Below are 72,089 nucleotides of genomic sequence, written 5' to 3'. Positions count from 1 at the left end.
CTTATGATTAACCTCATATCATACAGCCTGTTTTCTTTAAAGCTGTTTCCATACTCATGCTTTGTCTTATGTGTGCTCTCAGATGACATTTCATGAGCATAGGCTTTGTGAGTCCTTTTAAATTCTACCACCAAATTGCGTGCAGGTGTAATCAATCAGGAACTGGGGCTCTGTGAACATGGAACTGTAGCTGAGGTCTGGGGAATGTAGTCCACGGCAGCCTTGTTTGTAGGCAGCAATGACTCCTGGGAATTGCGGTTTGTGGTTTCCTGTATCATGACGTTCTCATTGTAGCTTGTGGGTGGCAATCGTACTTGTAACGGAAAGCAATTCTGGTGCAAATTACAAAGCTTTTATACAATGTCAATGTACATTAAAAAAAAAAAAATTACTGTGTGTGTGTGAGGGAATTCTGATCATCATCAGAATAATGTTTTGAAATTAATCCTCTTTGAAGCACTTCTACTGAACTATTTGATCCTGACCTGTAAGAACCATGAATCCACAGAATAGACAGAGAATTACAAGATTCAACATCTCGTTTCAGCCATAAAACCCCCTTCCTAAAGTATAGAGTTCAACAGTAGTTGAAGCTGCACCGTTTACCGCATCAACCCTCATTCTTCTTCCTTTTTCCATCTTTCCTCTTCTTTTCCATCCTCCCCCCATTCATAATAGCACTTACCACAGGATCCACCCCTGAGGCACACCGTGTTTATAGCGATATTACAGCAAGCACTTTTCACGAATCAGTTTTATTATAGAAACTATAGGAAGGGATACAAATTATTGATTAATCACAACTTGCATGGAATAAATTATATTAAAAATTGGTTAATTGTTAATTGTCTGGCAAGCCTACAATTTTAACCAAAATTATTAGAAATAATGACAATTTAATCTGTTTAATGTCAAACAAGGCACCTGAAATGAAAAAAAATTAAAATCAGCTTCAAAGCAATACGCTAACTAATTCTGCCCCACGGTAGAATCATCGATTATTGTCGAGAGGGCAGGAGAAATATGGGTATAGGGATTCATGCTGCTCTATCTGATTGCTCACTCCCACTTTCTTACTTTTTCCTGTAATCCCATGGATGGAGAAATAATAAAAACCAAAGCGCTATCCATCCACAGCCCAAAGGGAACTGCTGCTGAGACACAGTATCTATCAGCGCTCTAGCAGTCATAAACATGTGCTGTTTATGTCTGTCTGCCTGTGATGGAAGGGGCATTAAAAATAAATAACCCTAACCCTGTAACCCTAATTTATAACCCTACCCCTAACCCTGTTACCGTAATGTATACCCCTACGCCACCCCTATCCATGTAGGGGTTATGACCCTACCCCAACCACTACCCCTAACCCTATAACCCTAAATTATGTCCCTACCCCTGTAAACTTAATTTATAACCCTTCCCCTAACACTGTAACCCTTGTTTATAACCCCAAACCTAACCCTGTAACCCTAATGTATATCCCTAGCCCACCCTTATCCATGTAAGAGTTATGCTTGTATCGCTAATTTATTACCCTAACCCTAACCATGTAACACAAAATTATATCCCTTACCCTAACCCTATTGCTCTAATTTATTGCCCTACCCATAATCTTGTAAACCTAACTTATAACACTACCCTTACCCATGTTACCCTAAATTATAACCCTACCACTAACCCTATCTTATAATTTAACCCAACCCTGTTATCATCATTTATAACCCTACCTCTAACCCTGTTACCCTAATTTATAACCCTACCCCTAATTCTGTAACCCTAAATTATAACCCTATTCTTAATCCTGTAACCCTAAATTATAACCATACCCTCTAACCCTGCAACTCTACTTCATAACCCAACCCCTAACCCTGTTGTCCTTACTCATAACCCTAACCCTTATCTTGTATCGCTAATTTATTACCCTACCCCTAACCATGTAACACAAAATTATATCCCTAACCCTAACCCTGTTGCTCTAATTTATTGCCTTACCCATAATCCTGTAAACCTAACTTATAACCCTACCCTTAACCATGTTACCTAACTTATAACCCTACCACTAACTCTGTTACCCTCTTATAATTTAATCCCAACCCTGTTACCCTAATTTATAACCCTATCTCTAACCCTGTTACCCTAATTTATAACCTTACTCGCTAACTCTGTAACCCTAATTTATAATTCTATCCCCTAACCATTTTACCTTAAATTATAACCCTATCCCTAACCCTTTAACCCTATCTCATAACACTACCCATAATATTGTAACCCCAATTTTTTACCCTACCTCTAACCCTGACTTATAACCCCACCCCCTACCCCTGTTATCCTAAATTATAACCCTACCTCTAACCCAGTAACCTTAAAATTATAATTCTACCTCAACCCCTCTAACCCTAATTTATAACCCTGACCCTAACCTGCAACCCTATTTTATTACCCAACCCATAATGCAGTAACCCTAAATAATAAGTCGAGTTTATTTCTATAGCGCTTTTCACAACAGACATTGTCTCAAAGCAGCTTAACAGAAATCAACAGTGAATGTGAATGGTGTGTATTTATCCCTGATGAGCAGCCGTGGCGACTGTGACAAGGAAAAACTCCCTTAGATGTTATGAGGAATAAACCTTGAGAGGAACCAGACTCAAAAGGGGAACCCATCCTCATTTGGGTGACATCAAGAGTTTGATCATAAATCTTTCAACAATACAGAACACTGGAGAGTGAGAACTAACATGATTACTGGAGTATAAGATTATAAGTAATGTTCTTTCTACAGTCTTTATGGTTATAAAACCAGGAGCTACTGAGCTCAACATTTTAACAAACTTTGTAACGTTACTTCAGATTAACAATAATGTAGACTTTTTACACGCAGTAATATTGTAGTTTGGACAATTAAGTTACGACATCATGTGAACTCACCCTGAGAGTGTTCTTTTAACGGACTATGACGCCACAGCCCACCGGGATTTGTCCCATTAACATTATCTGTTACATCAGTCTAGTTAACTTACAATTGCTGAACTAACTTAGTCGTTAATTTCTGCATTTAACTTTCTCACACGTGACTTTATATGCCCACCACCCAAGTAAATAACAATGACGAAGCCAACTCAGCGGTAATACAGCCTCGCCTCCCCTCCCTCTTCATATACGCTAGGGCACACTAACATTACGCTGATATTCGGTCCATTTTAAATACATTTTTAAGTTGTCGTGCTGTAACAACCGAATTTTAGCTGAACATTCGGTGGTTTGAAAAAATAGTCACCGTGATGCTAGAAATGCTGGCGCCTTTCAGAAAGTTACCACAGAACAGCACATGTTTATGACTGCTAGAGCTCTGATAGATACTGTGTCTCAGCAGCAGTTCCCTTTGGGGTGTGAATGGATAACGCTTTGGTTTTATTATTTCTCCATCCATGGGGTTACAAGAAAAAGTAGCAAAGTGGGAGTGAGCAATCAGATAGAGCAGCATGAATCCCTATACCCATATTTCTCCTGCCCTCTCGACAATAATCGATGATTCTACCGTGGGGCAGAATTAGTTAGAGTATTGCTTTGAAGCTGATTTTAATAATTTTTTTTATTTCAGGTGCCTTGTTTGACATTAAATAGATTAAATTGTCATTATTTCTAATAATTTTGGTTAAAATCGTAGGCTTGCCAGAAGCAGCCAGCTGCGGGTCGATCAGTCCTCTGCTTGTATCTCATGACTAATTGGAATGGGTTTATTTATTTATTAACCAATTTTTAATATAATTTATTCCATTCAAGTTGTGAATAATCAATGATTTGTATCCCTTCCTATAGTTTCTATAATAAAACTGATTATTGAAAAGTGCTTGCTGTAATATTGCTATAAACACGGTGTGCCTCAGGGGTGGATCCTGTGGTAAGTGCTATTATGAATGGGGGGAGGATGGACTCTATACTTTAGGAAGGGGGTTTTATGGCTGAAAAGAGATGTTGAATCTTGTAATTCTCTGTCTATTCTGTGGATTCATGGTTCCTACAGGTCGGGGTCAAATAGTTCAGTAGAAGTGCTTCAAAGAGGATTAATTTCAAAACATTATTCTGATGATGATCAGAATTCCCTCACACACACACAGTAATTTTTTTTAAATGTACATCGACATTGTATAAAAGCTTTGTAATTTGCACCAGAATTGCTTTCCGTTACAAGTACGATTGCCACCCACAAGCTACAATGAGAACGTCATGATACAGGAAACCACAAACCGCAATTCCCAGGAGTCATTGCCCCCTACAAACAAGGCTGCCGTGGACTACATTCCCCAGACCTCAGCTACAGTTCCATGATCACAATCACCCAGTTCCTGATTGATTACACCTGCACGCAATTTGGTGGTAAAGTTTAAAAGGACTCACAAAGCCTATGCTCATGAAATGTCATCTGAGAGCACACATAAGACAAAGCATGAGTATGGAAACAGCTTTAAAGAAAACAGGCCATATGATATGAGGTTAATTATAAGTTTTAAGAACTGCACTGAGGGTACACAGCAGCACCAATGGAGTCAAAAGGGCCACCAGTTAAAGTTATGAGAAATGCAAGGGAGAAGCAGGATAAAGGAAACACTAAAATAGAGGATTTTCACTCAACAATGGTGGGAAAGAACATTGAGGTGAAATGAAGGTGTGGGAAAAGGGAGGCAAAGGTATTAATCTCTGTGGCATATGAACATTAAGCATTACATTGTATTTATGATCATCTGAATATAAATGAAAATACAAAAGGCTATAATGTGTAATTTAAGGAAAAACTATGGTTCCTATGAATATTAGGAGTTCCGTGACCAACCGTACATGCAGAACGTCATGGTATCTCATTGAGGAAAGAAACAGGACTTTGTGCCATGAAGCACAGTGGAACAGCAGCACTGCTTAGAGAGATGTTTCAGTAAGAATATCTGACAGCTGGTCTACACATTCTCTCAGCACTTAAACATTTTTCAACGGCTGTTGCTAAGTTGCTGTTTACACCATGTTCATCTACAACAGCTGTGACCTCTACAAAGTCCTCACCATTTATCTCATCTTCAGGGTCATTTAAAGCAGAGTTTTTGTTCTTGTCTTGTTCTCCGTATACACAAAAACGACTTTAAAAAAATCTAACCTGTTGTCTGTAGTTTTTCAAACATTGTTCTATACGACAAATTCAGAATGTCAAGTGTGTGGGCCTTTTGTACAGCCTGCATGCTAGTGTACTGAGAACCTTTCCAGACTGTTAGGATCAACCCAGTGCCCAGTGATGCAGATTTAACCTCTTCTCCTTGACCTCCAACAGTCTTTATTCACTGCTATGAAATTGATCCCTGACTTTTTTTTCTTTCTTTCAAACTTCAACACTGCATGATCAACTTTGTTATCTTTCTCCCAGCTTAAGCTGTCTGGAGGTTGAAGGAGCCTCTTTTCTCTGTTTCCCTACTCCTTGGTGCTGTTAGGGCATTATATCTCTGCATATGGCTACTATGCTTTCTGTGCAAAGAGGAAATGTTCAAAACTACATATCCAGAGATCAGCCTCCCTCTCTTGACAAATAAATAAACAGTGCATTTAGCATGTCAGATGTGAGCTACGGAGTCAAGTTTATTTCTATAGCACTTTTCACAACAGACATTGTCTCAACAAAGAAATTAACAGGTGCATTTATCCCTGATGAGCAGCCGTGGCAACGAAAAACTCCCTTAGATGTTATGAGGAAGAAACCTTGAGAGGAACCAGACTCAAAAGGGGAACCCATCCTCATTTGGGTGACATCAAGAGTTTGATCATAAATCTTTCAACAATACAGAACACTGGACAGTGAGAACTAACATGATTACTGGAGTATAAGATTATAAGTGATGTTCTTTCTGCAGTCTTAAACAGTCTATATGGTTTGTAGCTCCTAGTTTTATAAGCTCAGCATTTGTGATCATCACAGATCCAGCATCAGCTTCTCCATGCCAGAGCCTTTAAACACTCCAGGAGGTCCAATGTCAAAACTCCACACATGTAGCGGGATCCAAATGGCACTGGTACGTCTCTAGATGGTTCGGGATGTTTGTGAGTTCGGCATCTACTTCTTCAAAGGTCCGTAATCATCACGAGGTGGAAGGTGACTGGAGCTGGCCAAACCTCAGGGTGTCTCGGGATGGGGAGAGAAAGAGAAGCAGTGGAGAGGAATTAGCGTAGCTGCTGTTCATGATATTAACAACACAAGTTGATAATGTGCATGTGATCAGATGTTCTGGAGCACAAGGTTATGATGTTATGTGTAGGCTTTGCTAAAAACATACGTCTTTAATTTGCAATTAAACTGGGAGAGTGTGTCTGAGCCCCGAACACTGTCAGGAAGACTATTCCAGAGTTTAGGTGCTAAATGTAAGCCTTTAGTGAACTTTGCTGTTCTAGGAACCAGGGCCGTGCACAGACCTTTTGAGGGGCATGTGCTGAAACTGAAAAAGGGCACCCCCCTCCCTTTTTTTATATCAAGATTATTTAGTAAGCCTGCATAAAAGGAAGAAATGGTCACATCTTCATGACAAATTCAATAACACAAAATAATAGTCTCAAAAGCTTTAGATTTATTCACGATTAATAACAACCATAATAATAATATTAGATAATTAGATAATATAGATAAACAGGGTTCTTATATATGTTATCTAGGTGACGAGGATCACTCGTCGCTTTGTGTAAGTTCCGGTACGAAAAAGCGACCAGCGAATGTGTGCAAATGTGAATTTAGTTTTTTTGTCCGTCATTAAAACGGCGACGGCGCCTCACATTACATTTTCATCTAAACTAGTTTTTGTAGCTATATAGACGGAGCGCTCAGTTTTTCCTGTGGTAAAATGCATTTGGCCAAAATCGCATTTTATAAAAGATGAAATGCTACTGTATGCACAGGCTATTTAAGTGTTGGCTATGTATTGGCTATGACTAGATGGCAAATGCTAGCCCTCTCTCTCAGGCAACGTCCCACATGTCTCAGTCAGTGAGTCAGTCAGACATCAAATAAATAAAATATTAGCCTTTATAGACAGTGTTTAGTAGTACTTATTCAAACAACAAGATATTTATTTACCCTTCGCAAAAGCTCAGCTGTTGTCTACTGTGTGGCTGCTGTGGAACTTCAGTTGATTCAATGAATATAGAGGGGGCAGAGTTATCAGCGTACTGACAGCTTGAGGATCGAATAAGATTTACACAAGCTCGTTTTAAGAACTTTTCATTTGCTAAATATTTGCTAAAAAGACAGACAGACAGACGTAAAGGGTGACTAATAGCATTGATTAAAAAAAAAAAAACACCACCAAAAAAAGGGCACTTCGGAGTGTAAGGGCAAAAAGGGCATGTGCTCTGCACAGGTTGAGCCCTACCTGTGCACGTGCCTGCTAGGAACTACTAGAAGCCCAGAGTTTTGAGATCTCAGGGAGCGTGATGGATTGTAGCGAGTTAAAAGACTGGATAGATACATGGGAGCCAAACCATTTAGTGCTTTATAAGTGAGTAGCAGTAGTTTGTAGTCTATTCGAAACTTAACCGGAAGCCAATGTAGGGACGATAAGATCAGGGTTATGTGATCATATTTTCTTGACCTTGTAAGAACTCTGGCTGCTGCATTCTGGACTAACTGAAGCTTGTTTATTAATGACGCAGGACATCCACCTAGTATTGCATTACAGTAGTCTATTCTGGAGGTCATAAACGCATGGACGAGCTTCTCTGCATCGGATATGGACAACATATTTCTTAACTTAGAAATATTTCTAAGGTGAAAGAAGGTTGTTTTTGTAACTTGGTTGATATGATATTTGAAAGACAAGTTGCTGTCTAAAATAACTCCCAGGTCTTTTACCGTTGAACTAGTGGTTACAGAACATCCATCTAAATGCAGGTTGAGATGCTGGTGCTTCTGTATACTAGTTTTTGGGCCGATGAGCAAAATCTCAGTCTTATCGGAATTTAAAAGTAGAAAGTTATGGGTCATCCAATCTCTTATTTCCTTAACACACTCAGTTATCCGAGTTAATTGAGCTATATCGCCTGGTTTAGATGAGATATATAGCTGAGTATCATCAGCATAACAATGGAAGCTAATTCCATGCCTTCTAATATTTCCTAACGGAAGCATGTATATTGTGAAGAGCAGGGGTCCTAGAACTGAACTTTGTGGCACGCCATAATTTACTTGCATTAGCCTGGATACCTCTCTATTTAAATCTATGAAATGGTAACGATCGGACAGGTAGGATTTAAACCAGCTTAATGCCTGTCCCTGAATGCAGATGTAATTTTGTAAGCGATCTAGGAGGAGATCATGGTCTATAGTGTCGAATGCAGCACTAAGATTTAGTAGAACCAACAGCGAGATGAAGCCTTGGTCTGAAGCTAAAAACAGGTCATTAGTGATTTTAACTAGAGCGGTTTCTGTGCTATGATGGGGCCTAAAACCTGACTGAAATTCTTCAAAGATATTGTTCTCTTGCAGGTAGGAACATAACTGTGCAGCGACAATCTTTTTTAAAATCTTAGACATAAATGGGAGATTTGAAATTGGTCTGTAATTTGATAGCGTGTTTGGACCCAGATTAGGTTTTTTAATGAGGGGCTTAATAACTGCTAACTTGAGGGATTTAGGGACATGTCCTAACGATAGTGAAGAGTTAATAATATTCAGAAGAGGTTCACCAGTTGTATATAACACTTCCTTCAGTAATTTAGTAGGAATGGGATCTAACTGACGTGTTGTCGATTTAGCTTTGGCAATAACATTATACAGCTCTTCCTGTCCTATACATGTAAAACAGTGGAGTTGTGGAGTTGAAGGTAACACTGTCTAAGGAGATGCTGTCAGAGGTTGAACTGCCACAATTGTTTTTCTAATGTTTATCTATTTTTTTCAGTGAAGAAATTTATAAAGTCCTCACTACTAAACTATGATGGAACACAATTTTCAGAGCCCTGATTTGTAGTTAGTTTAGCTACTGTAGTAAAAAGGAACCTGGGATTGTGTTTATTTTCTATGAGTTTGCTCAGGTGTTCAGCTCTAGCAGCTTTTAGCGTCTGTCTGTAGCTGAGCATACTGTCTTTATACGCAATTCTAAATACCTCCAATCTAGTTTTCCTCCATTTCTCTTCAGATTACGTGCTGTTCTCTTGAAGGCATGTGTATGACTATTATACCAAGGTGCAGGTGCTTGTTCTCTAACCTTTTTTAACCGGATAGGGGCAACGGTGTCTAATGTGCTAGTGAGGGTAACGTCTATGTTGTTAGTTATTTCATCAAGATTATTAGTAGTTATGGGTTAAGTGAGAAATTGAGATAAATCAGGCAGGTTATTTATGAATCTGTCCTTAATGGTCGAAACAATAGTCCTACCAAGTCGATAACGTGGTGCAACACGGCTAATCTGCTCTACCGGTAGTGTGTACAGTATGAGATAATGGTCTGTGATGTCATCGCTCTGAGGTAAAATATCTATATCAGTGACGTCTGCTCCGTGGGATATTATTAAGTCTAATGTGTGGTTAAAGCGATGAGTTGGTCCGGTGACGTTTTGTTTAACCCCAAAAGAGTTTAATAAGTCAACAAATGATAATCCTAGAGCATCGTTTACATCATCTACATGAATATTAAAATCTCCTACAAGCAGCACTTTATCAAAATTGATCAAGAGGTCTGATAGAAAACAAGCAAACTCTTGAAGAAAATCAGCGTAGGGCCCTGGGGGTCTGTACACGGTGACCAGAGCGAGTTTATGTATGTCTGAAAGTTAAATTTTAAGAACGAGCACTTCAAATGATTTAAAGCTGAATCCTAATCTCTGACTAACATTAAGAGAGGCACTATAAATGGTTGCTACACCTCCTCCACGACCAGTCTGACGCGGCTCATGCTTATAAACATATCCTGACGGTGTCGACTCGTTTAGACATATAATCACCTGGTTTAATCCAGGTCTCAGTGAGACAGAGTGCATCGAGATTATTCTCTGTGATCATCTCATTTATAATCAATGCTTTGGGTGCAAGTGATCTAATGTTTAAAAGACCAAACTTCAGAACTTTTTGGTGATTGTTATCTGGCATTTTTCAGTTTTAACTGTAATAACATTATTTCTGGATCTTGTGTATTTGGTTCTTGGTTTTACTACATGAGGAATAGATACGGTTTCTATAAATTGGGCTGTGTGTGAACTTGTAACTATTTGGTCTGTAGTATGCGTGTTCTTATAGTTGAAGAATTCCTGATGTCAGATGGTGTGAAGTATCCTAGAGATGTTATCTGATAGCACTGCTGCTCCAACTCTGCTGGGGTGAAGGCCATCAGGGCGGAAGAACCTAGGACGCCCCAGAAACAGTTCCAGTTATTAACAAAGAGAAGTTTATGTTCTCGACACCATGACTGTAACCATTCATTTAGAGCTAAAAGTCTACTAAACTTCTCAGCCCCTCGCTGGTAAGTGGGAAGAGGTCCTGACACTATGATCCTCGTTGTGGGTGATGTGCTGCGTACCGTCTCCACCAGGATCCTGAAGTCCCTTTTTAAGATCTCTTTTTGCCTCAGCCTGGTGTCGTTCGTTCCGGCATGAAGAACAACCGCTCCGAAGTTCTCCTGCAGGATCGCGGGTACCTGCGCAGCAACATCGAGAACACAAACAGCAGGAAAACAGCGAGTGTGCACCTTACCTTTAGCTCCGGTAGCGCGGACATGCCGGACGATGGAATCCCCGAGAATCACAGTGTCGCGTTCCGTCTCGTGGAGAGGGGCGAAGCGGTTCTCGGTCGAGATCTCAAAGGCCCGTAGTGGTGGCGGGGGAGATGTCTTCGACCGGGGCTTGGCTTGTCTCCTCCCCTGCTGCCGCATCCAGGGTCCGTGTATCTCCATCTCCAACGCCACCGTTTGCAAATCAAACCTCACCTGTGCTCAAATTTAGACACACAGCCGGCATAGTGCTTATAATCACGAACAGAGTTAAGATACACAAATATGATGAAGTGAGAGACAATGAATATAGTGGTAGTCGAGTTTAACTGACTACAGGCACAAGTCAGGAAGATAAAACAATTTAGGATTATCAAAAGAGAAACTCAAGTCACTGAAAGTCAAGTGAGTCATAGTCGCACATGATCCTAGTATGGGCCCTATAATTAATATACTGGTCAACGGTCATAAGCGAATCAGTATTGGTCGCTGCCAGAGGTTGGACTATACGCTTAAGCGGCCGCTCTCTGCGTGCTCAACTTTAAACATACTTTATTTAGTCCCCTTAGAGGTGACACTTATTTATTACAATAATTATTTTCAACCACAGATAATGAATAGAATAATATTGATATAATCAGAGGTTGAGGCTGACCCTATTTAGAGTGATCAGAAATGTTACTCTAAACGGAAATACATATTGTTAGCCTCCACGCTTCTAAGTACACTTAAACTAACGCCAAGTGCTAGTCGTATCTCTCAAATCCTCAGCTGATGTATTATTCACTATCTAACTGGGATTTAGGCCGATCCTAGCCTGATTTCAGTCCTTACCGAAACTACGGATGCAACGTTATTACTTGCAGTGTCAACATTTACCGAGCAACACAGAATAAAATCATTTTATTAACCAGGTAAGAAATCACAATTCAAAGCCAATTCATAGTTCAATTAAAATATAACAAATACAAACCAATAGTATTTACATTTAAACAGGAAATATAAAACCTTTCATACCTGGTAAAAGATGACACACACACAGTAATTGTGCGGGAGATCTGTTTACAGATTCCCTGAATTGTTGGTCAGTTCTCCTTAAATACCCAGATAGAGTAAGCATTATGTAAACATTATTTATCAGTGGAAGTTTGCATTGATTGGTTCTTACAGAGGGCACACGCCCCTTGCATAGTTATGTTTTCTTAACTCTATTAAACCTTTTTTTATTATTTGTTTTATTGCTGTGGGAATGGGACCTGTGCACCAGTCGCGATAAAACCTTTGTAATGAAATGAAACATGAACATTTTCCGTCGTTATTTACATGTCATATGACCTTTCTTACACAATCATCTGGTGTGCTGTAGAATGTCCTGTGGTGGGAATGTAACAAGGAAAGGAGGGGTTGGGGGGTCAGACATTGTCTGCAGATCTACCATTTGTATGGAGATGTGGTGTTTGAAAACCAAGGGTAGCTTTCCGGGGAGCCTACTGTATTCCAGATAAAGTTCTGGTTCTCGAGAGGGGTGTTGTGGGGTCTTGGTCCCCTGCCGTGAGTCCTGGAGGAAACCTTGTGTTGTAAAGAGTTCTCTTTTGATGTTCTTGTTGCCTCGGGCACCTACAGGGCACACACACTGCACTCTCGGGCATCCATGCTGTGTTCTCGGGGAGGGCTGACCTTTTGGTCAGGATCAAGCAAAAGTCTTACAAGGCCAAGTGCAGAGCCCTGTGGGACACCCTGTTTAAGTAACACAGTAGGAGATTTGGAATTGTGTACGGAGATGTGATATTGCCTGCCCATGAGATAAGAGGAAAACCAGAATAGTGCAGAGCCTGATGTGTCAAATTCCGCTAAGCGGGAACGTAAAACCTTATGACAGACAGTATCAAAGGCAGAGCTAAGGTCTAATAACAGAAGTATGGAGAGACTACCTGAGTCTCCAATGAGTAAAAGATCAATAACAACCTTTACTAGTGCGGTCTCCGTGCTGTGCTGTTAGCAGAAGCCAGTTTGAAAAATATCAAAGAGGTTTACCAGCTAGGAATGACTGCAGCTGAGTGGCCACAGCCTTTTCCATGATCTTCACTATCTATATCTGATAAACTGTTCCTTAGCTTTCTTCTTTCTAATGTGAAAGAAGGCTGTTTTTTGGAACTTGGTTGATATGTTTTTTGCAAGACAAGTTGCTGTCTAAAATAACACCCAGGTCTTTTACAGTTGAACTAATGGTTACAGAACATCTGTCTAAATGCAGGTTAAAATGCTGGTGCCTCTGTGTACTTTTTTTTTTTTTTTTTTTTTTTGGACCGATGAGCAAAATATCCGCCTTATCAGAATTTAATAGTAGAAAGTTATGAGTCATCCAGTCTTTTAATTCTTTAACACACTCAGCTTTCCGAGCTATATGAGCTATATCGCCTGGTTTTGATGAGATATATAGCTGGGTATCATCAGCATAAAGTGGAAGCTAATTCCATGCCTTCTACACACATTGGTTTATTAGGAGTTCCTTGCAAAAATATTAGTATAATGGCTGATGGGAACTGTTTCTTTCGAGCCATCTCTCAAGCTGTAAGTGGTACACAAAAGTATCATAGAAAAATACGGCTTGCTGTTGTGCACCATTTGGAAGAAAATTGTGAAAAATATCAATACATTTTGAGAAGAGAGTATTTCTCCATATCAGAATACATTAACAAGTCTAAAATGAAATGTTAATAGCTGGGCAACAGAAGTTGAAATACAAGCAACAGCAGATTATTTAGGAATTGATGTTTTTACATTTTATGATGGTCGTTGGTTAAAATACAGTTGCAATGGGGTAGTTTTGTCAAAACACAGCATCTATTTAGAAAATTGTCATGAAAACCATTATGAGACTGTAGTTTGTGTTAATGAGCCTGAACTACAAAGTTGTTATGGATACTGTAAAATCAGTACATTTTTCATTAAAGAATATAACATTAGAACAAATAATGAAAACGAAAATAATGTTCAAGGTTTGGAAAACAAGAAACATCTTATTTCTATGGAAATGCGCCATAGTATATTAAAAACAACTTATAATGACATGTTGTGCAGCAATGATGGTAAGAGATAAAGGTGTTGAAGTTGTGGAAACTGTAGATCAGATGACATTCACATATAGACCTTTATCTATGGCAGGTGCACAAACATTATGTAATTAATTGAATGTGAATTTTGAAAGAGAAATTATACAAAGACCCACTGCCTATGGATCTTTAGGTGTTGTTTGTAAGACGGGAAAAGTTGTAGAGGATGGCAATAGTTTATTTTAGAGCAGTATCACAAGTCATTACTGGTTCTGAAAAGAGTCATCAGAAAATAAGACTTGCTGTTGTGAAGTACATGCATAATCACAGTGAAGAACACATGAAGTTAGTAGGTGAAGAATTTGCTTCAATGTCAGAATATATTTCCAAATCACAAATGCAATATGTTGGATATTGTGCTTCAAACATAAAATTTCAAGGTACAGCAAATGCTTTAGGAGTAGATCTATTTATGTGTAATGGGGGAAAATGGGTCAAATACAGCTGCATGAGTGCATTGTTGGGAAGTGATGGAATATATTTAAAACATTGTGTAAATAATAATTTTGAGCTAATAATTTGTGTTTAACATGCTGAGAAAAAAGTTGGTAATTTGCCTGAAATGAAGTATATGTTTAGAAAGAATTCAGAGAAAGTATGGTAGTAAATTAAAGTATCATGAAATTGTGTTGCATAAGGAGGTGGTATATTATGAACAAATTTTAAACAAAGTTTGATTTTGTTAGGAAGCATTTTTTGGAATTGGTAAAAGATGGAGCAGATTTTGTGTGTTGTGTTTGTGAAAGATTGTTATTTCGACATCAGGTTTTAAATTGTAATAAAGATGATTGTCAAAAAGAGCACAGCTTTGATTTTTGATAAATGTGTAACTGAAGAATATTTGCACAAATGTGAAAAGACCTGTGCAATGTCATGTCAGTGGCTGATACACCTAGAGGCAAAATGTGGATTTGTTACACACGTCATTATAAGATTAACAGAGGTGAAATTCCACCGGAATGTGAGACAAACAATTTAAAAGTTCATCCCATTCCACCAGAATTGTCATGTTTAAATAGCTTAGAGCAACATTTGATTGCATTACATATACCATTTATGAAAATGTTAGCTTTACCTAAAGGGGGGCAAAATGGAGTACATGGACCCATAACGTGTGTTCCTGCTAATATTGTGCAAACGTCTAATTTGTTGCCTCTTTCTAGTATGGAAGGATCTTTGTTGCCTGTAAAATTAAAGTGCAAGTTAACGTATAAAGGTCATTATAAAGATCAGTTTGTTGACACAATGCACATAAGACAAGCATTAAAATGTTTAAAACAGATAAATGTGCATTATAAAGATGTAGAGTTTAATGAAGTTTGGCTGTGAACAAGATGGTGTTTTAGAAAAAGAGACTGATGTAGATGCAGAACATGGTGAAGTGTCTGTAGAGGTTGGTGAAGATGAGCTTTTGCATGACAGACAGCAACATTGCATGTTTCAGGATACATGTCTTATGCCTGTTGACGTTGGTCAGGAAGCACTAGATCAGTATTTTGATGAAATAATGAATCTGGCACCAGCAGAGGGAAATAATCCTGTTAAATTACTTTCTGATTTTGCCAATGAAGCTTAATGTTTCCCAGTGTTATTTCCACAGGGATGTAATACATACCATGAAAATCGAGACAGGTGTTTGACATTGTCCAGATATTTTAACAACTGGATTTTGCATGCTGACGGTAGGTTTGCACAGAATGTAGAATATATATTTTTTGCGCAGTCCATGTCTGAAATTCAACAGGTTGTGTCAAATGTATCTATTGCATTGCGTAAAGGAAAAAGTTGATGTATTAAACAATGAGGAATCTTTAAAGAAATTGTTGGAATTTGATGATGGGTTTCGTTTTCTTAAACCTATTCGTGGAACTCCAGCTTTTTGGCAGACAGCACAACGTGACCTACTAGCTTGTGTGCGTCAGCTTGGTATCCCTACTTGGTTTTGTTCATTTTCATCCACAGATATGCGATGGAATAATCTGCTTTTTAGTATTTTGAAACAAGAAGGAAGAACACAGACAATTGAACAATTACAATGGGCAGATAGGTGTGAGCTTTTGCGTCGCAATCCTGTCACAGCAGCAAGAATGTTTGATTTTCAGTGGCATTGTCTTTTAAGGGATGTACTTAAGTCTTCATACCATCCAACAGGTAAAATTAAGGATTATTTTTATCGTGTTGAATTTCAGCAGCGTGGTTCACCACATGTCCATTGCCTGTTTTGGATTGAGAATGCCCCAGTAATTGATAAAAATACAGATGAAGAGGTCATTCAATTTATTGATAAATAAGTAACTTGTGAATTACCATCACAGGATAACTCGTTATTGGACATTGTTACGTGTGTGCAGCAGCATTCAAAACCCCATTCCAAAACTTGTAAAAAGAAAAATACGGTGTGTCGGTTCATTTTCCCAGGCCAGTATCTGCTCGAACCTTGTCGTGGTAAAAGTGAAGTAAAAAGTCAGTGTAACTGTCATGCAGATAAGACCGATAATGTAACTAATAAATGTGCATGTGGAAATCAGGGTCAGACAGATTTTAAAATGAAGAGAAAAGGCAGGTGAAATTTTGTTAAAACATTTAAGTATAGATCAATCAATTTTTGAACTTGCATATAAATCTGTGAGTAGAAATACACAAGTTGTGCTGAAAAGAGAGGTCAGTGAGGTTTGGATTAATCAGTATAGCAAGCCACTATTAAAGTGTTGGAATGCAAATTTAGATATCCAGTATGACAGATAGATAGATAGATAGATAGATAGATAGATAGATAGATAGATAGATAGATAGATAGATAGATAGATAGATAGATAGATACAACTTTATTGTCATTGCATTGTACAGGTACACAGCAACGAAATGCAGTTTGGCATCTACCAGAAGTGCAAAATGTAGCAGTCGTGCAAAAGTGCAGATAAATATCTAGCATATTTACAGCAGTGGTATATATATGAAGTATATACAGTGAATAAATAAAGGTTATTACAGTGCAGAGATGTGTGGACATTCAGGAATACAGTGAATAAATATGGAGGCGTACAGTAATTAAGAAAAATGTGCAGAAATGAAAGGTTACAGGATCATGGCATTAAGGAGTAGCAAGCTGAATAAACAGTCTACTATATATATATATATATATATATATATACACACATACATTATATACACAGATGAATGTGAAATGTTGGGCAGAATATACAGTAATGATAAATATACATACAGATATAAAAAGTGCAGATGTACTGAGGAATGAAAAAGATATACTATGTAGTATGTACTGTACAGAGGTTATATACAGTCTTTGTGTTTTTTTTGTAGTGATTAGTGGTGTAGTGTTGAGTTCAGTAATGTGATGGTGGATGGAAAAAAGCTGTCCCTGAACCTGCTGGTTCTGGTGCGTAAGTTCCTGTATCTCCTTCGTGATGGAAGGAGGTTAAACAGTTTATGACTGGGATGTGAAGAGTCCTTGATGATGCTGTGAGCTCTGCGCAGACATCTGCTGTGGTGAAGTTGTTCAATGGCAGGTAGTTGGGTGCCAGTGATGCGTTGGGCGGTTTTGACCACCCTTTGCAGTGCTTTACGTTCACACACAGTGGAGCCGCCGTACCATACAGTGATGGAGTTGGTCAGGATGCTCTCAATGATGCAGCCGTAGAAGCTCGTTAAAATCCCCGGGGACAGATGAGATTTCTTGAGACTTCTCAAGAAGTACAGGCGTTGTTGTGCTTTTTTTTTACCAGAGCTGACGTGTTCTGCTGCCAGGACAGATCCTCAGAGATGTGAACTCCCAGGAACTTAAAGCTGGAGACTCGCTCTACCTCGGTGTTGATACCATTGATGTTGACTGGTAGATGTCTCCTGCTCTTGGATTTCCGGAAGTCCACAATGAGCTCTTTGGTCTTTGTGGCGTTGAGAGTCAGGTTGTTGGTGGCACACCATGCTGCCAGATTACGGATCTCTTCCCTGTAGGCCGATTCGTCGTTGTTGTCGATCTGGCCGACCACGGTGGTGTCATCTGCATACTTGATGAAGATGTTGGAGTTATACAGAGGAGCACAATCGTGGGTGAACAGGGAGTAGAGCAGTGGGCTCAGAACACAGCCCTGCGGTATGCCAGTGTTTAGAATTAGGGTTGAGGATACTTGGTTTCCCAACCTGACAGATTGAGGTCTGTTGGTGAGAAAGTCCAGAATCCATCTGCAAGTGGGGGTGCAGATACCCAGTTCACTGAGCTCAGTACAGTGGGGAGGACTGTATTGAACGCAGAGCTAAAGTCAATGAAAAGCATTCTGATGTACGTGTTGCTTTTATCCAGGTGGGTGAGAGCAGAATGAAGAGCTGTGGAAACTGCATCCTCTGTTGACCTGTTCGGGCGATAGGCAAACTGGTGTGGGTCTAGTGTAGGTGGTAGGCCCGCAGTGAGGTGATTCAGGACCAGTTTCTCAAAGCACTTTATAGCAATGGGGGTGAGTGCAACCGGGCGAAAGTCATTCAGGCATTTAGCAGCTGAGTGCTTAGGCACAGGTATGATGGTTGTGGTCTTCAGGCATGTTGGTACCGTGGCTTGGGCCAGTGACAGGTTGAAAATGTCAGTAAAAACCTGTGCCAGTTGTCCAGCGCATGCTCTGAGAACACGTATGCCATCCGGGCCAGCTGCCTTTCGTGCATCCACTCTGCTGAACACTGAATAGACGTCCGTAGTTGAGATTGAAAGTGGGCTGTAAGCAGTAACAGAGTCCGTGGTTGGTGTAAAGTGTCCTGTGCTTTGGTCAAAACGAGCAAAAAAGAGATTAAGTTCGTTCGGTTGGAAGCCACTGCTGGTTGGTTGAGCTATGGGTTTGTAGTCCGTGATTGACTGGATGCCTTTCCACATGCATCTGGGGTCAGAGTTGTGGAAGTGCTCTTCTATGTGGCGTTTAAATGTGAGCTTTGCTTTCCTGATGCCCCTTTTCAGGTTGGACCTGGCTCTGTTGTAGTCCTCTGCGCTGCCAGATTTGAAGGCAGCATCTCTTGCTTTCAACAGGAGACGGACTTCAGAGTTCATCCACGGCTTCTGGTTAGGAAAGCATTTCACGTGTTTGACGGTAGTGACATTGTCAATGCACGTGTTAATATGGTCCAAAACAGATGATGTGTAACTGTCTATCTGTGTGAGAGTCCAGTGTGGCCTGTGAAGCAAACATGTTCCAGTCAGTATCCTGAAACTGTTGTTGTAGAGATGAAATGGCCCCCTCTGGCCATACCTTTACTGTCCTCACAGCTGGTTTCACACGTTTGATCAGTGGTGTGTATTTGGGTAGCATGAACAAAGAGAGGTGATCAGACTGACCCAAGTGGGGGAGGGGAATGGCCGTGTATGCCCCAGGTATGTTTGTGTATACCTGGTCCAGTGTTTTGTCCCCTCTAGTAGAGCAGGAGACATTGCGGTGAAATTTTGGTAGATGCATATGCTTGAGTAGTCTATATCATTTTTTATATATCAAAGTCAGAAAGAGAAATAGGATTGTTGTTAAACAATGCACAAAGAGAAGCACGTAAAGAGGGAAATGTTAGTGCAAAAGAGGCACTGAAAAATCTTGGCAGTGGTTATTTACATAATAGAGATGTGTGTGCTCAAGAATCTGTGTACAGGGTAACAAATATACATCTGAAAGAGTGTTCGAGGAAAGTTGTTTGTGCCAACAGGAGACAATATCATTAAAATGAGTCTTCCTTTTAATGTATTGAAGCAAAAAGCAACATCAAATAACCTTACAACAAAAGACATGTGGATGACTAGTATTGTAGATCACTATAAGAACAGACCAGTTGATTTGGACGATATGTGTATGGACACATTTGCATCAGAATATCGCATTTTAAGTAAAAATAATAAATCCTAGAGTCCTCTTAAATTACAAAATGATTATGGTTTTATCACAAAAAGAACACGAACGCAACCTGCAGTTATTCGTTATGTGCGCTTTTCTGAGGAAAAAAATCCCGAATATTTTTATGAAAGTAGTCTGCAGTTGTTTTTACCATACCGTATAGATACAGAACTAAAACCTCTAAACTGTGAGACATTTGAACAATTTTACAAAAATGGCCATGTAACATTAAGTGATGGATCCAGACATTCAGTCAAGTCAGTAGTTGATCTAAATAAAAAGGAATTTGAAATATAATAGAAGATGGCTGGTGTGACCTGTGTCCAGAGCAAGAGTTAGAGCGGTTACTTTGTGCAGAGGAAATGAAAGACAAAAAACAGCAAGTGGAAGAACAAAATGAAAATATTCCAGACTTAGCATCAGTTAAAGGAAAAGTTGCACACTTGGAAAAGAAAAATAATATAATGTGTAGAAGCGATGGCTTGGCCTTAATTAGATCTTTAAATGATACACAATTATCCATTTTTTATCAAATTCGACAATGGTGCTTAGATACAATAATGGAGAAAAACCCAGATCCATTACATATATTTATTACTGGTGGTGCAGGAACAGGAAAAAGTCATTTAATTAAAGCTATTCAATATGAAGCAATAAGGTTACTATCAACAGTGTGTCATCATCCTGACAATACATGGATTTTATTAACTGCTCCTACTGGGATTGCTGTAGTGGAACCAATGTTAAACAGTGACACTGAGTTATTAAGAAACTGTGAAACCAATGAAGACAGCTTAGTTTTACACATTTCCAACCAACAGACAGGTAAATGAGCTTAATGTTCAGCAACTGTGTAAAACGTGCCCTGAATATGTTACAATTGAAGCTCAAGATTTTACACCTAATAAGACAGGGAAACTTGAATTGAAAAATGGTCATCATTCCAATACCTATAATACATATTTAGATGAAACACTGCTTTTAGGGACAGGCGCTCGTGTAATGCCATGTACAAATGTAGATGTTATGGATGGTCTTGTTAATGGGGTGTGTGGCACAGTAACACACAGTTTTTCCAAACAGTGACAACATGTTCCCTCAAACAGTGTATGTTAAATTTGATGACAATCAGGTTGGTGCACAAAGGAGGAAATGTTCTGCATATACTACAGCAGATGAAATGGATTCTACTGGTATCAAACCATAAGAGAAAAAGTTAATAATAAAGGGGGAGTTCGACAATTTCCACTAAAACTTGCTTGGGCTTGTACAGTACATAAAGTACAAGGAATTACTGTTGATAAAGCAGTAGTGTTGCTTAAAAAAATATTTGCACCTGGACAGGCATATGTGGCTTTAAGTCATGTTAGAAGTTTATCTGGTTTGATTATTCAAGACTTTGAAGAGAAGGCTATATATTGTAAAGACAGCATCAAGGATGCAATTCAAAGCATGCCCAGATTTCCTTTTAAAAATATACCATGCCACAAAGTGAAAACACATTCAGTGTATTTGATGAATGTGCAAAATTTAAGACATCATTTAGCAGATTTGATTTTGTATACTGAGCATTTGCAACCAAACTGCATTGCTGTTACTGAGACCTGGTTACATGCAGATTTCTCATTAGAAACTATACATATTGCCGGTTACAGTTTTAATAGTCAACCACGCAGTTTATCTTACAGTAGCAGTAACCCTACATTAACTGAATTAAAAGCTCAGCAACATGGGGGTGTTGGCATGTATACCTCAAACAGTTTGGTAAATAATGTTGTCCAGGTACCAAATGTCAATTTAGAATGTTTAGTTTGCAACTATGCGATGTACAATATATTAATTGCAGTAATTTATCGGCCACCATCATATTCAATTTCTTTGTTTAAAGAAAATCTTGGCAAATTGTTGGATTTTCTAGAACCCCTAAATAATACAATTGCTGTCATTGAAGATTTCAATGATAAAATTTTAAACTTTTCAACAATCTGCAAGTTTATAACACACATGAGGGTTTGTTCAACATGTCAAACAAACTACAACAGAAAAGGGCACATTAATTGATCATGTATACGTAAAAACACCACATTACAATGTAGAACCTATAGTACTTCCAACATATTTCAGTGACCATGAGGGTATTTTCTGTTCTTTAACATGGAATACTTTTAACACAGAAATTGGAGGAATCTGACCAGTTGTAGGTTTTAATATGGTTGTAAATGTTCAGCTTTATTTGGCAAATGAGGTGGAAGGAGAATCCTTGTGGTTGGTTTAACTCCATATACACTGCAGGGAAAAATTTAAAGTGTAACATATTAAACAAATTCTTTTGACAAAGGAAAGACAATTTATATCCAGTTGCGACTTTCAAAATAAAGGTATTTTCCTTCTCGCAACACATTTCCATTTCAAACAACTATTCTATTATTCGTCTATTCATATTTCTTCATCTGATGAGCTACAGGTTAAAAGTGTGATTGGAACGGGTCAGCTTTGTTTGGTAACGGAGGTGTAGAGGGTGTTCTTGTGGATGCCTTATCTCTACTGAGCCAAATACTGCTGTATTGTAGTGTGTGTTCACTGCAAGGTAGAAATTAAACTAACATATTTACATACTTGTACAAATATGACTTTCAAAATAATGGTTTCTTTTTCTGCAATGCAACATTTACATTTTTAAACTTTCTATATATTTTATGTGAACTAATTTGCAGTTGCACTAACAAAACTTGTTATTCTAAATTATATACTTTTTTGCGCTCAGCAATGCAACCACTTCAGTTACTCATGATATAATTACCTTGCATAGCTAACAAAAATTACTTTGTGCTTCAGGTGTTTCAAATAATAACTTTAAATAAAATCACACTTAAACATATTTAAAATGGAATAATAAGAATACAACAATTAAAACCCCCTTTTTTTTTTACCTATTAAACTTTTACATTGATCTAATTTATGTTCCTACATTTTTTATTTTGGTCCATAATCACTCCTAAAATAAATTTGTCCATTTAAAGCACTACTTCCACTTATGTTGTTGCTAATGCATGTTTTTCTTTGCAATTTATGTAGCAAAAGTTATTGGGGTTTATGTAGGAGCGGGGTGGTGTGATGAGGAGCTTCAAGCACTCTCCAGAGAGAGTGGAGGCATGATTGACAATGAGCTCCAGGTGTGCATGGTTATGCCTGGAGCTCCAGTGAGAGTGAAGGCATAGAGAGCCACCAAAGGGGGCTTGGCAGGTGGTTCCCTGACAACCTTATTATACAGATGCAGAGAAAATTGTTGGTTCCCTTCTATTAAAGAAAGAAAAACCCACAAATGTCGCTAAAATAACTAATTATAATACAAAAGTAATAATTAAATCAAAATGTGATATTGCTTTTGTGGTTCAACAGGAGCATTAAAAATAAAGTAATGAAACTGGCCTCGATGTTCTTTGGTGTTTTTAGCTGTGTGATTTGGGTCATTTTCCTGTCAAGTTAAGTCAATTTGTATAGCGCTTTTCACAACAGACATAGTCTCAAAGCAGCTTTACACAAATCAACAGTGAAGGTGAATAGTGTGCATTTATCCCTGATGAGCAGCCGTGGCGACTGTGGCAAGGAAAACTCCCTTAGATGTTATGAGGAAGAAACCTTGAGAGGAACCAGACTCAAAAGGGGAACCCATCCTCATTTGGGTGACATCAAGAGTGTGATCATAAATCTTTCAACAATACAGAACACTGGAGAGTGAGAACTAACATGAGCACTGGAGTATAAGATTATAAGTAAATGTTCTTTCAACAGTCTTTGGTATAAAATTAGGAGCTACTGGGCTCAACATTTGTGATCATCACAGAACCCATGACCTGTGACTGAGACCAAGCTTTTTGACACTGGGCAGCACATTTCACTCCAGAATGCCAGGATAGTCTTAAAATTCCATTGTACTCTGCACAGATTCAAATAACCCTGTGTCAGATGCAGCAAAGAACATAACCAAGCCTCCTCCATGTTTCACAGTAGGTACAGTGTTCTTTTGTTTGTATGTTAATTTTTCCATCTGTGAACATAGAGCTGATGTAACTTGTCACATAGTTTTGTCTCATCTATCTAAAGGACATTCTCCCAGAAGCTTTGTGGCTTGTCAGTATGCATTTTGGCAAATTCCAGTCTCACTTTTTTATGATTGGCCTTCAACAGTGGAGTCCTCCTTGGTCGTCTTCCATTAAGTCCATTTTGGCTCAAACAGCGACGAATGGTATGATCTGAGACTGATGTACCTTGAGCTTGGAGTTCACCTCTAATCTTTTTGGTTCCCATTCGTATTATCCGTCTTAATTTGTCATCAATGTTCCTCTTGCGTCCACGTCAAGGGAGGTTGGCTACAGTCCCTGTGGACTGTAAACTTCTGAATAATACAACCCCTGGCAAAAAGTATGGAATCACCCTTCTCAGAAGATGTTCATTCAAATGTTTAATTGTGTAGAGAAAAAACCAAGCACATATATGCCACAAAACAATTTTCACTCAACAAAACAATATTCTGGCTGTATAAAACACTTAAAAAAACAACAAAGAAAGATAACTATAGTCAATTACAAGTGTTTTTACAGATCAAACAGAGGAAAAAAATATGGAATCACACAAATCTGAGGAAAATTATATGGAATCACCAAATAAAAACACTACTAGTACTTTGTTGCACCACCTCTGGCTTTTATAACAGCTTGAATTCTCTGAGGCATGGATTTAGCTAATGACAAACAGTATACTTCATCAATCTGTCTCCAGCTTTGTCTTATTGCAGTTGCCAGATCAGCTTTGCAGGTTGGAGCCTTGTCGTGGACCATTTTCTTTAATTTCCACCACAGATTTTCAATTGGATTGAGGTCCGGACTATTTGCAGGCCATGCCATTGACATTATATGTCTTTCCTGTAGAAATGTTTTCACAGATTTTGCCCTATGGCACGATGCATTATCATCCTGAAAAATGATGCTACCATCACCAAACATCCTTTCAATTGATGGAATAAGAAAAGTGTCCAAAATCTCAACATAAACTTGTGCATTTATAGAAGATGTAATGACTGTCATCTCTCCCATACCTTTACCTGACATACAACCCCATATCATTAATGATTGTGGAAATTTGCATGTTTTCTTCAGGCAGTTGTCTTCATAAATTTCATTGAACGCACCAAACAAAAGTTCCAGCATCATCACCCTGCCCAATGCAGATTCGTGATTCATCACTGAATATAACTCTCATCCAGTCATCCACAGTCCAAGATTTCTTTAGCCCACTGGAACCTTGTTTTTTTCTGTTTAGATGTTAATGATGGTTTTCGTTTGGCTTTTCTGTATGTAAATCCCATTTCTTTTAGGCGATTTCTTACAGTCCGGTCACAGACATGAACTCCACTTTCTGCCCATTTCTTCCTCATTTGTTTTGTTGTGCATTTTCTGTTTTCAAGGCATATTGCTTTAAGTTTTCTGTCTTGGCGCTTTGATGTCTTTCTTGGTCTACCAGTACGCTTCCTTTACAACCTTTCCATTTGATTTGTACTTGGTCCAGATTTTAGACACAGCTGACTGGGAACAACCAACATTTTTGCAACATTCCGTGAAGATTTACCTTCTTTGAGAAGTTTGATAATCCTCTCCTTTGTTTCAACTGACATCTCGTGTTGGAGCCATGAGTTATGTCAATCATCTTGGTTCAACACATCACTAATGTGTGCAAGCACTCTTTTTTAACTGCAGACTAATTAGCAGTTGTAATCAGATACAGGTGTTTGTTTTAGAAATGCAAAGTGCATGGTGATTCCATATAATTTTCCTCAGATTTGTGTGATTCCATATTTTTTTCCTCTGTTTGATCTGTAAAAACACTTGTAATTGACTATAGTTATCTTTCTTTGTTGTTTTTTTAAGTGTTTTATACAGCCAGAATATTGTTTTGTTGAGTGAAAATTGTTTTGTGGCATATATGTGCTTGGTTTTTTCTCTACACAATTAAACATTTGAATGAACATCTTCTGAGAAGGGTGATTCCATACTTTTTGCCAGGGGTTGTATAACGACAAGATTAAAAGTAATATTAATTCAAGTAAACATCATGATTATAACTAATAAACAAGAAAACAAAAATATGCCTTAATTAATGACCTTAATCAGTAGATGCTCAAACCATCTTCAGTCCATGAGCTTCAGCAAAGTGTGGGGGAGGGGAGATGTGCTTCATTGCGCATGCCCAATGAAATGTCTCAAACATTTTGAGTAATATTACTTAATTTTTATTAGTAATCTCAAATATGTATTTTAACATTTTACCAATAATTAACTATTTTAGTAAACTCAATATTTTAGTCAGATTTAAGTAAACATACTAGCATTTTTCTAGTGAAGTATACTATGACTTATTTCAACAGAGAATCAGAGACCATTTTAATTGAAAGTTTAAATGAGCAGAAAATTCCTCGTGTGCTAAAGTACACCTGCACAATATCTGTGTGTACTGAGAAATTTGTCAGTTTTATGTACACATGGTCAATTAATGTTCCTTTTTCTGTTGTAGGTTCCTTAACATGTTGAATAAAACCCCTATCTGCCATAAAAGAGCACACAGAATTAGACTTTAATGCATCATTATTAAAGTCTCCCACAAGCACAATGTTATTTGAAATTGAAGGCAGCTGATCAATTAACCTGCCCAGATTTTCTTTAAACTACACAAAGGGTATGTTTGTGGTCTCTAAATAACACCAAGCAAAATATCATTTTCAGGAGCCATGTTTCAGTTACAGCAATACATGTTGGTTGTAAATGTTGAATAGACACATTTAAATCCTCTTTATGGCAACACAAACTCTGTACATTCAGTATAAACACAGAAAAGGAACTATCTTGTACTGTCACCAATGATTCATCATGTGCCATAAAAGATGGCATTTCTTGAAGAGCTTCACAAATCTGATCATTACAGAAAATGGCCTTTTCACTAAAGTCTTTAATTATTAACCCTGACAAACTCCTTACTCGGCTCAAAGCTACATAAGCCTGACCAGGTGCAAACACTTTACACTAACGACAGCAGTATCAACAGTTAAACCCTGAACTTTATGTACTGTGCATGCCCATGCTAGTTTTAAAGGAAACTGACGGTGAAAACCAGCTTTCGTACAAACGTTTTCCTCTTCTACATATATAGGTGTAGAATGGAGCAATTTTGCTGCCTCAAATCAACATTGTTTTTGTCTTTTCAATCCCACATGACTATCATCAAACTGAACGTATACAGTTTCAGGTAACTTCTCTTTAGATGAACGTACGATATGAGTAACTACACCACAAACACCATTAACTAATCCATCATCAACATCTATGTTTTTAATTAACAGAACACGTGCATCTATGCCTAAAAGTAACTTTTCTGGCAAACATGTGTTATGAACCTTTACATGATGACCAGCTATTAATTCTATTTTGCCTGTTTTTTACTCGTGCATAATCCTCTGCCTCTATCGTTTCAATTTCACATTTTATCACCTGCTTCAAGTTGTGCATATGAACTTGATCATTTGTAGCATAAATGCATTAAATCATCTTTGTTTAGTGCAGTTATTTTGCTTCTTTGCCTTAACCTGTTTAACATTTCAGCAAAATGACTGTCCTTTTGTCCAACAACCTGTGTGAGTTCAACAACACTAAAACATCTCCATAAACTCATTTCAGGTACGTCCACATACACTGGTTTTCCCTTCACAGGAGGCAATTGGAAAAAGTCCCTAACAGCAATTACACTCACATTACCAAAAGCAGACAAATCTCAACTCTGTTTAATTTCACGTAATCTTCCATGTATATATGCCAATAATTTATCATCAACCATAGATATTTCATCTATGATTAGTATTTGAAGACCATGGAATTTTGCTTGCAAAGAATTAAATTTGTCCTCACCCAACGGTGTGTATGGCAACTTTACATTTGTGCCAATACTAAATGTGTTGTGAATTATTGCAGCCTTTAAATTGTATGCTGCAATGCCTGTTGGTGATGTTAAAGCAACACAAATATCATCTGGATTTAAAGAAATCTGAGACAATAGTCATGAAGACTCATTTTATGGCTTCAATTAAATACTGTTCCTGCACCACCAGTAATAAACAAATGAAATGGTTTTGTGTTTTCTCCTCTAATTTTACCCAAACACCACTGCCCTATTTTATTAAAAACAGCCGTCTGGGTTTTGTTTAAGGAACGAATGATGCTTAACCCTTCAACACGACTGCAACTTGTTGTGTAGAACTTGCAATGGTAAACTCATACGAACTGAATCATCACCCGTGGGAATAAACTGAACATTTCTGGAACACTCCTTTAAATGCATATTTGTCAACCTATACACTGCCTCTTGTGCACTAACTTCACGATTATGCAAGTACACACTGCCTCATTTAAAAAAAAATCCCATTTCCCTTTCAGATTTTGAAATGTAGGAAATTATATAAAAAATACATGCATAAGCATCAGTTACATACTGAATATGTCAACTTGCGTTTTAATTTCACACATACTAATGACCCTTCACCTTCTGTTCTAGGCAAAACATTTGTTGTGTTTTTACATTAGCTGGGACACAAGTAATAGGGCCATGAACCCCATTCTGACCGCCTTTTGGTAATGCTAACATTTTCATAAATGGAATATGTAATGAAATCAAATGTTCTAGACTATTGGGACAGCACAATTCTTCGGGTATGGGTTGCAATTCCAAATTGTTTACAGCACTTTCTGCTGGCATTTTACTTTTATTTATCTTATAATGACAAGTAAAACAAATCCATAGCTGTCCTTTACTTGATGTTTTCAATCCACATGAAACAGGACATTCATTACCACACTTATGCAAGAACTGCTGTTATACACTTGTATTCATTATTATAAGTACATATTTAATATTCTGTGAGGTTTGGGGAAAATCTGGCTTTTTATGCCTGAGTTACAACTTTTATTCCCATGGCAAGACCTCTTTATTTGACAAATTTGTCACGGCACCATGGACACGCTCTTTAACGAAAACTCAAGATCTTTACAATTCACTATCGTGAAGGCCTTTAGATAAGACTGGCCAAAAAAAAATTTTGATGTCATTACATTTCTAGGAATAGTTCATTGCACAGTAAAACGACACTTCCTGTTGCCAGCAGGTGGTGCTATGACTAACCGATTATGGAAATGTAGATCTGTTCAGATCTGGAGTGTTGTTAATCATGTAAAGTTTGGAGCAGATTGGACATCGTATGTCTGAGTTATAGCAACTTTCTCTTTGAGGCGAAACAGCAAACTCTCTTGGAGAAGTTTGTTAAAATACAACATGTGCATGTTCTCACAGAACAACCTCCATGATCCTAACCAGTCTGGATTCAAAGCAGCACATTCCACAGAGCCCTTTTGGCTGTTTCTGAGAAACTGCATGCTGATCGTTCAGCCAAGCTGTCATCTGTTCTTATCTTCCTGGACCTTTCAGCGGCATTTGACACAGTCAACCACAAGACACCTTTGTCAACCCTCATGAGCCTCGGTATCTGCGGAACAGCATGGGAATGGTTTGCTTCCTACCAGAAAGGTCGCTCATACCTGGTAACATAGAGGGATCCAAATATGCCCAGTGCAGACTCACCGCTGGTGTCCCACAAGGCTCGGTACTTTGTCCCTCCTTTTCTCTCTCTATACCCACTCCATTGGTGAAGTCATATCCTGACATATGTTTTCTTATCACTGCTATGCAGATGACACTCAACTTATTTTTTTTCCTTTATCAGATACCAAAGCTTCCTCTGATCTCAGCATGCTTGACAGACATATCTCCATGGATGAGTGCTCACCAACTAAAACTCAACCCCAGCAAAACAGAACTGCTGATCATCCCAGGCGATTCACCTCCAGGACAAGATCTCCAAATAACACTTCATGACTCTCTGCTCTCCCTTCAGCCACTGCTCATAATCTTGGGGTAACTATGGACAATGAACTTCTTCCCACATGTCACTAATGTTGCTTGTTCTTGTCGATTTCTTCTCTATAACATCTGAAAGATTCAACCATTTCTGTCCATACAGGCTGCCCAGGTGCTTGTTCAGTCTCTTTTGATTTCAAGACTTGACTACTGCAACTCTCTGCTGGCAGGTCTTCCCCTGAACGGGGACCAGCACCATCTTACCTCAGTGACCTCATCACATCTCACACTGCACCACGCTGTCTGAGATCCTCCAGCACTGCTCGACTGGTACCACCTTCTCTCAGAATGAGAGATAAGTACACTTCAAGGCTCTTCTCTGTTCTGGCACTGAGGTGGTGGAATGAACTTCCCCTTGATGTCCGTACAGCAGAGTCCTTGATTATCTTCAAGCGATGACTGTAAACCTACCTTTTCCTGAAACACTTAAATTAGCACTTCCAAGCTTGTAGAATTCAAGGGTTATATTTATGTTAAGTTTGTAATCTTGCGTACCAGTTTAGATTTATTCATTACTAGAGATTTAAATCACTTTTGTACATCGCTCTGGATGAGGGCGTCTGCTAAATCCCGCAAATGTAAATGTAAATGTGAAAGATCATCCACTTTCTTGTGCCAATCCATGCACCCAATTATAAAGTACAGATGTTTAAGTGAATCAGATTCTGCCCCACATTGACTGTCAGCTATATTGTTCACAGAGCTCAAAATGAACAAAGCACTAAAGAAAATACTTCAACTTCAGTTTGTCAAATTCCTTTACTTTAAGAAATATCAAACATCACTGAATTTACTAAAGTGGATTTCAGGAAAGAAAATGAAGTGATTGAATGCTCTCTGTGATGAGACATTAGACATAATTGGAATTCAAAATCTTTATTTATTTAAATAAAACTTTAAATTAGAATTTTTTACAAATTTAAGATGGTGAAACAACATGCACACTAAAGTACATAAAACGTTAGAATTTCACCATCTTCCTTTATTCCTGAATCATTTTCCATCTCTTCAAGTTGCTTAAACAGATCCTCAAAGCTGTCAAAGACTGGTACAGAATCCAGGATCTCTGTGCTGTTGTGGGGGTCTTCAGTATGATTCTGGTCTCCAGACTGGTTAAAAAAGCCATATTCCTCATTTAAAATAGAAAAGATGTCTTTGTTGAGCAAAGTGATTTCATCCTGGTCCTCGAGCTGAACCTCACTGCTTGTACAGTCAGACCCATAGCAGGTGCTGTAAACAGAAGTGCACAATTTTAGCTGCATATTAAAGTAAATGAGTGGCGATTATGGCGATTATTTAAGATGCAGAGTGAAACTTCATTTGCATGTCATTCTTCTGAAACTGTTCCAATGCAGTTTACTAACTCACTTGGTCTGGCAGAAAGTCGACTCAGAAACAGAAGGGAAAAGAGGAGGATCAAAGCAGAAGTCTTTAGGAGACAGCAGTTCTTGGTGGCTAAGGCCGGGGAACTGATCACTAACTTCAGGCACAAGGTCATGGACTGGTACTTCTTCTGGCATGTTCATGACTATGTGGTGGTTTGGATGGTGATCATGTCTCCTCTGCGGATCACTACTCTGCAAACTGCCTTTTCTCCTTCCCTTCTTTGGAAGCGGTTTATAAACCCAATCTACATAATAGAAAAGAAGAATTTAAAGAGTAAGAAGCAACATAAAAACAATAAAAGTGTCAGAATTGATGTTTGTTTTGTTATTTTGCCATTTGTCTATAAAGAAAGTTCACCTACCAGGAAACAACTGTTCGTGTTCCTGTTTAAGCCTCCATGATTCAGTGTAGTAGGGTTTCTTCTGTTCTTCACTCAGTTTGTTCCACGCGATCCCAAGCTGCATGCTGATCTCTGCAGAGCTGCTATTTGGATTGGCCTTGGAAAAGATGGGCGCTGTTTCCTCGCCCAAACCATGTAGGCATTCATTGGCCTTCTGATGTTGCCTTTTTTATCTCTGCACTTGGCAATGTTAAATTTATCTACAAAATAAAAAACAAACTTTAAGTTAAACAGAAATCATTATAAACTTCTAGTTAAAACAGTGAACAGAACAGAGTCATGCAAAACTGCACCAGTCTTAAACACACACAATGTTGTAGTACAAATATTTTATAAGTGCTGCATTACTCAGTCAGTACAAAATCATTTTATATTTCCTGCATGACAGATTGATATTTAATGTGGTTTTAGGAACTAAATGATAACTATATTTCATTGTCTCTGTACTTGTTCTCTGTACAATGACAATAAAGTTGAATAAAGTTGACAGCAGGAGAAGCAGCTGTAGCTGTTACCCGTCTTATTATCTGTCATTATTTCTCCTTCTTTCTTCTGAAAGTCGCTCTTTCTGGCTGAAAAATCTTTTTTGGTGTCTTGGAGAGCGGATTGTTCAAAACATTGACGCTTATCACTAAAAAAATTAAACATTTCAGCTGTTTGTTTGCGCTTCATTGCTGTGGTCAGTAAATGTTTGTGTTGAACTGCAGCACAACAAAGTTGTCATGACAATCAAAACGCGTCCAGGGCGCCATTTCATTGGTGCGTTTACTGAGAAATTTGACTAATCAGTGATGCCGACGTCACAAAAGAGGCGGGGCTTCAATTATTCAAACGCGGAAGCGGAAAACAGGTGGCGTTAAGACAAGGAAGTGGTGTGTGATTGTAAACCCTTCATTAGTGCCCGTAGCGCTCACCTGTTTGGACACAGTAGAGTATTAAAATATTTAGAATTATATTATTTAATAGAAATCACATGTGTGCAGCTTGGAATGTGATTCTGATATAATTGTGGGGTTTAATTTAAGGTGTAATTAGTTTGTACTGCATGTGGTGACCCTTTGTTGTGTTATACTTAAATTAACCATTAGGGGGAGTAGAAGTGAATTGAAAATAGAGAATGAGAGAACACGTGATTAGCGCGTGTCAGATGTGTGTTATGAGCTATTAGAAAAGAAATCATTCATTCATGCTACCTGGCCTCGCTTCCTTCTGTTTCCTGACAACACTGCACTTTTAACAGACTTTATTTCATTTCCCTTAGATTATTCATTATACTTACCTTCTCTGAACACAAACAGATTTTGTACTTAAACACATGGTAGTATTTATAGTCTCTGTTCATCCTTCAATTATAATCATCTACTTATTAAGACGTTTGTAAGCAAACAATTATCATAAGAATAAAATAATCTGGTAAATTAATCACAAGGTAAATTAACTGTAATACATATTTTTTATTGAATAAAATTAAGTCCAAAAATGTATTTAAAAAAGAAAAAACATTAATGAAAGATGTGATTGATTTTGATCTGCCGCCAGTCTTTTTACAAGCACTTAGTGTTTTCTCAACTGGTCCACGACTACACCATAATATGTATGGGATTTTATATTGGTATTAAAATAAGAAACTAAACTCATAAATCATCTCAGCAGTATTAAAATCAAGATTTGGTGATTTCTGTAAAAAGCTTGGTGTGGAATGGACGTCTCTGTTCACCTGTGTACAGCAGCACATGGGGAGGACAACAAATAATGACAAGAAACAAAAAAGTGACAAACTTCATTTGATTTGACTTTTCCTTCATCACCCTTATAGCTGACATGCCATCATTATACACACACAATGAATGTAACACTGATTTGAGGTGATCCATGAAAAAAAAACACTTTCTAATAGTCAGTTCTATAAATGTTAGTTTTAAGACTAACGAGGCATAAAAACAATTCAAATGTTTACACGTGAGATTCGTAACACCACTTCCACAAATACAAAGTGCCCTAGTGTAACATTTGATCAGTTATCAGCACAAACACAGCTTCCTCCTTTCTGCTAAATCTTGATATTCAAATCCTTGTTTAGTCAATTATTCCCTGTTTCTCCTACAGCTGATGTTCTACTGTATACACAACACATCATCTACAGGAATCTTTGATATCCCCAGACCTGAGGTGAGATACTGAACAGATGAGACTTTAAAATGTTGCTCAGAGACGAGTCCATAACATCTTCTCTTTATCTTCTTTCTCTTAATCTCTTGATCTTTTCCTCTCCTCCTGACCTCCCTCCCCTCAGCATTATGACCCCGAGCCACAGCCCCTGCCCCACAAGAGGGATATCAACAAGTGGAAGAATCCATGAGGAGGTCATACAGCATTTGTAAGGAAGACAAAAATCATGGTTAAAAGATTAAAATCAAGATTTGGTGATTTCTGTAAAAAGCTTGGTGTGGAATGGACGTCTCTGTTCACCTGTGTACAGCAGCACATGGGGAGGACAACAAATAATGACAAGAAACAAAAAAGTGACAAACTTCATTTGATTTGACTTTTCCTCCATCACCCTTATAGCTGACATGCCATCATTATACACACACAATGAATGTAACACTGATTTGAGGTGATCCATCCATTTCCTTCTCCTCCTGATCCCCTGGTGTTGGACAGAAATCCCTTTGTAACCTATAACATAAAGCTGTTCAAACACTATGTGCTCTATATTCATCTCTATGTGAGGCTCATGACTGGTAGGAGAAGAGCTGCTTGGAGGAGACTGAGTCCTCACAGGGGACAAGCTGCTTGGCGGAGACTGAGTCCTCACAGGGGACAAGCTGCTTGGAGGAGACTGATGCCGTGTCCTGTCTCCGTCTTCCTGTGTCTGAAGAGACAAACAAACAGTGAGACGCGTCTCTAAAAAGGAATCTATAATCAATATTACCTTCACCACCAGCTTGTGTGTTTAAACCTGAATAAATCCTCTATTAAACCATTAAAAACATTTTTAACAAGTTATCATAATTTATATTTGAGTAAATATTTTACCACTTTGTCTTTTCCTAACACTGTTTATCAGTTCATTTCTGCTGAACTGAAGCCATTTTCTTTCCTCTCAGTTTAACAGCAGTTACTGAAGCACACAGAGGAACAACTCAGTCATACACTAGGACACATTTCACTACCACATTTATATCTGTTTTTACATCTTTATTATTTCCTAGAGTGTCCATTCACTGTATACATGTAGATCAAAATACAGAGAAGGACATGAAAAGAGAAATACAATTATTTAGCAACATTAGCTAGGCTAACTAGCCAGCTAGCTATTCTTAGCTTCGATAGTTTTCTTCCTCAGTCTAAATATCAGATTTTAGTAAACTATAAGTAACCTTATGTATTAATGCAACTTATGTTATCTTATTAACTTAAATATAGTTTTATTCGACTTTTAGTCAAACAGTAGACGTTTCTAATAAACTAACAAACACAAAAGCGGCGCTAGCATACCCAGCTAGTATGAGGTCCATCAATGCAGATGTGGATCGATGTTGCTTTTCAGCTGATACACACTGTGTGGTCAAAGTATTTGGACACTTGTCTTTTCAGACAGATGTGGTTTATAAATTCACATAATTCACATGTCTTAAATGCAACTTATGTTATCTTATTAACTTAAATATAGTTTTATTCGACTTTTAGTCAAACAGTAGACGTTTCTAATAAACTAACAAACACAAAAGCGGCGCTAGCATACCCAGCTAGTATGAGGTCCATCAATGCAGATGTGGAGTTCTGGATGTCTCAGGTGGAAGACTTCTATACCACCCGGAAAAGTGTGTAAGATTATCAGGGTGTGTGGTGTTTTGCACAATGTGGCACTAAAGACCAGTTTTCCTCTCCCTCCTGACCTCCCTCCCCCTCAGCATTATGACCCCGAGCCACAGCCCCCTGCCCCACAAGAGGGATATCAACAAGTGGAAGAATCCATGAGGAGGTCATACAGCATTTGTAAGGAAGACAAAAATCATGGTTAAAAGATTAAAATCAAGATTTGAAAAAAGTAAAAAAAAAAAGATTTGACAAGACAGAAATTAAAAATGATCAAAAGAGACGATCTACAAGATACAATAGCTTTACACTCAGCTTTATGCTATTGACTATAAGTGTAAAACTATCATAAATAGCCTTAAGAGAAACAGAAAGAGGAAAAGGCATGTTCAGACTCTCTGTTTCTCTTGTCTTCTTCTTTTTTTTCTATTTCTCCTTTTCTTTTGAATGTTTTCTTGTCTCAGCTGAGCAACAATTTCCTCCCATCGCTCTCGGACTCTCATATAACGATCTGTTTTATTCTCTGAAGTCTTCTTTTCTTCCTCACAGAGATTCTGGGTATCCTGGAGCCCCCTGTTGGTCTGAAGCTGTAAGTTGTTCCTCTCCTCTAAGTCAAGTTTAGTTTTCTCTTTTTCATCCTCGTTTTACATTAAAATCCAACGTGGGCTCAAACTGAGCAACACGTTCCTCCAGTCGCTCTCTGTCTCTGATCAAATGATCTCTCTCCTGCTCTGCACTATTTTTTACTTTCTCACAGTGATTCTGAGTATCCTGGAGCTCCATGGTGGTCTGTTCCAAAGTGACCTCAAGCTGATCAACATGTTCCTCCACTTTCTTTTGTTCTCTCGCTCAGCTCTCTCTTACATTCTACAGTTTTCTCCAGTTCCTCATGGATTTTCAGGGAAGACTGGAGCTCCATGGTGATCTGTTCCAAAGTGACCTCAAGCTGAGCAACATGTTCCTCCACTTTCTTTTGTTCTATTGCCCAGCTCTGGCTTCTCTCAGTTATATCCTGTTCCTGCTGCTTTTGCTCAGAAGCCATAAAACATTTATTTTTTTAAATATATAAATACATGAATTCGGTCCTGAAGCAATTCAGAATAGTGACGGGTTAAAAGTCACATGTGTAATGAGTTTATATTTCAACTTTGAAGAAAATATTAAAAACGAGATTCCTATAAACATTATTCTGAGACTGTGTGTAGTCCTTTTCTCCCTCCGTCTGTTTGAGAAAAAGCAGCCTGATAAACAAATGTACCAGAGGGTTTTACAAACTATTGTCATCATTATAAAAACACCTCATTGCTTATCAATTATCAAATAATAAAAGAATCTTAGACATCATACAAGTGATTTATTTGAGCATTAAAATTCTATAAAAGAATAATAATTGAGTGGAATAATTGAATTTAATGAATCAAATAGTTTTGGATTAAATGAAGACTTTACTGAACTAAACAGCACTGAATTCTCCTTTAAATGAACTTAAGTTTACTGAACTAAATACTGTTACTTATATGAAAATAAACCCGGTTTCTTGAACCCTGTTCGGTTTCAGCCCCACTTTTGGGCCTCACAGCTGAAAATGACCTTCCTGACTTTCAATGGTAAAAGTTCCTGACAACAGTGTGCTACATACACAATTTACATCTCTTTTAAAAGAACACACTTTGGGCTTTACATCATCCAAAGATGCTGAAGTTCCTTAGAAAAAAATGTGTAAGTCATAAAACATTTATTTTTAAATATATAAATACATGAATTCGGTCCTGAAGCAATCCAGAATAGTGACGGGTTAAAAGTCACATGTGTAATGAGTTTATATTTCAACTTTGAAGAAAATATTAAAAACAAGATTCCTATAAACATTATTCTGAGACTGTGTGTAGTCCTTTTCTCCCTCCGTCTGTTTGAGAAAAAGCAGCCTGATAACCAAATGTACCAAAGGGTTTTACAAACTATTGTCATCATTATAAAAACACCTCATTGCTTATCAATTATCAAATAATAAAAAGAATCTTAGACATCATACAAGTGATTTATTTGAGCACTAAAAATACCAAAAGAATAATAATTGAGTGGAATAATTGAATAACACAATAAGCATAAGACTGGTATTTGAACATTAGAAAAACAGTAGAAGAAGAAAGTAATGAAAATTAAAGTAGTGGCCAGTGCTGCTGATGCCAAACAGAGAAGCAGTTATACTTTGACTGAAATCACAGGGCCACTAAACAAGTCATGCAATATACAAGTGTTTCTGTCCACAAACACTGCATTGTCTCCTGTCTGAAGCAGGTACCCTGGTAAGTGGTAAGTAACACACATCACATATCATAACCTTGTGCTCCAGAACATCTGACCACATGCACATTATCAACTTGTGCTGTTAATATCATGAACAGCAGCTACGCTAATTCCTCTCCACTGCTTCTCTTTCTCTCCCCATCCCGAGACACCCTGAGGTTTGGCCAGCTCCAGTCACATCCCACCTCATGATGATTACAGACCTTTGAAGAAGTAGATCCCGAACTCACAAACATCCCGAACCATCTAGAGACGTACCAGTGCCATTTGGATCCCGCTACATGTGTGGAGTTTTGACTTCGGACCTCCTGGAGTGTTTAAAGGCTCTGGCATGGAGAAGCTGATGCTGGATCTGTGATGATCACAAATGCTGAGCTCATAAAACTAGGAGCTACTAACCATATAGACTGTATAAGACTGCAGAAAGAACATCACTTAGAATCTTATACTCCAGTAATCATGTTACTTCTCACTCTCCAGTGTTCTGTACTGTTGAAAGATTTATGATCAAACTCTTGATGTCACCCAAATGAGGATGGGTTCCCCTTTTGAGTCTGGTTCCTCTCAAGGTTTCTTCCTCATAACATCTAAGGAGTTTTTCCTTGCCACAGTCGCTTGCTCATCAGGGACAAATTCACACCATTCACCATCACTGTTGATTTGTGTAAAGCTGCTTTGAGACAATGTCTGTTGTGAAAAGCGCTATACAAATAAACTTGACTTGACTTGATGTAAGTGTCCTCAGGAAGGGATGGAGGAAATTCAGGAAGCACTAAAACAGTAAGTTCCTCACTGAGTTTTTCTCTGAACTGCTTCTGTGTCATTTGCGTCTGATTCTTTGCACAGGCGATTTCCCGATGTAGGATGAAGGTGTTTACGATGGTGTAGAAGAAGCTCTGGTACCACTTTCTTGTCTTGTGTGAGACTATATAATAGCTGTCTGATATCTACTCCAGTCATGCACCTGACAAGAAATCAAAGTGATTAGATTTTAGAATATAAAAGGCAGAAATATATTTGAGTTTCATTATATATGAAATATAATCAAGCTGAATTTTCATGACTGAATCATTTGTATAACCCTGTTGTAGTCTAGAACACAGTCTGGAACAGGTACATCCAAGTTTCTCCACTGTCCATTTTAACCTTTCACCTTCCTCTACACAATGCTTCCTTCAGTGCCTCTGTGAATGGTGGAGCACATCTGGACCTTCCCTTTATCCTTCCTACTCTAATTAAATACTGCACACAACCGTGTTCCCTCATCACTGTATACTATGCAATGAGCACGTGATGCAATAACAAATGTTGACGTCCTTGTGGCGTCACAGTGCGCCGCTCTGTGTGCTTAAAAGCTGGAACACTCAGCAGCAGCCTGCAGAATAAACACAACCTATAGAGCAGTACATTTCACTATTACGCAACCAACCGTGATCCATTTCAGAAGAAACACACTAAAGTTACTCTACAAGTGTAAGTTACTCTACAAGTTCATGTTCACAAACCTGATCTTTAGTTTCACTCCTTTCATTAATGATTGCGGGTTCATCGCTAGTCACGTGTTAGTCACATGTTCACACAGAACATCTGGGAAGCATGCTCAAGCTAGCATAGAAGGATCTAGAAGCAGAAGGATCCTCCAGTGAGTAAACACGTCCCATCAGCATTCATAAAGACCAACCGGCAAAACCCAACATCGCTCAGGAGCTGAGCTGCGTGCGCCACGCCCCCTCCATAACACCTCGCCCCAAACCACGCCCCCTCCATAACACCTCGAAAATGTGTACAAAAACCGTCTTTATTTTTCTGATACAGTTACCTTTTGGATAATCTGCAAAAAAAGGAGAAAATACGCTGTAGAAACACTGATCGTTCAGATATTGTTATGAGAAATGAAAATACTTTATTGAAGGATTTGTAATTAAAGCTGTTTTCTATTTCTCCAGATTCAGCAAACTCTCTAGAAGTAAAGACTAGAAAAGACCTACAGAAATGGAGAACACAAGCATAAGCCAGTCGAAGCTTCAGGCCACGAAGACTCTGAAGATGCAGAATACCAAAACTCACAAGTACTTTTTTTGTTGTTTAAATTTGACCCCAAAGCTTACTTCAAATCTCTATTCTGATTGTCTCGAAACATGTACACAGAGACCTGCATGATGGAAGAAGTAGCACAGTGGTTAAGATGTTGGAATTATGATCAAAAGTTCATGAGTTTAAATCTCATCTCCACTAAGCTGCCATCAAGGGCCCGCATTTAATATGTAATATGTCATATAATCATATAATATATAATGTTTTATCTGAATGTTTATTTTCCACAGAAATGTCAGTGTTGAAAAACAGCTTCTGGCACTTCAAGGTGTGTAAAGTTTTGATATTTCTCCGTTTAGTGTGTAAGAAAGTACAAGTTGATTATTACTGCATGATTCAGTTCTATTTAATGAGCATATCATGTGATAATGTGATCTGAGCACCTTTTCATTTCATTTTGTAAATTATTTTACAGAAGTGAACACCAGACAAAATCTGGAAATCCGAGTCCTGAAGTACACAATCAGTAGCTTGAGAAAAGCATCTGCTTAATCGAGGTACTTTCTTTTGATTACAGACGCAGACGTCATTGAACTGAAGTGAGAATTGTGACTAAATAAAACTAAATGTTATTTTGGTTTTTAAACCTCAACAGGAAAAACTCTTCAAACAGGGAAATGAGTTGAACAAAGGTAACACTGAAATCTCTCTGAGTTTCTGTAGATGTTGATGTAGAAGGTATTTGCTTTGACTGTAATAAATTGTTTGTCATTGCAGAGAAAAAGTGCTCCTCCACGCAGACTGAGAACGAGCAGGAAGCTGACAAAGGTATTTAGATGTGACATGTTATAAACTATTTTCTAGAGGAGATACAGATTTATACTACAGTGGAACCCGGTTATGTCGAGGGCCTAGGGATGCCAAAAAGGTCGAGATAACCGATGATGGAGATAAACGAAAAACAATATGGCGGTAGTATATTAACATGCTTGAAATGTCTTTATGTGCATGATGTGCGTTAATAAATGAGAATGTGCATGCACGTGTTTTTGGAGTTTTTTTTACACAACAGCGTTGCGCGATTTGTTTGATGAAGGCATGCTATAAAAATTTACATACATGTTTGTTAACTGTCAGGAAACCACCTGCCACGCCCCTTTGGCGGCTGTCAAACCTCCGCTTTCTCTGAAGCTCCGGCTTCAATCACGCACACCTGGGACTCGTTTAGCATCATCACCAGCTCCTATTTAAACCCCTCACTTTCACACTCTCACCATCCGTTATTGTTGGTATATGTTGGATCACAGCGGTCGTTGTTCTTCTGCGGCTGCACAGTGCTGATCGAGATAACCGACGTTCAGTGGCAAATTTTTCCCCTTGTGCTCGAGATATTAGGGTTCAGCGACATAAAAGAATCGACTTAACCAATTAAAAATGCTAAGACAAAGCGAGAATTTGGCGGTTCCACTTCAAAAACATTGACCTAATAGGGTTGGCGAGTTCACCGAGGTCGAGATAAGTGGGTTCCACTGTACACTTGTGCTAAAGCTATTTGTACATTTCCCTCAAATGATCAGATGATCAGATTGAAAGTTATATTCATTAGGCAGAAATCAAACACGCAGCTTTGTTTTATTGTTTATTTTATTGTACATGTTTTATTTTATATTCATACAGACCCAAACCCACAGCAAAGAGACCTGGATCAGACATGTCACCACCCAGGAAAGCTCAAAAGCCTCGACTTGATGCTGCTTCACCTGATCCTACAAACACAACACACAACACAATCTCTCATCTCCAGTGCATTAGAAACACTACAAAAGTCCTGTTCTGATGTTTTACCTACAGACAGGATTCATGCACTTCTCACAGGAACAAGTGAACTTCCTGTTCTGAGAGATGAAGAGAAACACGTCATTTCTGAGTTTTGTGTAAACGAGGTCAGTTCTTATCTTCTGTTTTATTTAGTGTGCATGTGATTTAAACACTTTATTCTTTAGCTGTGGATTTGAGTTTAAAATGTTTTAAAGTCGATCCATAATTCACTGGTCCTGGCAAATTCTGACTCTAGGTTTTCCTAAACCTGGTCTAGTTGTATATATCAAATAATTATTTTCTTCCGTCTTATTTAGTCCTTAGCAGAGACGTTTCTGTCTGAGATTTTGGAGAAGATCAAGGTGGAGAGAAAGATTATGGGACATGACCTCCTGCAGTCTCTCTGTAGGGTTTATGTAGGCGTGTGTCAACAGAGAGGAGACTCTCACAAAGCACATGGTCTCGCCTACAGACTCCTTAAAGAAGGTGAGATTATACTATATATCATTACTTATCTACTAAAATGATCTAGTCACTTATACAGAGAAGTCAATTGTGTGATCTAACAAATCTTTAATGTGATCTAACAACAAACAAAAAACAAATCTACAATTGGGAATTTTATCCCACACTTCTTTGCAAAAAATTTCCTGGCTGGAACATTCCAGAACTTTGATTCTCCTTTTCTGAAGCCACGTCTTTGTTTAATTTGATGTGTGCTTTGGGTCATTGTCATGTTGAAATTGAAATTCCTCAGCTTTCTTTCAGCGTTTTGACCAGCAGCCCCAAAGCATTATGTTAAACCCACTATGCTTCACTGTCAGTATGGTGTTTTCCCACATGGTTTTGGTTACTGACTGAATCACTGGCTTGCATATTTATATTATTTATGTTGTTATTTCCATCTTATATTTAAAAACCTGCAATTTCATACAAGTGTGTTGACTTTATCTATCCAATGTATTTCTTTTATACAGTGTATTTACATCCTGTTGTTTTGTTGCTTTGCAGACTTTCTTGAAGCCCCAAAGTGATTATGGTCATGATCACAGCATGGCGAGTATTTTGTCCCATGAAAGTTCTTTATGCCGATCGATTCATGTAGTGAGCAACCGGAAAGCAAAGGAAAGATATTTTACTTGCTCAGCAACTATCTGCACTGGGATGAGGTAAGTTGTTGATCTTTAGTATTCCTCTCAGTGTCAATGTTTATTACTGGCAGGCCAGAACTGTCATCAAGCATCTTTTTCAACTGGACTTTTCATGTATTTTACTGCCTTCTTAATCTACTTTTGATTTCCAAGTATCAGTGTACTCTAGTGGGACAAATTCTTTGTACATTTATGTTGAACTATGCTGTCAGTTAAACAGTGTTTTATTGCACTGGGTATTAAATAATGATGCATTTTTTTGCCGCCAGGAGCCTCCAGGAAACATCTACAATATGATCACCAGCACCCTGAAGTCTTTTCTGGAAGACAGCAGTCTGAGGTTCCTGGAGAACAGCTGGTATGGTTATGATCTCTGCCCTGCTACCTGGAACTACATCTTCAGCCTGGATCTTCTGTGTGCACAACTGGGCTGGACTTGGACCATTACCAATATTATCCGGTACTGAATGCAAAACATCAACATATTTCATTCTCAGCTTTTAAATACTTGAATCAAATGATCAGAAATTACCGATTTTTTCTCTATAACATCAGCGCTGAGAGGATTTCGGTCGCAAAGTTGATATTTAGGTGCCATTTTTATATCTTATCTTTAACACAATAAGATCTCAGAGTGAAAAACTGGATAATTGTTGATATAGTGATGTTTCTGTGAGGAAATTTCTATTTTGCATTTATAAATGAAGTTTCCAGGATCAGTGTTCAGACAGTCAGAGAGAATTCTGTAAATTTAGCTGTAAGTGTTTCACCATGAGAGGGACTTTTTTTAGGAAGTGGCAACTCAGTGGTGAAGCTCTGGATTACTGATTGGAAGGTCGGGGGTTCAAGCCCCGGAATCACCAAGTTCCACTTTTAGGCCCTTAAGCAAGACCCTTAACTCTCTGTGCTCCAGGGGTGAGTAGTCATGGCTGATCCAGTGCTCTGCCCCCGGCTTTCTCAGTGGTGTAAAGTACATTATAAAGCATCATTACCTTTAGGACCTAGTTCTTATTCCTGACTTTTTCCATTAAGGGTCAAAGTTCTAGTGGTTGTTTGAAACATTGCAAGTTCCCATTCTTGTATAAACTCATAATTAATCGTATACCCACAATGGCTGATCCATAACCACCACAAAGACCCTCAACATATCCATTTCTCCTCTTTTTTATTTACTAGGAAGGATCTTTGGCTGATCCTGAACACTTGGCTGAGGCAAGCAAGAACAGAGCAAACACCGTTCCGAGACGTCTGTGTAGCAGCAGTTTTCAGGCTACTTGGTAAGTTTACTGTAAATCCTGTTTCAGAGCAACATCTCACATTATTTCTAGATTCTTCAGCTTTTCACTCGTGGTCTTTGTTCTTCCCAAACAGGGCGACTTGGTCAACTAGGACTTAAGGAGAACCTGCCAATGTCATTTCAAGTTCTGGCAAAAAGCATGAATCAGTTTGTAACACAACAACTCTCAAAAGGTATTTCTAAAGCATCAAATAAAGATGTTTTTATCGACCTTTATCTTTATTCTCAGATTTTTAGTTTTGTGCTTCAGCAAGTCCTAATTTTGTATTGGATGTTGTGTGCAGGTATGCCATGGGAAGTGCAGCTCTCAGTCATCTATGCCATTCATGATCTGGCACCCAGCAACCCTGAAGCAGCTCTGAAGACTTTGGAATCATGGAGGAAAAACAGCACACAGCGCGTTCCCCCAGCCGTCATCAAATGCATTACGCAAATCAGCTTCCTTTGTCATCAGACCGAGTCACAAAGATCATAATGGTGATTTATCTCTAAAACTTTGTACATTCTGAAGACCCCCACAACAGCACAGAGCTCCTGGATTCTGTACCAGTCTTTGACATCGACAGCTTCGAGGATCTGTTTAAGCAACTTGAAGAGATGGAAAATGATTCAGGAATAGAGGAAGATGGTGAAATTCGAACGTTTCATCTACTTTAGTGTGCATGTTGTTTCACCATCTTAAATTTATAATAAATTCTAATTTAAAGTTTTATTTAAAGAAATAAAGATTTTAAATTTCAATCATGTCTAATGTCTCTTCATTACAGAGAGCATTCAATCACTGCCTCTCAATCACCGCCTGCCTCTTTTTTTTTTCCTTCAAAGTTTTACATTGTTCTGATATCAGATGCCCCAAGAAGTTTACCTGTTGTACAAACTGCAGTTTAGACACAGAAGCTTTGTGTATGTGAGGATCCTCTATAATTATTTGGAGAAAGAGTCTGGTGTCATTATGCCATGGCTTGGGAAGTCGGGATGTTGTTAATAAATGTGAACTGATTTAATGTCATACAGTGTGTCTGTGTTCTACATTACAGTGGGGTCTGAGGTTCGGTTCCCAGCGTGTTGTTTCCTTACATTCTTTTATCCAGGGCCCAAAATCTTTCCACTGATCTCTCACACATTTAGAAAGTGATCTATGCAGAGCTGAACATCTCACCATGAATGATGAACAACCTCATGACGTGACGTGCACTGTGACGCACCTGGCAGGAAGTGGAATGCAGCTCTTTACAGCTCGTGCTAACTGAGCTTTGTTTACAAGAAATAAAAAAGGAAAAGAAAAAGTGGACAGTAAAAAAATTGTTATTTAAGATTGCATGTATATAAAAATATTCTTTTATTTTTTAATATTCTGATTTAAAGTCTATTCTAAAAGTTATAAATAGTGTAAGAATGTCTGGGTTTCCAGAGATCCGAGATTTTGTACCATCTCATTTTTTTAAAACATACGTTTTAACAATATTTGACTCTATAGTTGTGTAGAATTTAGGGATTTGTGGTATTTGTAATTCGAAGTGGGTAATTTGTTTGTTTATAACTTGGTTTATTTAAAAAAGCAACATTTTATGTAAAATTCCCTCTAAAAGTGTAGTACAGTGTAATTCATCGTGATACCGCTAGAGGGAGCTAAAGTTTAGTAGAACATTACTGCCATCTACTGGACATCGAACACTTTTAAAATGAAGTGGAAGATTAAACAGTACTGTATGATAAAGAAGTGTTTAAATAAAGACATTTATGTGCAGGAAGACCAGATGTAATTATTCTTACTGTTTGTGTTTCATTTATAATGTGACCCAGACAGCACCTATATTTTATAGTTTCACTGGAAACAATTTAAAATAAGGCTACTGTTTAGATACAAGCCGTGTAACAGACACTGTCTTTCATTAAAGCCTGTGTAAAGTTCATTTACGGCTAATAGACAGGTGCAGCTTATTTATGTTCAAAATAAACATCTTTGTCAAATTCAGTGGGTGCGGCTTATTATTTATTTTATGTATATATATATATATATATATATATATATATATATATATATATATATATATATTTGGGTGCACTTAATAGTCCGGAAATTACGGTAGGTTTTTACTAAACTTTTCCTACTTTAAAACCAAAGAAAATCATTGACAATTTTCTTTCACGTGAACAAGCTTTTTTCTTAAAGAATTAACTTTAATTAAAGTGCACAGCAGTGTTTCTCTGCCCAGGTCCAGCGCACCTACAACGCGGCCCGCCCAGGTATCATTCACTCCAGCACTGGTGCACCACGGACCCTGGATGCTGCAGCAGCGGAAGACACGAGCCAAGCCCCGGTCGAGGAGGTCTCTCTGTGATTCTTGGAGATTCCATCGTCCGGCATGTCCGCGCTACCGGAGCCAGAGGTAAGGTGCACACTCGCTGTTTTCCTGGTGCTCGTGTTCTCGATGTTGCTGCGCAGGAACCCGCGATCCTGTCATTCTAAATAAAATCAGTCCGATTGAAAGATTTGGCAGTGGACTTATTATTACAGTGCTCCAGTACATGTGGTGCCTCCTCAGCAGTACTCAGTCCATCCTTACAAAAAGGCTGGTTTTCTTGTAGGATGTTATGATCCTCACAGCTTACATGTTGGTCTTTAATTGAAACTGATACTGTTCTTATTAGTGTCGGCTGCAGGGATGTTACACTATAATGATCAGGCCGTGTACAACCAGACTCCATTCCCAATGGTCCCTCCACTGCAGCAACATCCATCTACCAAGAGCAATAGGAAAACGGTGCGTGTGCTTACTCTTTGTTTCAGTACTGGTTCATTTACTGAGTAATGAACCTATTTATCTCTGATCATGTGCTATTTATTTCCCATTAAGATCGTCGTCCGAGATCCTAACCAGGACAACAAGGACATCACGGAGGAGATCATTTCAGAAGCTGGCAGGAGTCAGAAGCCCACTCTGCCAGTGGGAAATGTCTTTTCCGTCTCTATGCCTTTGAAGGTAACAGTCACACACGCATTCATAGAGAAAGCAGATTCTTCTGGCTAATAGCTCACCAGCCTTCCTCCTTATATTTACCTGTATTACCATTTCCCTTTTCCACTATTTTTTACTCATGTGTGCACTCTGTTTTCCCTTTTTCTCTTTCTATTTTATGTCCAAAGTCTCATTATCCTCACGCTTTCCACCTTAAATCCCAGCAACTGAACCAAGTGGTGGAAAATGAGCGTGTCTATAATGTGGACAGAGCTCAGGGCCCACCTGCTCCTGCCGACTTGAAACCAGGTAAGTCCCAATATATATTTATTTTTATTTTTATTTTTTGACTTGTCTAGTCTGTGATTTATGTGCTACTGTCTCTGTTGTCTACAAATGAACAGCTTGAGAGTTATTCAGTAAAATCTGCTGCATTAGATGGCATTGAAAAGTCTACCTCTTCAGCTGATCCCAGTCCTGCACAAGCCGTCACACCAAAGCCAGATAAAACAGAGCCTGTGCACGTGCCCCCAGAGGTTCCAGCTTCTGCTCTATTCACCATCGATGAGCCGAAACAGACACGGCTCCTCGTCCTGACGACTCCCAATCGCTCAGAGAGGTGAGTTTAGGGCTCGTCGCTGTCCCTGCACTGGATTTTAATTGGTCACAATCTTTTACAATTTGACTAAATTAAACGTGTAGTCCAGCATTTTCCAACATGTTTTAAATAAGACGTATTGCAAATTGTTAAACTGTTGTGCATGTTAAATGGTGTTGACTACAAAAAAAAAATCGACTGAGTGACCGCTTGTACCTCGGAAAACTCGTACATTAATGCACTCGTAGGTCAAAGTACCACAGTAGTTGTGAAAGGAAGGAGGAAGACAGTGAACAATGACTTTCTTTGTAGGCTACTGTTTAGATACAAGCCGTTGTAACATGTTGAGTCTGGGTGAAGGGAGAGCTCACTAACTCCAGTTACAACAGAAATCATATAAACACAGACAGCTTTCCAAAACTCGTGCTTTTTTATTTTTGTTGGCAACAGCGTTATGGGTTAGTCAAAGAAACTAAGAAATGAGCATCAGAAAATAATAAGGACATATTCCTCGCTCTCCACACACGCAGTAATAGCGGAAGAATGCAGTGTTGGTCTTTTCCCAAAATACCGCTATGCTCCTAAAGGAAGCGCAACATATTTCACCCGTTACACCGTGTAACATGTCTTTCATTAAAGCCTGTGTAAAGTACATTAGTGTAGACAGGTGTGGCTTATAGACAGGTGCGGCTTATTTATGTTAAAAATAAAAATATTTGTAAAATTCAAATGAACTGGAAGAACGGCTGCAATGAACAAACATTTTCCTTTTTCAGCTCTCTCCTGTGTTCATGTTGTGAAAAAACTCAAAGCAAGTTGTGATTGTAGGTGTTGTTCTTGAAACTCAATTCAGTTTAATGCATGAGCATTTTTAGTCATGACACATCATGTCTCTTGTGTTTCAGTAAAACTCGACGCAGTGCCAGACTCGACTACACACAAGCCTGCGCTATCAGAGGAGGAAATGGAGAAACTCTCTAAATCCATTATTGAGGAGTTTCTACACATAAATGATTACAAAGTAATGATCTCATGCAGTGTCTTATGATCACATTTAGTTGAATACACATCGGTTATTATCTTGTTACTGCGTCACATAATGGTGGTGGGTTCGTGTGCAGGAGGTCTTGCATTGCGTGGAGGAACTGGACCAGGGCGGGATGCAGTACGTTTTGTTCGGTGGGTGTGGAGACCACGCTGGAGTGAAACCAGATCACACGTGACCACGTGGGTCATCTGTTCCATCAGCTGCTGCAGGCTGGGATCCTCTCCACATCTCAGTTTTTTAAAGGGTGAGTGACATTCCTGCACCACACAGCTCCGTCTCCCACTGGCGCCAGAGACACTACTGTCTGCGTCATGAGATGTCCACTGCTTGATGACATATTTACACCCAATGGGGTTATTGTTAGCATTATTATGAATACGCTTGCGTTTACATTTGGTCATTTTCAGACAATTTTATAAGAGAATCAGAATCCTTTAATAAGACTTTTGTCTGTGTTTCTTTTGCTCTCTTTTCCCCCATTTTCTACCTCTCCTTGTTTACACAGGTTCTCAGAAACCCTCGAGATAGCAGATGATATGGCGATTGACATTCCTTATGTATGGCAGTACATAGCGGAGCTCGTTAATCCTGTGCTTCGGGAAGGAGGAATCTCTTTTAGATTCCTCCTTTTTAGATTTTAATTGTTGATTTCTTGTGAATTCCAGTGAATTTAGCAAACCACTACTTCCTGTGGCAAGAGCCGGCATATTATTTGCAGAAATATTGCACCTTCTCTGCAAACACATGGTGAGCTGTGAGATCTTCTATAGAATATGACTGAAAAACGGAAAGTGTCATACTAGTTGAAAAAGGTTATTTTTTGTTCAAGTCATTGCTGTGTTTTTTTTCACTTTAGAGCCAAAAGGAAGGACTCTAAACTGAGCTGGGCTGATTTTCTTCAAAAAAACAACTTCATTACTGAGCAGGTGAGCTGTTGGCTGCACACTACATTGTAAAAAAATGTCCGTAAATTTAAGAGTAAAATACTGTATAAATGCTACAGGATAGAACCGTATTTCACAAAACTTGCAATAACAGTAGAATTTACAGTAAAAAACTAATTAGTTTTACAGAGTAAGACCTTAAATTTAATAGTTAAAAACATATAAAAACACAGTTTATTGCAGTAAAATTTACAATATACTGTATTAGTTACCATAAAAAAATTATATTCTTATAATTATATTATATTCTATATTACAAAAGGGAAATAAACATGTCATAAATGTGAAAATATCTTTGGTGAAAACTTAATTTTTTTTATTGTAAGGTTGTTTCATTGAATTGCCCTCCTAATCTTATTACAAATACATAAACATATTTGACACCTCTGTGCAGTGTGCAATTGAAAACCACAATGCAGGACAGAGGACATAAATAATTATTACATATGTTTGATAAAATCATCTTTGTCTATGTAAAGTTGCAATATGCCGACTTCTAAAAAAAATTGTATGCTTACACAGTCTGCCTAAAAAGCTTAATGTCCACCTTGACACTTTGATTTTGAAAACTAAAATGTTGTTTTGCTTTAAATAACAGTGATTTTACAGTTTTCATGTTGTGTGATAGAAATTTCTGAAATCTGTTTTGTCTCTGTTCTCAGGAGTTTGTTTTAAAGAAGGAAAAATGTAATAAGCATTTGAAAAAGTAACCGTTATGCATCATCCAATCATGATAAACGTTGCGCCTTGGCGCCAGTGTGCAAAGAATTTGATTGGCTGAACACTGATTGGTCGGAGCACACGGCAGCGTTCGCTTTCTCGCATTTGAGCAGTGGCCAAATGGCGATTCTTTCGAATTATTGTCGGAGCTGAACTACAAATAGGTAAAAATATTCCTTAAGATACATGTGTATGGGCACATTGGATTAAACTGTTTTAATCAGTGTGTGGATTTAAACATGAGTCTAGGCAGCGCATATAGTCCGACTTGACTCCAGCCCGGAATGTGAAACATTATTTAGGTGTTTAAAACAGCAGTAGAGTGTGTGTTTGTTCACCTGGTTAAAATGTTTAGCTGTTATTTCTGCGGAATATCATTACAAACCCTTCGCTAGCATGTTTTACATGTCAAACTTCACCGTAATGAACCACGAGGTGTGTTCAAGTGCGCCGCTACAGATTGCAATGAAACGTTTCGTTCATACGGGGCATTTAAGGCTCATTTTTATTGTAAACATAACATGGATTCACATGTTGCTACTGCAAATGTCCTTACAGTGTTAACGTGTAATATTACTTTATGCCAGCACCAGTGTCGCGATATCAAATCACTAATAGCTCACTTAAAGGAACATATCCTTGAAGGGCGTGTTGTAACTTGTCCGGTGACGGGATGCGACAACACGTTCACTGTAAAGTCATCGTTTACATCCCACATGTCCAGGAAACACAGAGAGTGTTCCATGGACAGCATTAGTGATCTTTATAAGGAGACAGTTTCTCCGTATCTTGAAACGGGACCTTTAGTTACAGGCCCTACAGAGAGATTGAGTGAGACTGATGAAGGTGGAAATTTCAATGACCTGTTTCTCAGAAATATTTGTCTTTTCTACTTGAAATTACAAGGGCAGTTTATTCTGCCAGCATCAATTATACAAAATATTGTTGAAGAGATGCAGAACATACACGAACTAGGACAGACATATACTTTGAATAAATTGAGTACATTTCTGAAAAGTGATTTTGAGTTAACAGATGAGCACATTGGTAGAATATGTAATGTCATGAAGGAATCTGACCTATTTAGCATTAGTCATGAAGGACCAATGAGAACCAATTTTTCAAGAACAAAGGCTTTTAAAAAAAATGTTCAGATACACAGAACCTGTAAAGTTATACTTAGGAATAGATGAAACAAGGTCGCAGAGGTTTGCCTACTATGTTCCGTTGAAAGACACTTTGAGATGTTTATTGGAGTCTGACTTATGGCGGAATTGTGCTGCACAGGATAAATGCTTACCGTGCACTGATGTTCTTTGTGATGTCAGTGATGGTCAGGTATACAAAACCCAGTTATTTTCTCAAAACCCATCATGTCTCAAAATAATTCTATATCAAGATTCTTTTGAGGTGGTGAACCCACTAGGTTCAGCAAAAAGCAAGCACAAAGTTCTAGCTGTATATCTGTCTCTGGCTAATTTACCACCTCATATAAGATCAAGTACAACCCAGCCATTATGGATGCACAAGCCAGTGCATTCTTAGTGCCGGTCCCAAGCCCGGGTAAATGGGGAGGGTTGCGTTAGGAAGGGCATCCAGCGTAAAACACGTGCCAAATCAAATATGCGGATCACAAATGAGAATTTCATACCGGATCGGTCGAGGCCCGGGTTAACAACGACCGCCACAGGTATCGTTAGCCGACAGGGTACCGGTGGAAATTGGGCTACTGTTGGCGAAGGAGGAGAAGGAGAGGAGGAAGACGCCTACAGAGACGGCAGGAAAGGAGAAGTGTAGGAGAGTGGAGGTTCGGGTTGGTACTTTAAATGTTGGTACTATGACTGGTAAAGGGAGAGGTAGCTGATATGATGGAGAGGAGAAAGGTAGATATGCTGTGTGTTCAGGAGACCAAGTGGAAAGGGAGTAAGGCCAGGAACATTGGAGGTGGATTTAAACTGTTTTATCATGGTGTGGATGGAAAGAGAAATGGTGTAGGGGTGATTCTGAAGGAAGAATACAGTAAGAGTGTAGTGGAGGTGAAGAGAGTTTCTGATAGGGTGATGATTGTGAAGGTGGAAGTTGAAGGATGATGATAAATGTCATCAGTGCCTATGCTCCACAAGTTGGCTGTGAGATGGAGGAGAAGGAAAGATTCTGGAGTGAATTAGATGAAGTGGTAGATGGTGTACCTAGGAAAGAACGGTTAGTGATTGGGGCGGACTTTAATGGGCATGTGGGTGAAGGGAACAGAGGTGATGAGGAGGTGATGGGTAGGTATGGTTTTAAGGAGAGGAATGTGGAAGGGCAGATGGTGGTAGATTTTGCTAAAAGGATGGAAATGGCAGTGGTGAACACGTATTTTAAGAAGAAGGAGGATCATAGGGTGACGATAAGAGTGGAGGAAGGTGCACACAGGTGGACTATGTGCTATGCAGGAGATGCAACCTGAAGGAGATTGGCGACTGTAAGGTGTTGGCAGGGGACAGTGTAGCTAGACAGCATAGGATGGTGGTCTGTAGGATGGTTTTGGAGGCGAGGATGAAGAGGAGGAGAGTGAGGACTGAAAGAAGAATAAGATGGTGGAAACTGAAGGAGGAAGAGTGTAGTGTGAGGTTCAGGGAAGAGGTCAGAGAGAGGCTCAGTGGTGTTAAGGAGGTGTTGGATGATTGGGCAACTACTGCAGGAGTGATGAGGGAGGCAGCTAGAAAAGTACTTGGTGTGACATCTGGAAATAGAAAGGAAGACAAGGAGACGTGGTGGTGGAATGAGGAAGTGCAGGAGAGCATAAGGAGAAAGAGGTTGGCAAAACAGAAGTGGGATAGACAGAGTGATGAGAAAAGTAGGCAGGAGTACAAGGAGATGCGGCAGCAGGTTAAGAGGATGTGGCGAAAGCCAAGGAAAAGGCATATGAGGAGCTGTATGAGAGGTTGGACACTAAGGAAGGAGAAAAGGATTTGTACCGATTGGCCAGGCAGAGGGACCGAGCTGGAAAGGATGTACTGCAAGTTAGAGCAGTAAAGGATGGAGAGGAAATGTGTTGACTAGTGAGGAGAGTGTGTTGAGAAGGTGGAGGGAGTATTTTGAGCAGCTGATGAATGAGGAAAATCAGAGAGAGAAGGTTGGATGATGTGGAGATGGTGAAGCAGGATGTAGATAAGATTAGTAAGGAGGAAGTGAGAGCAGCGATTAAGAGGATGAAGAGTGGAAAGTCGGTTGGACCAGATGACATACCGGTGGAAGCGTGGAGATGTTTAGGAGAGATGGCAGTGGGGTTTTGACCAGATTGTTTAACAGGATTTTGGAAGGTGAGAAGATGCCTGAGGAATGGAGAAAGAGTGTGCTGGTACCGATCTTTAAGCATAAAGGAGATGTGCAGACCTGCAGTAACTACAGGGGTATTAAGTTGATCAGTCACACCATGAAGTTATGGGAAAGAGTAGTGGAAGCCAGGCTGAGAGAAGAGGTGACCATCTGTGAGCAACAGTATGGTTTCATGCCGAGGAAGAGCACCACAGATGCCATATTTGCTTTGAGAATGTTGATGGAGAAGTATAGAGAAGGACAGAAGGAATTGCATTGTGTATTTGTGGATTTAGAGAAGGCGACGACAGGGTGCCAAGAGAGGAGTTGTGGTACTGTATGAGGAAGTCAGGTGTGTCGAGAAGTATGTAAGGGTGGTGCAGGACATGTATGAGGACAGTGTGACGGCAGTGAAGTGTGCAGCAGGTACGACAGACTGGTTTAGAGTGAAGGTTGGACTGCATCAAGGATCGGCCCTGAGCCCTTTCCTGTTTGCAGTGGTGATGGACAGGTTGACGGACGAGGTCAGACAGGAGTCTCCCTGGACTATGATGTTTGCAGATGATATTGTGATTTGTTGTGAGAGTAGGGAGCAGGTTGAGAAGAGCCTGGAGAGGTGGAGATATGCACTGGAGAGAAGGGGAATGAAACTCAGTAGGAGTAAGACAGAGTACATGTGTGTGAATGAGAGGGAGGGCAGTGGAGTGGTGCGGTTGCAGGGAGAAGAGCTTCAGAAGGTGGAGGAATTCAGGTACCTGGGTTCAACAGTGCAAAGTAATGGAGAGTGTGTTAGAAGTGAAGAAAAGAGTGCAGGCAGGGTGGAGTGGGTGGAGAAGAGTGACAGGAGTGATTTGTGATAGTAGGGTATCTGCAAAATTGAAAGGAAAGTTTATAGGACTGTGGTGAGACCTGCGATGTTGTATGGTTTAGAGACAGTGGCATTGAGTAAAAGACAGGAGGTGGAGCTGGAGGTAGCAGAGCTAAAGATGATGAGGTTTTCGTTGGGAGTGACGAGGATGGATAAGATTAGAAATGAGTTTATTAGAGGACAGCGCATGTAGGATGTTTTGGTGACAAGGTGAGGAGGCGAGATTGAGATGGTTTGGACATGTGCAGAGGAGGGACATAAATTATATTGGTAGAAGAATGCTGAGGATGGAGCCACCAGGTAGGAGGAAAAGAGGAAGACCAAGGAGGAGGTTCATGGATGTGGTGAGGGAAGACATGCAGGTAGTTGGTGTAAAAGAGGCAGATGTAGAGGACAGGGTGGTATGGAGACGGATGATCCGCTGTGGTGACCCCTAATGGGAGCAGCCGAAAGAAGAAGAAGAAGAAGAAGAAGAAGAAGATATAAGATCAAGTACAGACCGCATGTCACTTGTAATGCTTTGTCGAGAAAAAGACTTCAAACACTTTGGACATGACAAAGTTTTCTCAAGGCTAATTGCAGACTTGAAAGACCTGGAAGACAATGGAATAACTGTGGCAGAGGAAAACATTAAAGGGACAGTTTTTTGCATTGCAGGGGACAATTTTGGGGTCTCATAGTATCGGTGGATTCACAGAAAATTTTAGTGTTTCTGAATATTTCTGCAGGTATTGCCGGATATCACGAAGGGATTTTCAAACAGATCCAAATGCATGTGGGCCTCAGCGCACTCCTGAAAACTACAATTCTGCAGTAGCTGTTTTACAGTCTAAGGGACAACAAAACATTGAAGGTATAACATCTGAGTCAATTTTTAATTCATTGAATTACTTCAATGTTTGCATGCCTGGCCTGCCACCTTGTTTAGGCCATTTGAGGGTTTTCTTTCCTATGATTTATCCCTTTTCCTGAAGAACTTCATCAAGCAGAAAAAGTGGTTCACCTATTCAATTCTAAATAGACGCATTAAGCAATTTAAATACAGTGAATCTGATGCATTGAGTAAGCCATGTGCAGTGAGCTCCAATGGAGTAAAGCTTTCTGGTCAGGTTATTCCGAACTGGAACTTTTTAAGACTTCTTCCTGTGATCATATGTGACAAGGTAAAAGAGCCCATGGATGATGTTTGGCAGTTGATCCTTCAGCTAAAAGACATTGTGGAGATGATTTTGTGCCCAGAAAATTTCTTTGCCAGAGGTTGCATACCTTGATGTTCTTATCCAAGAATATCTTGCTTGTAGATTCTCTCTCTTTCCAGGACATAGACTAAAGCCTAAGCATCACTACTTGCGACACTATCCTGCACTGATTTTAAAGTTTAGTCCTTTGATCAGGTTGTGGACAATGCGCTTTGAGAGTAAGCAAAGTTACTTTAAACGATGTGCTAGGAACTTAAAGAATTTTAAAAACCTGTGCTTCACTCTCTCTGAAAGACGTCAAATGTACCAGGCCTATCTGTCAGAAGGGTCTATGTGTGATCTAATTTTGAGGGTAAAAAACAGCACTGCATTTTACCCGGAGCTGTATGGTGGTTCTGTTAAAGATGCAGTGAGGCAGTTTGGATTTACAGAGAACAATACCAAAGTCTCAGCAGAAGTAAGGTACAGGGGTACGTTATACAAACAAGGCCAGTTTCTTGTAACACATAATATGAATTTAATAGAGTTTGGAGAACTTGTACTTATTCTAATAAAAGATGAAGTTGTTCATTTTCTGCTGAGAAAGTATGTGGCACAGTTCATTCCTGAATACCATTTGCATGAATTAAAACATCAGACTGAAATAATGCATTGTATGAAAATCAATGATCTGGCAGATTTCTATCCTTTAACATCATATATGATGAATGAAAAAAGGGTAATTCCATTAAAGCACAGTGTGATGTCACACTGAACATGATTGTTGATCAGTATTTTCTCATACCTTTTGGTTTATTTATGTAAAAAAAATTTTTTTTATTGTTTTTCAGAAATGGGTGAATCAGAGCTAAACATTTCAAACATCAGCAATGCCATTGATGCTGTATTACCTGACCTTCCAATCACAACCAAAAAATCTCTTGAGGACACCTTAAAATCACTTGGAGTGGAGACCCAAAGTGATTTCAGATTTCTTGAGGAATCAGATCTGGCAGCTGTACTGAGGCCCATTCAAGCCAGGAAATTTATTTCTGTTCTAAAGGAGACCAGTAAGTCGATGTATTTGGACAAAAGCCTTAAAGGGATAGTTGACCCCAAAATTAAAATTGTCATTAGTTACTCACCCTCAGTTTTTTCCAAACCTGTATACATTTATTTGTTCTGATAAACACACAAGAAGATAGTTGGAAGAATGTCAGTAACCAAGCAGGGATGAGGTCTGTTTGCCTACTGACATTCTTCCAACTATAAATGGTAGTAAATAATGACAATCTAAATTTTGGGGTGAACTCTCTCTTTAATGTTCAGACATAATTTTTGTTATTAAAAGTAACAATTACTTTTATTACTTTTTGTTATTTGTTCTTTTTAATACACTTTATGTTCTGTTTATTATACAGTAACAGTAAAGCAAACAAATGATTGTGATCATTAAAATAATTGTTCAACTGTAAAGACAATCTTGTCATTTTAAATAAGTGCCTGCTTTGGAATAACAATAGGGCAATAAACAGTGATATTTTTCATTTTGGTTGAACTATTCCTTGTCCAACTAAGTACGTACAAGTGACCTTTTTTATTTTTTACAGCACAAATTTCCGAAACCCCAAAGCAAACAGTCTGTTAAAATCCGGGATCTTTTCTGTCCCAGAGTTCTTCATGCTCATCTCCCAACACCTCCCCTCCTAGTGTAAACTGGGTGGACAGCTTTGAAGAAGTCCCATGGAATAAGTTTCCTGTGGAATTAATGCAGGCACTTGAGAGACAGAAAAGACCAACTCCTCGGTTGCGTAGGGAAATGGTGAGGATTGTTGTTGCGGCAATGATGAAAGTTTGTACTTGTCCAAGTAGGAAGAATTTAACTGAGGTCGCCAAAAAAATGGTTGCTAAATATCCAAATTCTTTGCAAGATGTGATTGAAGAGTGTGTGATTGGTCCTGGATACTACTCCTTGGTCAAACAATTTCAAGCCAGGGTCGAAAATGCAAGAAGGACCAGCACACCAAAAATAAAAAAGCGCGTTCATAATACAGAGGAATGTGACACTGAGGAAGTCACACCTGAAAAAAGAGCTGCAGTCCAGGATACATACGGCTGCATTAATTGGGAAGTTTGATTTATGCCCCTCAGTGAAACTGCTGAAAGTCAGCAGTTGAAAAAAGAGAAGATGAGGAGTCTGTCACAAACAACTGACTGGAATGAGGAGGAAGTGAAGGTTCTTATGAAGTCTACATACTACAGTCAACGAAAAGATATCAACAAAGGAACAGACATGAAAATCCTCACTGATGACTGGCCATTTTTGTTTCAGGAAAGTGGAATGGAAGTGCATTTTAAAGACCTCACAAGGATGCCACTTAGAGACCTTCCTGAACAGCATTGACAGAAAAGGAAATAGGCTGTTGAACTTCATGAGGAATGTTTGTGCAACCAAGAACAAGCATGTCTTACAGGCTATCACAAAATTACATGTTTTGAGAGGACAGAGAAATGGTTGCTCTGAGGATGTGAAAGACATGATTCTTCTACTTCTCTCCTATTTTGATGAGAAAGACTAGCTCCTTCATTATGTAGAAGAGACAAGCCTCGCAAAGGATGTAGAGTTGGAAAACCTGCCTGTGACACATTGTATGTGGTAAGTATAAGTTTTTACATATTTTCCACAACAGATTAATAAATCAGTTTACAAAAATTTAGTTTAAAAGTTTCGATACACTAGATGCTGAATAGTGTACAATATTACATAAATCATGAGCATTTCTGTTTTGTAATTATTGTTCACATGTCTTGTTTAATCTGAAACTTAAAACTTATAAAAATTAACCCAGTCCTTGCACATTATCTGCCTTTTGACATGTTCTGCATTTTTAGCCCCTTTCTACCACTGACTGTATCATTTGGAGATTGTCTTTAAATAATGTGGACATTTCAGAGACTTGGGTAATAGTTGTTTGAGTCTTATTGTCATTAGTGTTAAAAGATGAGGGTTATGGTCAGAAATTTGGATGCTGGAAATTCAAAGCATGTTCAGGACTTGGTGGATTTTCTTTAATGTCTCAAATGAAATGAGACTCATGAACAACAAAACAGAATGTTCATCTTTTATGTAACATTAGAGAGAATTAAGCATTTTGGGGTATCTAAACCTTTTGAACTAGGTCATTTTATTAAATGGAGTTAGTAATGTTGTAGAATGTGTAGAAATATATTATGTGATATATTATGTCAGGGCAGTACTAAATAAACTACTATGTGTATGATAGTCATATATGTAAATACACAATTACCTTGCTACATGTACATGTTTTTTCATTTGCCCTCAAGAAATGCAGATCACTGTGTATCTCAGGCATGCTTTTTTTTTTTTTTTTTTTTTCGGCTACTACAAAAAATATTGAAATGATTGACTTCCTCAGATAATCATATATAATCAGCTGTGATGTTGAGGAGCTCAGCTAAATCAAGCTAATTAGATTTCTTTTTTTTTCTTTTAACTTCTTGGCACATTCCAACTACAAATAGCACATAGCCAAATACAAGATGGCGCCGCGGATGGCTGCCTCGGCACGACTCTCTCTTGTACTCTCTTTCTTTTTGTTTATTGTCTGTGTGTTTAGTTACCCTACCCTAATAACTTACACTAAAGAAGAATTGCTTAACATCGGGGAGTTCACTCCAGACACTTTTTCAACAATTTTTACAAACCCGGAAAGTTATTTGGAGATCTTAGTTGGAGCAGCAGCCACTCTCTATGGCACATGGAGGAGACGCCGGCGGGGGAAGCACGCTGGCGCGCTAGTGAAGCTACGACAGAGGGGATTTAGAACTGCGCTCCCGTCGATTCACCTGGCGAACCTCCGCTCACTGCCGAACAAAATGGACGAACTAACTCTTCTTAACGGAACAAACAAAGATTTTGCATGCTCCGCGGCTCTCTGTTTTACTGAAACTTGGCTCAGTCGCTCAATCCCGGACAGCGGATTACTTCTCTCGGGCTTTCACTTACACCGAGCGGATCGCATAACGGAGCTATCGGGCAAAACGAAGGCGGCGGAATCTGCTTCTACATTAACGAACGTTGGTGTACAGATGTCACAGTGCTGGATAAATACTGCAGCCCAAACTTGGAATCACTGGTAATAAACTGTAAACCGTTTTACTCACAAGGAATTTTCCTCATTCATTCTGACCGGAGTTTACATCCCACCTCAGGCCAACGTGAATGATGCACTGCAAAACCTGGCAAACCAAATATCCGCTTGGAGCAAAAACATCCGGATTCTCTTTTTATTATCCTTGGAGACTTTAACAGAGCAAAACTAACACTAGAACTTCCAAAATACAGGCAACATATTAACTGTCCGACAAGAGGGAAAAACACACTGGATCATTGCTACACCGTTCTTAAGGACTCGTATCACTCTGTACCCCGGGCAGCTTTAGGGAACTCTGATCACTGCTTGGTTCATCTTATTCCAACATACAGGCAGAAACTAAAATCTGTTAAGCCTGTAGTCAAAACAGTGAAGAGATGGACCAGCGAGGCAAAGCAGGAACTACAAGACTGCTTTGACTGCACTGATTGGAGTGTCTTTGAGGCTGGAACTGACAGCCTGGATGAGCTGACTGACACTGTGACATCCTACATCAGTTTTTGTGAAGACATGTGTGTGTGCCAACCAAAACCTTCTGCAAGTACAGTAACAACAAGCCATGGTTCACAGCCAAACTGAAAAAACTTCGACATGCCAAGGAAGATGCATACAGAGGGGAGGACAAAGCACTGTACAAGCAGGCCAGGAACCAACTGACAAAAGAGATCAGATTAGCCAAAAGAAGCTACTCTGAAAAGCTGAAAAGCAGGTTTTCAGCTAACGACCCTGCATCAGTGTGGAAAGGCCTGCAAAATATCACAAACTACAGGAGACCACCCCTCCCCACTGAAGCAAACAAAGACCTGGCTGACGACCTCAACACCTTCTACTGCAGGTTTGAGAACAATATTTTCACACCTCTCATCCAACCCAGCCCAATGTCTGCCCCCATCACACCTCTGGATTCCTCTTATACAACTCCTTCCAGCACTCAAGTTGCGCTCACGATTTGTGAAAAGGATGTGTATCGGCTCTTTCAGAGACAGAAGACAAGGAAGGCTCCCGGCCCAGACGGTGTCTCCCCCTCCTGTCTCAAAGCATGTGCTGACCAACTGGCTCCCATTTTCACCTCTATCTTTAACAGATCACTGGAGTTGTGTGAGGTCCCCTCCTGCTTTAAACTCTCCACAATCATCCCAGTCCCCAAGAAAGCCTCCATTACTGGACTGAATGACTACAGGCCTGTCGCTCTGACATCTGTCGTCATGAAGACCTTTGAAAAGCTAGTATTGGCCCATCTAAAGAAGGTGACAGAACAGCTGCTGGATCCCCTACAGTTTGCATACCGAGCAAACAGATCGGTGGATGACGCAGTCAACATGGGGCTAAACTACATTCTGCAACAGCTTGACTGTTCAGGAACATATGCCCGGATTTTGTTTGTTGACTTTAGTTCGGCTTTCAATACAATAATTCCGGAAATCCTCCACTCCAAACTCCTAAACCTTACTATACCCCCTGCCATCTGTCAATGGATCACCAGCTTCCTGACGGGCAGGAAACAACAGGTGAGACTGGGAGGTGTTACCTCCGGTATTCGGACAGTCAGCACTGGTGCTCCTCAGGGGTGTGTCCTTTCCCCACTGCTATTCTCCCTTTATACGAATGACTGCATATCAAGTGACCCAACTGTCAAACTCCTAAAATTTGCAGATGACACTACGCTCATTGGACTAATCCAAGATGGTGACGAGTCTGCATATAAGCAGGAGGTGAGGCAGCTGGTGCTATGGTGCAGTCAGAACAACCTTGAGCTAAACACACTGAAAACTGTGGAGATGATAGTGGACTTTAGGAAACGTCCTTCAACACTACTCCCCCTCACAATATCCAACATTCCTGTGTCACCTGTGGAGAACTTCAAGTTTCTGGGCACTACCATTTCCCAAGACCTGAAATGGGAATCAAACATAAACTCGATTCTGAAAAAGGCCCAGCAGAGGATGTACTTTCTAAGGCAATTAAGGAAGTACAGTTTGCCACAGGAGCTGTTGATACAGTTCTACACTGCAGTCATTGAATCTGTCCTGTGCTCATCAATCACCATCTGGTTTGGAGCAGCAACAAAACAGGACAGAAACAGACTGCAGAAAACTGTTAAAACAGCTGAAAAATCATTGGTGCCCCCTGCCCACTCTCCAGGACTTGTACCATACAAGAACCAGAAACCGGGCAGGAAAAATCATTAATGACCCTTCACACCCTGGACACAACATCTTTCAGCTCCTCCCTTCTGGCAGGCGCTACAGAACTTTGTTCACTAAGACTGCCAGACACAGGAACAGTTTCTTTCCCCAAGCAATCACCCTCACTAACAACTGACCATAATTATATTCCCTGCTCATATCTATGAGTACTGCACAGAACTGTCTCTCATCACATTATCTGTATATGTTACACACACTATTGCTTTAAGTAATAAGTTTTATAGTAAACTCTTTCATCATACCTGGCACACAATACTGTCATTTGCACTACCATGCACTCCCACACTTTATGTACATTACTGGTCTGTACCCCTATTTATTACTCACACTGTCTATACGGTCTCATATTGTCTGTATGTCTGTATTGTCTTGTATAGTATGTTTTTGTCTTGTTGTGTCTGTTTTGTCATGTATAGGTTTTTTATTTATGTCTGTACTTTTGAGAGTAACAAACAGCTGGAACCAAATTCCTTGTGTGTGTCAACACACTTGGCCAATAAACCTGATTCTGATTCTGATTCTGATTCATTGAATTGAAATGTATCTAGGAGGGGAGGTTCACTTAATGTTTACAGTGTTTCAATGTTTTTTTTTTTTCTTTCTTTTCAAGGTGATTTTTCATCATCAATCCTGAAAAGGGCACAATAGTTGTGGAAAAGAAGAACAAAAAGCGACTCCAAGTGAACCCAAGAGTCTTCACCTTTCGGATCATGAGTGGCGAGAGACTTTGTAAAGGTGGCCTGCAAATGATTATCAAGTTTAAACATTAGAAACATGTTAATGACTGAGTTGTAGCCACACGTTTAGTGGTGCCTTTGTTCTGCTTTAGTAGTTCTTACTGTAAATGTTTATCTGAACCATTACCTACTGTATCTTCCCAAGCTCAGTTTAAAGTAGTCATGGGCGATACTGCAAAATTTAGTATCGATCCGATACCAAGTAAATACAGGCCAATATCGCCGATATCGATACCGATACCGAGACTTTTTTAAATTTTTTGTGCACAATCTAAATTACCTTTACTTTCTTGCGTAGCGAATATCACTGTATCACTATAAAGTGATTGCATAATTTTGTTAATCTGAATACATCTGTGTTTTGTGATGTGATTTGCTCTGTAATTGGTCATGTGTAAGGTTACCAAAAAATAAGACATTTTCAAATAAAAAAAAGTATATTATTGTAATAAACTATGCAAACATCACAACAGCAAGGAAATTACAATAACAGTAATAAAATTAGCAGAAAAACTGAACAATACTATTAAATATACATTAAACAACAATAAAGTAACAATTATTTCTACTTATTTTGCGTTAACAAAAAATAAAGTGCACAAAATTATTACTAGAAAATAAAGCAGCTGTTTTAATAACAAATTAAATAATTTTCTATTTAAAATACTGCCTTATCTTATGAACAAAGTACACACCATATTTAATACTTAAAAAAAAGTTGAAACTACTAAGCTACAGATTTTTGTTGAGAAACAATAACATATTTACATGTTTCCTTTTCAGTAAAATACCTCCACACAGCGCTCCGTTTTTTGTCTGCTGGCTCCATGATACCACGCACTCGCAAGTCGCGCTCTTTCTGCAGCTGGCGTGACGGGAGGGAAACGAAACTGAAGTATCGAAAAGTATCGATACTTTGACTTTTGGATCGATACTTTTCGATACCATCCCCAGTATCGATAGTATCGATATTTTGTATCGATACACACATGGCTAGTTTAAAGTGGCAGTTAGGTAGCAGAATTGTTTTTAATTCTAAGTCAAAATTTATGAGTAGTCTTTCCCGACTGATCTTAATCTGATCTTAAGCCACTGTATACTTCTGTTAAAACACGTTAACAGAAAAATACATTATTGTTTTAAATGCCTGCCAGTCTTTAAAAAAAAAAATACATAGGACCACACTGATGTCCGAGTCTATTAATAGATTTGGTGATTTGATGTAGGTTTGTGTTCATCAATCAGAATGATATTACTCTTAATAGTTTCTTAAAGGTAACATCTGAATGTTTAGAAATGTAACTTCTCTAACCCTAGTGTGATTTAAATGATGCTTTGAATTCACTGTGGTTGTTTATAATAAAAAATAGTTCAACAGCATTTACATATTGAATGTTTTTTTCCTTAATTTAAATAATGTTCCTGTTTGCTTTGTGAAATAATTATAGGTTTGAGCTAATTATTACAAAATAAACCTTTAAATTAAACAGTTTTAAACTGTAAAAAAGATGGTTATGAACCGTAATTATTACGATGTAAACCATGTAATTTGACAGGTATAAACTGCTTTTATAACAAGATAAATATTGGTTCAGACAGTTATAAACCGTAAAAAAAACCATTAAAATCCGTAAAATATACAGTACAATGGGTGCAACCCTGTACAACCAATAACGTTCCTACCGTATTTTTTACGGTAAAGTTCTGGCAACCACAGCTGCCGTTTTTTTACCGTAAAATGTACGCTTTATTTTTTACAGTGTACGTTTTATGTACACATGGCACATTAATGTTCCTTTTTCTGTTGTAGGTTCCTTAACATGTTGAATAAAACCCCTATCTGCCATAAAAGAGCACACAGAATTAGACTTTAATGCATCATTATTAAAGTCTCCCACAAGCACAATGTTATTTGAAATTGAAGGCAGCTGATCAATTAACCTGCCCAGATTTTCTTTACAACTACACAAAGGGTATGTTTGTGGTCTATAAATAACACCAAGCTAAATATCATTTTCAGGAAAATGTGTCAACAGACATTCTAAATTAAGATTTGGAATTGTTATAATAGTGTTTGGCACTCCACATGTTGTATAAACTCCAACTCCACCGTGTTGTTGTAGTTTCAAATCATTGAAAGGAGGACATTTACTTGTGTATGCAACACAACGAGGAATACCCACAAAGTTGTAGTTTTCTAAATGTACACTTTCAGGCAGATAGTGTTCTGGCAGCCATGTTTCAGTTACAGCAATACATGTTGAATAGACACATTTAAATCCTCTTTATGGCAACACAAACTCTGTACATTCAGTATAAACACAGAAAAGGAACTATCTTGTACTGTCACCAATGATTCATCATGTACCATAAAAGATGGCATTTCTTGAAGAGCTTCACAAATCTGATCATTACAGAAAATGGCCTTTTCACTAAAGTCTTTAATTATTAACCCTGACAAACTCCTTACCCGCTCAAAGCTACATAAGCCTGACCAGGTGCAAACACTTTACACTAACGACAGCAGTATCAACAGTTAAACCCTGAACTTTATGTACTGTGCATGCCCATGCTAGTTTTAAAGGAAACTGACGGTGAAAACCAGCTTTCGTACAAACGTTTTCCTCTTCTACATATACAGGTGTAGAATGGAGCAATTTTACTGCCTCAAATCAACATTGTTTTTGTCTTTTCAATCAAACAAACACGTGCATCTATGCCTAAAAGTAACTTTTCTGGCAAACGTGTTATGAACCTTTACATGATGACCAGCTATTAATTCTATTTTGCCTGTTTTTTTACTCGGTGCATAATCCTCTGCCTCCATCGTTTCAATTTCCAGGCACATTTTTATCACCTGCTTCAAGTTGTGCATATGAACTTGATCATTTGTAGCATAAATGTGTAAAGATCCATTATCTTCCTCAACCTTGTCACAACTTGATAATATGATTAAATCATCTTTGTTCAGTGCAGTTGTTTTGCTTCTTTGCCTTAACCTGTTTAACATTTCAGCAAAATGACTGTCCTTTTGTCTAACAACCTGTGTGAGTTCAACAACACTAAAACAACTCCATAAACTCATTTCAGGTACGTCCACATACACTGCTTTTCCCTTCACAGGAGGCAATTGGAAAAAGTCCCTAACAGAAATTACACTCACATCACTAAAAGCAGACAAATCTAAACGGTGTGTATGGCAACTTTACATTTGTGCCAATACTAAATGTGTTGTGAATTGTTGCAGCCTTTATATTGTATGCTGCAATGCCTGTTGGTGATGTTAAAGCAACACAAATATCATCTGCATTCAAAGAAATCTGAGACAATAGTCGTGAAGACTCATTTTATGGCTTGAATTAAAATGACTTTTGTCTGTTCCTGCACCACCAGTAATAAACAAATGATATGGTTTTGTGTTTTCTCCTATTTTTACCCAAACACCACTGCCCTATTTTATTAATAAACAGCCATCTGGGTTTTGTTTAAGGGACGAATGATGTTTTTATGTTTAAGGGACGAATGATGTTTTAGTGTTGTTGAACTCACACAGGTTGTTAGACTAAAGGACAGTAATTCTGCTGACATGTTAAACAGGTTAAAGGCAAAGAAGCAAAACAACTGCACTAAACAAAGATGATGTAATCATATTATCAAGTTGTGACAAGGTTGAGGAAGATTATGTATCTTTACACATTTATGCTACAAATGATCAAGTGCATATGCACAACTTGAAGCAGGTGATAAAAATGTGGCCGGAAATTGAAACGATAGAGGCAGAGGATTATGCACCGAGTAAAAAAACAGGCAAAATAGAGTTAATAGCTGGTCATCATGTAAAGGTCCATAACACATGTTTGCCAGAAAAGTTACTTTTAGGCATAGATGCACGTGTTCTGTTAATTAAAAACAGATGTTGATGAGGGATTAGTTAATGGTGTTTGTGGTGTAGTTACTCATATCGTACATTCATCTAAAGAGAAGTTACCTGAAACTGTGTATACGTTCAGTTTGATGATAGTCATGTGGGATTGAAAAGACAAAAACAATGTTGATTTGAGGCAGTAAAATTGCTCCATTCTACACCTATATATGTAGAAGAGGAAAACGTTTGTACGAAAGCTGGTTTTCAGCGTCAGTTTCCTTTAAAACTAGCATGGGCATGCACAGTACATAAAGTTCAGGGTTTAACTGTTGATACTGCTGTCGTTAGTGTAAAGTGTTTGCACCTGGTCAGGCTTATGTAGCTTTGAGCGGGTAAGGAGTTTGTCAGGGTTAATAATTAAAGACTTTAGTGAAAAGGCCATTTTCTGTAATGATCAGATTTGTGTAGCTCTTCAAGAAATGCCATCTTTTATGGTACATGATGAATCATTGGTGACAGTACAAGATAGTTCCTTTTCTGTGTTTATACTGAATGTACAGAGTTTGTGTTGCCATAAAGAGGATTTAAATGTGTCTATTCAACATTTACAACCAACATGTATTGCTGTAACTGAAACATGGCTGCCAGAACACTATCTGCCTGAAAGTGTACATTTAGAAAACTACAACTTTGTGGGTATTCCTCGTTGTGTTGCATACACAAGTAAATGTCCTCCTTTCAATGATTTGAAACTACAACAACACGGTGGAGTTGGAGTTTATACAACATGTGGAGTGCCAAACACTATTATAACAATTCCAAATCTTAATTTAGAATGGCTGTTGACACATTTTCCTGAAAATGATATTTTGCTTGGTGTTATTTATAGACCACAAACATACCCTTTGTGTAGTTGTAAAGAAAATCTGGGCAGGTTAATTGATCAGCTGCCTTCAATTTCAAATAACATTGTGCTTGTGGGAGACTTTAATAATGATGCATTAAAGTCTAATTCTGTGTGCTCTTTATGGCAGATAGGGGTTTTATTCAACATGTTAAGGAACCTACAACAGAAAAAGGAACATTAATGTGCCATGTGTACATAAAACGTACACTGTAAAAAATAAACCGTACATTTTACGGTAAAAAAACGGCAGCTGTGGTTGCCAGAACTTTACCGTAAAAAATACGGTAGGAACGTTATTGGTTGTACAGGATTGCACCCATTGTACTGTATATTTTACGGATTTTAATGGTTTTTTTTACGGTTTATAACTGTCTGAACCAATATTTATCTTGTTATAAAAGCAGTTTATACCCGTCAAATTACATGGTTTACATCGTAATAATTACGGTTCATAACCATCTTTTTTTTACAGTTTAAAACTGTTTAATTTAAAGGTTTATTTTGTAATAATTAGCTCAAACCTATAATTATTTCACAAAGCAAACAGGAAAATTATTTAAATTAAGGAAAAAACATTCAATATGTAAATGCTGTTGAACTATTTTTATTATAAACAACCACAGTGAATTCAAAGCATCATTTGATCACACTAGGGTTAGAGAAGTTACATTTCTTAAACATTCAGATTTTACCTCTAAGAAACTATTAAGAGTACTATCATTCTGATTGATGAACACAAACCTACATCAAATCATCAAAATCTATTAATAGACTCGGACATCAGTGTGGTCCTATGTATTTTTTATTAAAGACTGGCAGGCATTTAAAACAATAATGTATTTTTCTGTTCACGTGTTTTAACAGAAGTATACAGTGGCTTAAGATCAGATTAAGATCAGTCGGGAAAGACTACTCATTATAAATTTAGACTTGAATTTAAAACATTTCTGCTACCTAACTGCCACTTTAAACTGAGCTTGGGAAGATACAGTAGGTAATGGTTCAGATAAACATTTACAGTAAGAACTACTAAAGCAGAACAAAGGCACCACTAAACGTGTGGCTACAACTCAGTCATTAACATTTTAATGTTTCTAATGTTTAAACTTGATAATCACTTGCAGGCCACCTTTACAAAGTCTCTCGCCACTCATGATCCGAAGGTCAGATATTAGGTGAAGACTCTTGGGTTCACTTGGAGTCGCTTTTTGTTCTTCTTTTCCACAACTTTTGTGCCCTTTTCAGGATTGATGATGAAAAAACACCTTAAAAAGAAAAACAAACAAACATTGAAACACTGTAAACATTAAGTGAACCTCCTCTCCTAGGTGCCTTTCCATCCCTTTGCAGGAATTCAAGCACTGACGCCAGTTCAGTAGGGTAGTGAATGTTGAAACAGTAGTAACTGCCGAACATTAGGCAAACAGCAGCGATGAAAGTAGTGATGTCATCGTTCACAATCTTGCGGTCCACACTGAGCATGAATCGAACAGCAGCATAGCAGGAGCGTCCTGTGGAAACATTTCAATTTAATGAAGACATGTACATGTAGCAAGGTAATTGTGTATTTACATATATGACTATCATACACATAGCAGTTTATTTAGTACTGCCCTGAAAAACTATCACAAAATATATTTCTACACATTCTACATTACTAACTCCATTTAATAAAATGACCTAGTTCAAAAGGTTTAGATACCCCAAATGCTTAATTCTCTCTAATGTTACATAAAAGATGAACATTCTGTTTTGTTGTTCATTAGTCTCATTTAATTTGAGACATTAAAGAAAATCCACCAGGTCCTGAACATGCTTTGAATTTCCAGCATCCAAATTTCTGACCATGACCCTCATCTTTTAACACTAATGACAATAAGACTCAAACAACTATTACCCGAGTCTCTAAAATGTCCACATTATTTAAAGACAATCTCCAAATGATACAGTCAGTGGTAGAAAGGGGCTAAATATGCAGAACATGTCAAAAGGCAGATAACGTGCAAGGACTGGGTTAATTTTATAAGTTTCAGATTAAACAAGACACGTGAACAATAATTACAAAACAGAAATGCTCATGATTTATGTAATATTGTACAGTATTCAGCATCTAGTGTATCGAAACTTTTAAACTAAACAATTTTTGTAAACTGATTTATTAATCTGTGTTGTGGAAAATATGTAAAACTTATACCTACCACATACAATGTGTCACAGGCAGGTTTTGCAACTCTACATCCTTTGCGAGGCTTGTCTCTTCTACATAATGAAGGAGCTAGTCTTTCTCATCAAAATAGGAGAGAAGTAGAAGAATCATGTCTTTCACATCCTCAGAGCAACTATTTCTCTGTCCTCTCAAAACTTGTAATTTTGTGATAGCCTGTAAGACATGCTTGTTCTTGGTTGCACAAACATTCCTCATGAAGTTCAACAGCCTATTTCCTTTTCTGTCAATGCTGTTCAGGAAGGTCTCTTTAAGTGGCATCCCTGTGAGGTCTTTAAAATGCACTTCCATTCCACTTTCCTGAAACAAAAATGGCCAGTCATCAGTGAGGATTTTCATGTCTGTTCCTTTGTTGATATCTTTTCGTTGACTGTAGTATGTAGACTTCATAAGAACCTTCACTTCCTCTTCATTCCAGTCAGTTGTTTGTGACAGACTCCTCATCTTCTCTTTTTTCAACTGCTGACTTTCAGCAGTTTCACTGAGGGGCATAAATCGAACTTCCCAATTAATGCAGCCGTATGTATCCTGGACTGCAGCTCTTTTTTCAGGTGTGACCTTCTCAGTGTCACATTCCTCTGTATTATGAACACGCTTTTTTATTTTTGGTGTGCTGGTCCTTCTTGCATTTTCGACCCTGGCTTGAAATTGTTTGACCAAGGAGTAGTATCCAGGACCAATCACACACTCTTCAATCACATCTTGCAAAGAATTTGGATATTTAGCAACCATCCTTTTGGTGACCTCCGTTAAATTCTTCCTACTTGGACAAGTACAAACTTTCATCATTGCCGCAACAACAATTCTCACCATTTCCCTACGCAACCGAGGAGTTGGTCTTTTCTGTCTCTCAAGTGCCTGCATTAATTCCTCAGGAAACTTATTCCATGGGACTTCAAAGCTGTCCACCCAGTTTACACTAGGAGGGGAGGTGTTGGGAGATGAGCATGAAGAACTCTGGGACAGAAAAGATCCCGGATTTGAACAGACTGTTTGCTTTGGGGTTTCGGAAATTTGTGCTGTAAAAAATAAAAAAAGTCACTTGTACGTACTTAGTTGGACAAGGAATAGTTCAACCAAAATGAAAAATATCACTGTTTATTGCCCCATTGTTATTCCAAAGCAGGCACTAATTTAAAATGACAAGATTGTCTTTACAGTTGAACAATTATTTTAATGATCACAATCATTTGTTTGCTTTACTGTTACTGTATAATAAACAGAATATAAAGTGTATTAAATAGAACAAATAACAAAATGTAATAAAAGTAATTGTTACTTTTAATAACAAAAATTGTCTGAACATTAAAGAGAGAGTTCACCCCAAAATTAAGATTCTGTCATTATTTACTACCATTTATAGTTGGAAGAATGTCAGAAACCAAACAGACCTCATCCCTGCTTGGTTACTGACATTCTTCCAACTATCTTCTTGTGTGTGTTTAGCAGAACAAAGAAATGTATACAGGTTTGGGACAAACTGAGGGTGAGTAACTAATGACAATTTTAATTTTAGGGTCAACTATCCCTTTAAGGTTTTTGTAACGGAAAGAAATACATGGACTTACTGGTCTCCTTTAGAACAGAAATAAATTTCCTGGCTTGAATGGGCCTCAGTACAGCTGCCAGATCTGATTCCTCAAGAAATCTGAAATCATTTTGGGTCTCCACTCCAAGTGATTTTAAGGTGTCCTCAAGAGATTTTTTGGTTGTGATTGGAAGGTCAGGTAATACAGCATCAATGGCATTGCTGATGTTTGAAATGTTTAGCTCTGATTCACCCATTTCTGAAAAACAATTTTTTACATAAATAAACCAAAAGGTATGAGAAAATACTGATCAACAATCATGTTCAGTGTGACATCACACTGTGCTTTAATGGAATTACCCTTTTTTCATTCATCATATATGATGTTAAAGAATAGAAATCTGCCAGATCATTGATTTTCATACAATGCATTATTTCAGTCTGATGTTTTAATTCATGCAAATGGTATTCAGGAATGAACTCTGCTACATACTTTCTCAGCAGAAAATGAACAACTTCATCTTTTATTAGAATAAGTACAAGTTCTCCAAACTCTATTAAATTCATATTATGTGTTACAAGAAACTGGCCTTGTTTGTATAACGTACCCTTGTACATTACTTCTGCTGAGACTTTGGTATTGTTCTTTGTAAATCCAAACTGCCTCACTGCATCTTTAACAGAACCACCATACAGCTCCGGGTAAAATGCAGTGCTGTTTTTTACCCTCAAAATTAGATCACACATAGACCCTTCTGACAGATAGGCCTGGTACATTTGATGTCTTTCAGAGAGAGTGAAGCACAGGTTTTTATAATTCTTTAAGTTCCTAGCACATCTTTTAAAGTAACTGTGCTTACTCTCAAAGCGCATTGTCCACAACCTGATCAAA

At 38.5% G+C, this 72,089-nt stretch overlaps 1 protein-coding gene and 4 long non-coding RNA genes across 5 annotated transcripts; all 5 read left to right on the top strand.

Moving 5' to 3' along the window:
- The first annotated feature begins 39,545 nt into the window (after window positions 1-39,545).
- On the top strand, window positions 39,546-40,205 carry LOC124376909. The gene is made up of 3 exons (XR_006923992.1): window positions 39,546-39,707; window positions 39,963-40,000; window positions 40,148-40,205. It is a non-coding gene; the product is annotated as an uncharacterized LOC124376909 (long non-coding RNA).
- LOC124376883 lies at window positions 40,205-40,551 on the top strand. The gene is made up of 3 exons (XR_006923963.1): window positions 40,205-40,229; window positions 40,328-40,364; window positions 40,450-40,551. It is a non-coding gene; the product is annotated as an uncharacterized LOC124376883 (long non-coding RNA).
- Window positions 40,552-41,578: 1,027 nt separating this feature from the next.
- On the top strand, window positions 41,579-42,518 carry LOC124376888. Its single transcript, XR_006923968.1, has 3 exons — window positions 41,579-41,615; window positions 41,808-41,976; window positions 42,502-42,518. It is a non-coding gene; the product is annotated as an uncharacterized LOC124376888 (long non-coding RNA).
- A 69-nt stretch (window positions 42,519-42,587) lies between these two features.
- On the top strand, window positions 42,588-44,554 carry LOC124376832 (little elongation complex subunit 1-like). Its single transcript, XM_046836123.1, has 5 exons — window positions 42,588-42,659; window positions 42,911-43,101; window positions 43,818-43,918; window positions 44,013-44,111; window positions 44,223-44,554. Exons 2-5 carry the CDS (start codon window positions 42,935-42,937, stop codon window positions 44,411-44,413), a joined length of 558 nt encoding a protein of 185 aa, XP_046692079.1. The 5' UTR covers window positions 42,588-42,659; window positions 42,911-42,934; the 3' UTR covers window positions 44,414-44,554.
- A 4,120-nt stretch (window positions 44,555-48,674) lies between these two features.
- LOC124376861 lies at window positions 48,675-49,130 on the top strand. Its single transcript, XR_006923921.1, has 2 exons — window positions 48,675-48,788; window positions 49,050-49,130. It is a non-coding gene; the product is annotated as an uncharacterized LOC124376861 (long non-coding RNA).
- The last annotated feature ends 22,959 nt before the right edge of the window (window positions 49,131-72,089 follow it).

Source organism: Silurus meridionalis, chromosome 23, assembly GCF_014805685.1.
Source record: "Silurus meridionalis isolate SWU-2019-XX chromosome 23, ASM1480568v1, whole genome shotgun sequence".
Classification (NCBI taxonomy): Eukaryota; Metazoa; Chordata; class Actinopteri; order Siluriformes; family Siluridae; genus Silurus; species Silurus meridionalis.
Note: the sequence above shows the minus strand (reverse complement) of the source record. Positions and strands in the feature narration are given on the sequence as shown.

Bases quoted from the DNA above. Each gene is read 5' to 3' on its own strand.
- LOC124376832 (XM_046836123.1), top strand. From the start codon at position 42,935: ATGATCACCAGCACCCTGAAGTCTTTTCTGGAAGACAGCAGTCTGAGG. The intron at 43,919-44,012 runs GTAAGTTTACTG...CTTCCCAAACAG, and splicing joins AGCAGTTTTCAGGCTACTTG to GGCGACTTGGTCAACTAGGA. The intron at 44,112-44,222 runs GTATTTCTAAAG...TGTTGTGTGCAG, and splicing joins AACACAACAACTCTCAAAAG to GTATGCCATGGGAAGTGCAG.